This window comes from Thermobia domestica, chromosome 5 (genome assembly GCF_964235325.1).
Source record: "Thermobia domestica chromosome 5, izTheDome1.hap1.1, whole genome shotgun sequence".
In the NCBI taxonomy this organism is placed as follows: Eukaryota; Metazoa; Arthropoda; class Insecta; order Zygentoma; family Lepismatidae; genus Thermobia; species Thermobia domestica.
The window spans coordinates 155,984,025-156,056,113 of NC_137458.1; positions in this window are offsets into that span (position 1 = coordinate 155,984,025).

The following is a 72,089-nucleotide window of genomic DNA, read 5'->3' on the forward strand; positions in this document are numbered from 1 at the left end:
TGAAGAAGATAATACCGAGAGATCCACCTGTTTATGAAATTGAAGATTTAAACAAGGAACCACTGGATGGATTATTTTACAGAGAGGAATTACAACCTGTGACGTTATCAAAGACATTTTACATAGATAAAATCATACGTACAAGAAGAAAAGGCAGCAGAAAAGAATATCTTGTTCATTGGAAAGGATATCCTTCTTCTTTCGATTCCTGGATACCTGCATCATCCGTAAAGAAGATCGAGAAGTACAATGGAACCTGATGGAGATTTTTACGTTACGCTTCCCAGTAATAGTTCTATGGAATATTTTCCTGACAACACCTTAACATCATACACTACGAAACTTCATCAAAGAATGGAATTCCATGAAAAGTGGGAAGTGGCTATTGTTGAAATTCATTATCCTCATTCAATATTAAATATTAATGACGAAAATAATAAAATTTTTTACAAACCTGCAAAAAGTGATGAATGGAAATTTATAACTATTCCTGTACGTTATTACACTGACATATCAGAATTGATAAAGATAATAAATACGTACAACAGATTCACAAATTTACATATTTCTTATACTCGTGAGAGTAATACCTGTTTTATACGACGTCTTCATAAAGACATAGATGTAGACGTTGCATTATCACCAAGTGTTAGTGCGATGTTGGGGTTTGATCCAAGCGTTGATTTAAAGGATATGCAACAAGGCCAAAGCATTCCAAATTTACGTTTAGGACTTCCATCTACAATGTATGTGTATTGTGATATAATTCAATCTGTATTTGTTGGAGATACAGTAGCACCATTATTACGTATCATAAATATGAATCCTGTGAATCATACATTTGGAAGTAGTGTTATAGAAATTTTTAATCCTCCACATTATGTGCCTATAGAGAAGATGCATTTTGAACACATCAAAATAGATATAAGAGATAGTACAGGCTCTCCACTGGCATTCACTTTCGGAACTGTATGCGTTAAACTACATTTTCGACCAGTGCGTCAACATCGACAAATATGAATAATCCATATTTACAATATTATCAAAAACAAGCTCTTTCTGGAACTGGAAACGTTTATGTTGGCTCCCCTTATCAAGTTGGACATGGTATTGGAAGTTTCCTTGGAGGATTATTTCGTTCTGTCATGCCACTAGTAAAACAAGGAGCTAAAACAGTAGGAAAGGAATTATTAAAATCTGGAGCAAACGTTATTACTGATGTCATCATCGACAATCAACCTATTAACGAATCCTTTCATCAACGAATGGGTGAAGCGAGATCCGTCTTGCAAGACAAAGCAAAAAATAAACTGAAATCTATGCTAGGATCTGGATATCAACGAAGGAAAAGAAGAATTACACATCATTCCATCTTTAACCCTTCACCATTACACATCATCAAGCGCAAGAAGAAGAAGGGCAAGAGGAAACGTACACAGAAAACAAAGAAAAATCAGTCTTATAAGAAGAGGAAGTTATCACACGATATCTTTGATTAAATCATCACCATTATGGCTTTCTTACATCATCAATCCTGCGAGTGTGTAAAAAGTGAACTAGATATTTTTTCTACAAAACCAACGCAAACCAGTATATTGGATAATCATGTCGTTACATACAAACCAATCAGTTCACTAGCTGATAATGCTCCTATAGAGTTTGTCATCCCAGGAACAAGTGATGAATACATAGATCTACCACATACTCTTCTTTACATTGAAGCTCAAATCGTTAAGCCTGATGGATCAGCATTTGGTGAAAGTGATAAAGCTGTGGCTCCTATTAATGACTTTTTAAATTCTATGTTCAGTGAAGTGGAAGTGTATTTAAATAACAAACTGATTTCATTTCCATCTCATAATCATCCATATCGATCATACATTGAAAAACTGTTAAATTATGATGATTCTGCTAAAAATACTCATCTTCAATGTGCATTCTGGTTTCAAGATACTGCTGGACATATGGATGCAACATCTAGTGGTAATAAAGGATTTCAACAACGTTATGAATTAACAAAAAAAAGTGCAAAATTCGACATGCTTGGACATCTTCATTGTGATATTTTTAATCAAGATAAATTTTTAATCCAAGGAGTAGAATTACGTCTCAAGTTAATTCCTGCAAAGCCAAACTTTTGTCTCATCGCTAGTGATGCGTCTGTTGAGGCTAAAGTGAACATTTTAGACGCTGCTTTACATATTAAAAAGATTAATGTTAGTCCTACAATAAAACTAGCACATAACAAGCTTCTACAATCAACAACAGCCAAATATCCTCTCACAAGAGTGCAAATGAAGTCATTCGTCATTCCAAAGGATCTTCAATCAAAAACAATTGATAATTTATTTATGGGAGTATTACCAACTCGAGTGATTGTGGCGTTTACACAAAATGATGCCTATACAGGAACAATAACTTCAAATCCATTTCATTTCAAACATTTTGACATCAATTTCTTCTCTCTATACATTGATGGAAAACCTGTACCTTCAAAACCATTACAACCAATTTTCGAAAACAACCTCTATGTTTCCTCATATCATACCTTATTCTGTGGATCAGGCATTCACTTTTCCAATCATGGCAACAATATTCCTCGCCTTGACTTTCCTCAAGGATACACTATCTTTGTTTTCGACATTACTCAAGATGGAGAAGCCAGCGCTGTGCAGCATTGGAATCTTATACGTCATGGGTGTGTTCGTCTGGAAGTTCATTTTACGAAGCCTCTACCAGCACCTATCTCCTGCATTGTGTATGGAGAATTCCAATCTCTCTTAGAAGTGGATCATCAGAGGAACATCATCATGGATTTTTAAAGGTACGTTATTTAAATATCATATCATATATGTACATGTCTGCATTTTTATACATGATGTCCTCTACACTAGATTTATTGAATGCTTTGCAAACAAATTCTTTATTTCACAATCATTTCGTTGGCGTATATGCAGCCAATGAATTACCAGCACATGTTCCACTACCTGCAGCTATCATCATAAATACAGATCCCTCGAACAAACTTGGCACACACTGGATTTCCGTATATATTCATACTGATGGCCGTGCCCATTACTTCGATACATTTGGATTTCCTCCATATGTAATGCATCATATTCAATTTCTACGTAGAAATTCCACTTCTTATACATTTAATAATAAACAAATTCAAAGTGTAAAATCATCCCTATGTGGGCATTATTCATATCTTTTCCTATGCTTCAAAGCTAAAGGAAAGTCCTTAAATGAATTTCATTACACTTTCTCATCAACTCCAGAAAAAAATGATCGTCGTTTGCTGTATTTACTTTTACAGGTAACCATGTCTTCATTCTTCTTCTTCGTTTGTTTTGATTACTTTCTTTTCATATTATTGCAGGTAGCCATTTCTTCTTCTTCTTCTTCTTTATTATAATGTGTTTGTATGTATTATTATTTGTTCATGATTATAGATAAAATAAATTTTAAGTTTGTTTTTCAATTTTTTTTCATTTCAGAGAGTAAAAGATCGTCATCGTGTGTATGGACATCATCTTCAATGTAAAGATTGACTTCTATCTACGTTTCATCATCAACATCAACAGCAGTAGTATCATCAGTGAACAGTATATGGCAGTTATGAAGTTACCAACACATGTACAATGGAAACAAAATCTAACGTTCTTTTAAAATGTACTATACCTACCGTCGTTTTAATTGTGTAAATATTTTCATCAACAATAAACACTTTGTATTATTTTTTCTCTTTGAAAACAAATGTTTTATTTCTTATTTTCTCCGTTTCCTAATAAATAAATATGTTTTATGATCAGTTATGTAATTAAATACACATATCATAAAACATATTTTTAAGTCATTGAATTAAAGAATTTAAAAAAAAGATTCTAAAACTGATTTTTAATTCAATGATGTAATCATATAGCTACATAATAATAATAATGAATTCAAATACTTAATCAGTTATTCTTTCGTAAATTAAATCAAGTATGTGAATTCAATATTATTATTATTATGATAGGACTTTTGTTTTTTAAAATTTTAATATTAATTATTTTAGTCCCTTTTTAAAAATTAAAAAAAGTCCTATCATACTTAAGACAATGTTGTATAATAATAATAATTTCAAATACTAATTTTTATTTTAACATTCATTTCAAGAATTTGAATTCATTATTATTATTATTATACGTATCACTTATAATATACGAGGAAAAAAATATGTTAGGATTTTTTTCTTATAAAAAACTTTAAAATCCTATCATATTGAGGTGTATGAAACGAACACAAAACACACACACAAATAAAACATTTCACTTTTCACTATATATATTTTTTATTACATTTAATATTACGTTCTTTAGCATACATGAAAAAAACAAATCAATTTCTCCTTCTTTATGAAGAGTCGTTCACTTCATTGATACCCTCCGAAGGCTGAGTTTCGGTTTCCCCCCACCATGGCTGTGTCGATACACTATCAAATAAATCAGCCATAATTGAATCTATGAGTTTTTGTTTGCAAAATACTTTCATTTCCAATTTTAATCGTTCACCATCAATGTTCACATCACTGTTCTTATCAAGAGAGACACTTGGAAAACTAATGTTCATACCATTAATAATACTCTGTTCATCTACACAGGTATGGATTCCGGCAAGTCCTCTGCATGTAAGACACTGCAATTGTACATGATTACGAATAGTATCTGTACACAAGTCAAAATATTCACGTAGCACAACACTACAAACTTTACTGTTTTTCACAGCATGTTCAATACACGGTAATATTTCCAAGAAATAAAGCCAATCACTTGAAGTTAAGTACACAGTGTTTCGAGGAGCATGAAGTGTTCCTTTCTTCTCTAACATCACTAATTTTTCACCCATTAGTTTTCGTACCACCAGTTCGTTTTTTCGACCAAGAGATTTTATAAATGTAATTTCCACTTGAGAATTTAAATAGTCCGTAACAAATGGGGTTAAATGTACAAGTTTCTCCCACTCTGCCAAATTTAACTCCACTCCAAACACAAGTCCTTTGCCAACACGAATCACTGGTTCAAATGTATCACTATCCAGTCCGATACAAATTAATTTGGTTTTCATTGAATTAAGTCCATATTCAACATTTAACAAGTACTCTTTCTTGGTATCCATAGTTGACGCACAAGCACTCAAAGACATGTTACTCCAGTCGCTGGTCAGCACAGAATAACGACACTATGCATACAGATGACTGCGCATGCATGAAGAGGAGGGGCGAAGAGGAAAATTCATGTTTCATCTTGTTTGTACATGGTATCATACACTTACGATGAGTAAACCAGTTCAGTAAATTCAAGATCGTGCATGTTACGTCCAGATACATTAATCTTCATTCCTTTATATATTAAACAGACATTCCCACTTTGTAAATACGTTAATAATGCACCATTATCTGCTTCCAATTTTTCAGTACAACGTCCAGGTAAAATCACTTTTTCACCTCCTTCAAATGTCACACAGGCCTTCCTACCATATACCGTTGTAATTATCTCACAGTTTACAATACGAAATGGTACTCCAATCTCCAAATCTCGCATTTTTGTAAAGGGTACCATTGATGGCTTATTAAGCTTATCTAATAAACTCATTGACGATGACATCTTTAAATTTTTGACGTTTCTTCCTTTGCAACAGCTGCTAACAGAATGATCTACACAAGCACATACGTTCCGCTTACGCTCTTCGCAGGAGGGGTGAGGGGTTTGGGGATTCAAATTATTAACCAATAAACGACAAGAACACGAAAATTCATGTTTTATCTTGTTTTCTACATCTAGCGGGCGTCCAAGACTATGAGCATAGCAACAGCAAACCAACATTTTCCCACGGGCTTCTGTGGTAACCGTAAAAGGCTATGAACATAGCAACTAAAGAGGAGTAGGGGGTGACGGGGGGTCAAATAAACCAAAATTTTCCCACGCACTTCTGTGGTAGCCGTAAAAGGCTATGACCATAGCAACTAAAGGCTTGTCGAAACTTGCCTCTCCCAATTCCAGGAAAACAGGATCAAATTTCGCTGACTCAGCCGTCCCAAGTGGGGTACATCTACTTGCATCAACATTTATCCATAGGTGCGAAAATGTGACAAGGTTGATGCAGTGTTGCCATATAAAAGGCTATTTATTAGAAGTCCGTAAAATGAGTGTTTATGACAGAAACGCGGACCCTAGCAACACTGTTGTCGTAAAATTACTGCAGCATGTGTGTTTTAGGTTAATTAATGATAAACAACAAGAATTTGCACATAATTGATAGCATCGATTTTTATTCAAAAATTTGCGATATCGCAAATTTTTGCATAAAAATTCATGTTATCAATTATGTGGAAATTCTCGTTGCACGGGACGATAGAGTCTAATCTATACTGTTGAAAATTAGCGCGATTTCGTCTAGCAATTCAAAGGAAATAGCCGGAATTGGTAAAGAGAAAGAGTGTCCTAAATCATTCTGACAATACCAGACGTCATACAGTTTTAACGATCCGTAATAAGCTTTAAAAAATCTTGTCTGGAAGGTTTTAATGCATCTACCGTTTATCCCGGTCCTGTCCCCACCAGATTATCATTTGTTTCGATCTCTGCAGAACTCCCTGAGTGTATTGAGTTAGTTCAAGAGAGGCTACATACGTATTGCCTTTTCGCCGCTGCAGAATGTATGACATCTGACAGTCTTTCGTATATTGCAGATGTATACGCATGTTACACACGTCAGCTATATGGCATATACGTCGATCTGTATGTGAGAACCTTGCTGCCTATGTAGAGTTCTTCATTTCATACGATAGCCTCGCTGCTGAACGGGACGTAAAACTCAAAATCAATCAATCTTCATTTCATACGGAAAGTGCGTATAGATGGAACACTTTTACGGAAAATATTATAAAATATACCTTTTCATATGTTTCCAGCAGGATGTTACATATTGTCATACCTTAAGTCCAGAAATTAACAGTATTTACGCATGTAACCTACTTTTACGTACGCCATATGTTTTTTTTTTCTGTGCGTGTCATCTCTTTTTGATTAGAAGCCACGGAAATTCCATGGCGACAGGATTATGGACTTATTGGAAAAATGACAGAAAGTCATCAAAAAAATTATGCATACGTAGTTTTATAAAACATTGTAAAAAATAAAACAGCATTCAAACACTTTTAATGGAGATGTTGAGGGAGAAATATATCAAGTGTGTCTTTCATAAAGTGTGCTTCGAGTGTCCAAAAGCGTTCATTCTCCGAAAACAGTTTCTAGTGTGACATATTTAAAACGCTTCTCAGCAAACAGTCCGAAAACAAACTGATGGCATACATTTTGCACATTTTGTACTACATATATCTGGGACATACTTATCCAACACAGTATTTACAAGGGATGAATATTTGCCATCCGAAAGTGTTCAAAAGGTGTACAGTGTTCTAATGTGTCTCAAAAAGTAGTTTCTGTATTTTTTACAGTATAGTATTTTCTGTAAACGTAAATGTCCTCTCAACTTTGACTTCCAAAGGCTCAATATTTTTTAGGCAACTTGATATATAAAAGAGTTTCGATTAACCAACCTCCTTAATAATACTTTTGAAAAGACATTAAAATTATGTGCTGCAGGATTTCTTAACTTGTTGCTCGGGATCCATGGAAGGTAGCGAGAGTAATACCTACGGGACGTGAGTGCAGTCCCGGATTAAAGGAGGGGATTAGGGGGACTGTAGCCTCGGGTCTCCAGGTGAACGGGGGCTTCCTCTCTGATTAGAATCTCAACTGCCCCATCAGGAAGTCGCGGTCAGAAACAGGGATTGCCGCCGTCGACGATGGCGGGCCGCCGGCACTCGTCCGCGGCGGCACGACGATATACTTGTTCAAAGTTGCCGACCTTCTGCCGAGGCGGCAAGTAGTCGAAAATCGTAAAATAAAATGCGCTTTGACGACTCCTTGCCGACTGTTGCCGACCGTCAGAGTCGGCAAAACAGTCGGAAAGCACTCTTTCGGACCCTCTGCCGACTCCTTATGCCGGCCTCTTTTCGACGGCGGCGTCGGCGCATTTCTGTACCTTTAAGGCTTTTTGCCGACTGCCCAGCAAGGCAACTATTCGTCGCGGTTGAAAATCGTTAACTTAATGTGTGTGTGTAGAGGGGATAACAGAATTAAGTAGAAAAAATACTTAAAAATTCAAGAGCAGATAGATGAATTGCTTATGTTACTATTTGGTGAACCATAATATGGTTGGCTCGGGCCCCCAATAATTTCTACAGGGCCCCCTCTACATTTTTGGGCTGGCTACGGGCCTGGTTGGCGCCATAATTACTGCGCATGCTTAGTGTTTATTTCTATTGTTTCATTAGCTACACTCGATTGCAGTATTATTAGATAATCCATATTATATTTTTGTCATTTATAATAATATAGCAGTTTTATATGAAGCTTCATAGTAAAAGTAATATTGCAATCACATGAACTATGTTGCGGAGGAGTACAAGCGTCGGTAGGACAAGAGCAAATCAGAGAGATTTAGTTTCACGTGGCTTTGTTTATCGCAGTTTAGAGCTTACCCCGAACAACGTATAGTTTGTAGTAGCGGAAAACATTTTTTTTAAATATTATTTTTAATTCCTTATTTTGATAAACATTGTATACCTTTATCTTCATACTTATTATAAAAAACAACAAAGAAGGCTAAAACAAATACAGAATCTATCTTTAAAGATCGAAATAAAATTGTAATGAAGTTGATGAAAACTTGCTTGTTAAAATACAAGTGAAATACAAATACAACAAAAACTACATACTGAGGGATTTAGGATTTAGATTTCTGGGCTTCCGGCATCTAAGGCCATTTAGCCCTTCACGATTTGAGGGATGACGTCCCTCGGTAAGCACACAATCCGGGGAAAGGGAAGGAAGAAAGGATTGGGGAAGGAGGGAAGCGGCCTGGGACCTATAAGTTAGGTACCACCCCGGCATTTACCTGGTGTGGAAAACCCAGGAAAACCTCATTCAGGGTGGCTGGCCTGAACAAGCGTGTTACACATTTTCGACCGAGTGACCCCACCGGGAATCGAACCCATTACCGTTCGGGCCGAACTACATACTGAAATACAATTCAAGGTATAGGTTAGTATGAAACCTTGGCGTGGTATGATTCTACAAGGTTTCACAAGCGGTAAGCAGCAATAATCAAAAGGCTTATTAGGAACCAAAAATTATTTATTGGGGACGCCAAAAAGAGTATGAGATGGAAAGGTGGTCGTGATATAAAATAGGCTGAGAAAGCATCGTGTATAGTCAGTAAAATTAAATTAAAACAAGATGTATGGTTTGGTAATCATTATTAGTTAATTGTTACACTAATTTTGCTAAAGTAAGTTAAATTGAAACATCACTTTATAGTTATTCTGATTGTCATTAATTTATCAAGTTTGTATGTCTATAATTTGAAACTTCTATAATACAGATGTACTTAATCAGGGTGCGGCAGCGTTCATAGTAGGATATTAAAAACACACCATCAGGCAGTAATTGTAATTTATTTATTACCTCTTATGTCAATTAATAGTTAAAGGTATGCCATTTCCTAATGTGTAAGTTATTGTCCATTGCGTGGATTACTTTTTGAACATGGCTCCTCTCAAATGATGCCCCCTCTGCACAACACATTCATCTAGGCGGTGTTGGAAGCTTTCCATAACTCGGTGTAACGTATTCCCTGGGACATTGCCGACAGCAGTTCTGATGCGATCCTTCAACTCAGGAATGGTGGCACAACGTGTTCGGAAAACTTCTTGCTTCAGGTAGCCCCAAAGGAAAAAGTCTGTACATGAAAGATCAGGTGAGCGAGGCGGCCAGGAAATGTCACCAAAACGGGAAATTATTCTACCTGAAAATGTCTGTCGCAAGAAATCCATGCAAATTCTGGCTGTATGCGAGGTCGCTCCGTCTTGTTGAAACCATAATTGTTCCTCATCCACATCAACCACGCCTAATTGGGGAAGAACGAAGTCTTGCAGCATCTTTAGGTAGCGTTCACTGGTAACATTTACAGCCACACCGCTGTCATCCTCAAAAAAGTAAGGACCAATAATCCCAAAGGAAGCAACTTCATACCACACTGTGACACGAGAACTGTACAAGAGCTTGATGTGCAGTTCATGCGGGTTACATCACTCCAATAACCATATCCTGTTTATTCACTGAACCACATATCTCGAAATGAGCTTCATCCGACATCAGGATGGTGTGCAACATTTGTGGATTTTGGCGAAGGAGATCTGGCATGGTTAAGCAGAATGTTTCTCGTGAAACCCAATCGCGAGGCCTAATTTCCTGAACAATCTGCAGCTTATATGGGTGAAAATGGAGATCTTCGTGGAATATTCTCCTGAATGAGCGATAGGACATTTGCACAGTTTGCGAATGACGTCAAGCAGATCTTTTTGGGCTACGCAATATTGCAGCACGAACATTTTCCACGGCTTCTGGTGTCTGCACAGTTCATTCACTTCTTCCCGGTTTGCCATTGCAAACAGAACCTGTTGTTCAAAATGCACGTACCCACCTCATAATGGACCGTCGATCTGGAACTTTCCCATGACGTCCCAAGTTGAAATGTTGCCGAAATAGACGCTGAGTAACAACAACAGAGTCGTTATTCTTGAAATAACTTTCAACAGCAAAGGCACAATGCTGTGCACTCCACCGCTCCATATCACTGTCACACTCGAAATGGCAGCTCATTAGTACACGAATGCGGCACGCATATTTTCGAAATACACTCAGCCCTAGCCAGAAGGCATTAGGTTTGGCAACATCGCACGGAAACGAATGCTCAATTGCATTCTAACCAGTTCCTACTACTATTATTATTATTATTATTATTATTATTATTATTATTATTATTATTATTATTATTATTATTATTATTATTATTATTATTACTACTACTACTACTACTACTACTACTACTACTACTTTTACTATGGATCTGTATAAGTACAAGGGCAAATTTATTTTAAGGAAAGAAGTTTAATGAAAATTTTAAAAAATAATCGTTAAATCACTTTTTCAATATTATTTTAATCTTATTTTAACGAAAGAAGTATTATAAAAAAATTTTTAAAGTAGTAAAAAAAAACTTTCCTAAAGCAGGACTTGAACCCACGCCAACAACGATTTTCCTCACTAGTATGGTGCGCTAACCCACTCGGCTACCAGGACCGAGACCAGCTAGTGTTTACTTTGTAGTATATGTAGGTCATGACTCGTGATCGCGATATAAACGTCATTCATTTTTCCTACATTGTTGCCAAGCGTAACCCCGTTCACAATGCCTTCTGGCTAGAGTTCAGTGTATTTCGAAAATATGCGGGCCGGCACGGGCTGGCGCGCATTCATGCAGTACGTCATTGCACTACGCAAGTCAAATTACGCTATGAACGCTGCCGCACCCTGTATATGAAGCTTTCAATACTACTCAGGGGAGGATAGTGAGATATGATGTTTTATATAAGTACATATATAAGTATTATACGTATATAAAATATTTATAATAATACAACAGTCTTATATAAAATTGTATGCTTAGATATTGGAAGTGCAAGGCTGGAATTTTCAATTCAGCGTCTAAATTCTATAAAATTACAAATCACAAAGTACTAGATTCATAAAAGCAAAATATTACAACTTTTTTGGCAAGTTTTATTAGATTTTTTTAGAATGAGTTTGTGCTTAAAATCCGTGGCATCTTCGTTTACTCTATATAACAATGAATAAATAAAATTAAAAAAAAAAATAATATATACGTAGAAACATCAGCAAAGTCAACAAGATAATTAATAATGAAGAATGCAACTCATTTAAAGGATATCTGTTAGCAGTAAAATTAAAATATATCTAACACAATTCGCAAGAGCTTCAATGAGGTGTCGAGCGCTCGGTGATGCACCACAACGATTGCTATTTACTTAAAGCAAAAGTTTAGTGCTTTCGAATGCAAACGTCAAAATCCAGACAAGTGAGAGAAATTAGCAGATGCTGCAATCTAAGGAATGTACTACTTTTTAAATGTATATAATATATCATTTTTCCAGTCCTCAAATCGTTTTAAATTTAAGAATTCGTTTCATAAGTACAAGAATAAGAAATGGTGAGAAAAATATTTTAAAAAAAAGAAAACTTCAGATACAAAGATGCGGGACTGAATACCATTGTTTACCGTCAGAGAAAAAGATTCGTTTGCCTAATAACCATGCTGTTCCTATCATGTATCTCCAATTGTTTGTTCTTTCAATCTTACTGTATTGTTCGCAACATTGGAACACACATGCTTCTGATTAGAGGTGAGCACATTCTCATCTATTGTAGGAAACTGCCTTCACCATCTATGTCAAACTATTGTAACCGTATTTATGTGTACATGTGACAAAGACGCAATTTGAACTATCAACCAATATTGATACGCTCCAAGCAATGTAGCAAACAGAGAACTATTAACCAACAGGTAAGCTGCATTCTAGTAAACACCATTTGCTATGGCAATTGGTACTAAAATGTTAGAGACAATGGTCAATCGACGAATTAATGTGTCGAAGGATATCAATTGCAGCCTATAACAAGCCATTACTATGTGAACAAAGCGGAAAAGCAGAGAAGCAATAATAGTATAAATCTGGTGTCTGTGTATATGCTTGTATAGGTCTATTACTCTATAATTGCTTTCAAATTTCAGATCTACGTAAGTTATTGATAATAATAAAAAAAGTCTTTAGCATGCATGATTATTTAATATTGGAAATAGAGATATACTAATTATGATGAAGAGAATAACGCTTAAAAAGGAATAAATGCTTTGACGACCAGTTTTAACGCTTCAATTAGATATATAAGCAATAGCATGGTTTCTCAAACTGCGGTACGCGTACTACTGATGATACGCGAGGGGCTGTTGATGATATGTACGACTTTTGATGTTATTATTAAGTAACATACACGCTTTAATGGTGGAAAATATCGAGAACTACTAATCTATACTACTATGTAAAAGAACAGAAGTGATTTATGATCACAAAGGCCGTACAAACGTGATATTTGAACATAAGGGATGTATTTCAAAACCAAGGACTGTCGAAGTATAATGAAATAGGGGTAGGCCAGAACATAATTTCCAGCATGCAGCGCCGACGACGGACTATTGCAGTGCCGGAAGGCACTGCAGCAGTTGTCTTGAGTCAGTAGGAGTTTGCCAGCCTTGGAAGGCAGAATCGCAATGGCCGTGAGAATTATTTCTCCTGCTAGATGTGAAGTGCGCGGTGTGATACTATTTTTGTTGCAAAAGGGACTTCTGCTGTTGATAATCCATCGTGAGTTGTGTCTAGCGTATGGACCTCCAGTAATGAGTGCAGGAAAGGTTCACAAATGGTGTCGCGAGATTCAAAATGGCCACACCAACGTGCACGATGCAGAAAATTGCAAAGTGATAGGCGATTGACGATCAGTGCTCAGGCCAGTGCCTTTCTCTACGTTGCACGAACCATCATCCACAGAACTGTAAGAGAAACGCTTGGATATCACAAATTGAGTAAGGTGGGTGCCGAAAATGCTAACGGACCAGCGCAAAGAGCAACGAATGTGAAGTGCCCGACAGTTTCTGGATCGCTATCGACAGTTTTTGGATCGCTATCGACAACAAGGAAATGATTTGTTTTCCCACATTGTGACGGGCGACGAGACGTGGATCTCGTACACCAACGCCGAATCCAAATAACAGTCTATGCAGTGGCGCCATTCAGGTTCCCACAAACCAAAAATAAATAAATAAATAAATAAATGAAATAAAATAAAATAAAAATAAGATATCGCCGCTCTCGAGTCGCAAACTGATAGCTACCTTCTTTTGGCATGACAATTACAACCTGTTGGTTGATTTCTTGAACTTGGGACAACAATTATAGCTGACGTGTACTGCGACACGCTCGCCAAACTATGTCGTGTGATTTAAAAATGACGCCGTGCGAAGCTGCATCCTCATACCGCTGCCGTCGTCAAGATGATTCAAGATATTCATTGGGACCTGTTTGACCATACAGTCCCGACCTTGCCCCCAGCGATTACTTCCTCTTCTTGCATTTGGAACTGTAGCTTGGTGGACAATTGTTTGAAAACGACGAGGATCTCAAGACTGTCGTTGTCAACTGGTTCCAATCCCAAGTGGCAAACTTTTACGCACAGGGTTTACGGAAAATGGTGCAGCGCTACGAAAAGTGTTTGAAAGGTCATGATGATTATGTCGAAAAGTGAAGTAGCTCTAATGGCACCCATTTCTGGCAACAAATCCCGTTCCGTACAAGAACCTGTTTTTATCATCAAAAGGCTCTTACTTTTGGAATACGCCTCATAATATCCATTTTATCACGGAAACAACAGATGAGGAAAAATTGTTGGAAACAAATAACCTAAAAAACATAAGGTAGGGTTAAATGTACTACTAAGAATTGAGTATGTCACGTATCCCTGAAATTAGAGAAATGACACGCAATACGTAAACTCTTCATTAATAATAAGGAAATACGATTGTTTCATGGGTTTTCAAAATTTTACTCTTAGGGTTTTAGTAGAGAGGTAGCAGCAATAAAAGCTCCTTAAAATACAGTAGGAGTTGGTTCAACAGAGTAAAACCAACAATTGACCTTTTCCATTAAATCGATCTTATTGAGAATTTATAGATTGCCTGTTACTTCCTCTAACCATGGTCTTACCCCCGGGAGTTCATTAAAGATCAGAGAGGTCGGCCAGATTTTCATTTACCTCTACTTTCAGTTAAATGTAGACTGGTTTAGAACTACTCATCCTAGTATCATGGTTCAAACGTCATTCTTCAGAATAAAACAAGCATTCAAATGGAGCCAAATATTCGAACTTACGATGTACAAGAATAGGTAAATTTGAGATAATTTGAAAATTTTCCCTTCAAAAATATCCTTTTCGGAAATTTTCGGTCTCCTGAATGGGCCCCAGCTGCATGTATCCACATACAATACATCTTGAGATAATTCAGGATGTTTTCCTCCAAAATTTCACTTTCGGAAAGTTTAAACCCAACTCGACCTGCCCCAACTATACTAAGTAATCCAGATACAATCTACCTTGAAACATACTCCTGTCCCTTTCTAATTCATGTGTCAAGTCACTTTGCAATACATTGAATAGTTACGAGGAAACAAGAGTATTTTCCAATCCTGTTGGAAGATCCAAAATGTAATGTTAAAACGAGAAAACAGTTGAGCTGAAATAATGTTTTTTTAACCCCAACACTGTTCATTCAAGTATCATTATTATTATTCATACATCTTTTTTCATAAGATTTCCGATGTAGCCTTACATACGTGTGCGTGACGGGCACAAACAGGGAAATTTGAGATAATTCGAAAAATTTCCCCCAAAAACCTTTTCTGGAAATTTTTGGGCCTCTGGGACAGCCGCGTCTACACGTATCAAGGTAAATCTACCTTCAAATATACAAATATACTCCTGTTCCTTCGTGAAGTATGTGTTAAGTGACATTGTAATGTCTTGAATAGTTACGAGGGAAAAAAATCTCAATCTTGCTCCCTATCAAATTTTGTATCTTCCAATAGGATTGGGTAATACTTTTTTCCCTCGTAATCAGTCAATATATTGAAATGTGACTTTGCATATGATTTACGAAGGAACAGGAGTATGTTTCAAGAAAGATTGTATCTGGGTTAGTACAGTTGGGACAGGTCTAGGGATTGCGAAACTTCCCGAAAGCGAATTTTGGAAGGAAAATTTCCCGAATTATCTCAAATTTCCCTTTTCGTGTAGGTCACGCAGACATATGCAAGGTACTACCCATAAGCTTAATTTATTCTAAAAAGAATAACGTATAGATCATGATACTCGGATGAATAGGTGTTATAAGTGTTTATTGCAGCTCGTCTAAGAAACACTTACAGATCTCAGAAAAATGTATGGTGTCAGATGTGTATCGTCTCGCCGCCCTTGCTTTCAGCGAACAGTTTTTTTTACCTCCCTAGCAAAACTTCGTAAAGTAAAATGAAAGGATAAAAGTAGTTCCAATAAGGGACGAACTTCTTCGAGGCGGGTAACAATGGGCTCATGCCCATGTCGCAACGTATGTTACATAGCGTGTCAAAGGTGTTATTTGCCTAGGAAAGCTATCATATCTGAAAAAAAGATCACTAGTGCAAAAGGATTATCTTGAAGAGCTTCAACACCAGTAATTATAGTCGGAAGTTTGTTTTCATTAGTTTGATTTCTTATGAAATATACAGGATGATTCCAATAACTGAACGCAAAAATATGTAACATTTTCTGTTCATGGACAATCTGGAACACAGCCATTCTTAATGTTGATTTTGAAATAGAATACTAAGTTATAATTTGTTATTACTAATATGAAATTATCAGTTTTCATCATCAGATGACCCAACATCTATGTTAAAAAATGAGTTGTAACATTTGCAATTATAGCAACCACAAGATCTAATGCATTCTTCAGAAAATGCATGCAGCTACAGTTTCTGTTTTTATTTAGGATTTGAATGTGCAAGATTTCAGCTGTGCGCGACTTTCTGGTATTGTGTCTTGAGTAGTTCATTCGGCAAGTATAAATGCTCTTTTGTATCCACTTTTTGCCATCCACAACATTGAGGTTTGGTTGTCGAGAACGCCAAATGAATGCTTGCAGATCTGCTCTCTTGATCTGGCAGGGGGCACGGTGGCTCAGTGGTAGAGAGTTCACCTCTGGTGCTTGGGGTCCCTGGTTCGATCCCAGCTCGCGCCGTGTGGACTTTGTGGTGGACAAACACAGTGCTCGTGGGTTTTCTCGGGGTTCTCCCGTTTCCTCCCACTTTCTTCACTCCATCATTTCACTCATCTCTCATCATCACCGTCTCCTTTAGCCTAACCGGTATAACAGTGGGACGTAAAAATTAAAGATTTCATTTTATTTTCTCTTGATCTGGAGTGTTAAAGCATCTTTGGTTAGTGGTAACAGTTCTAGAACTTTTAGCGTGAACCAATTGAGCACATACTTCATTTTAGGATGGCGCTTGTTCTGAGTCTGTGTACATATTTACAACAAAATTTTTCAATTCCGATCGTAGGTTCATCATCTACATTTCCAGTGCCAACATTTTCGAGTAAATTTAGATTTTTCAAAAATTGTTTCCACACTTTCTTCTTTCCGTACACTGCTAACTGGCTAGTTGTATTACATCCGATTAAGTTATGAAAAACGTTTGAAGTGTTGCATATTTCGTCAAAAAGCTCACTTACAACAGAATGAACGGGGACATATTTAAGTTTCTTGGATGTTCATATTGACATCCATACTTCTGGAACATTTATTCTTTTGAAGAAATGAACAAAAAGAAAGAGAACATCGATATTCTTGATATATATTAGCATCTGCTGATAACCTGATGCACTTACGTGAATACTGCCCAGAATTGTCCTAGTATCGGCATCTTCATGATTCGATATCAATAACTTCTCCATGCGAAGCCTCTTCAAGATGTTGGTCTTCAAACCCCGCTGACTTAATTTCAAGTTGTTCAAGTTGTTCATGAGTCAAACTTTTAAGCAGCAAATAATTAACTGTATTGATAAGAATGATACTAAATCTGATTTTTTGATCATGAATGTTTTTCCACTGCTACTGTCCCTTGTTGTCGGTATCTGGAGTTGGAAGTTGTGTGTGCTGCGACTTTTGATTATCGAGTAATGCTCACACCGCTGCCTTATTTCGAAATCGAAGATCTCCATCAGGATTTGTACGAAAATAAGAGTAATCTGTCGGTTCGAACTGGATATTTTTTTTCAAATCTATCTTCCTTTCTCCTTCTGCAGCAATCAGTGAATCACGAAATATTTCTAGTTCACCCTCTGCACTTTTCTGCCTACGTTTTTGAGACATTTTTATATCTTTTCGTACAGGATTTTAAACGTATTTGATTTTTGCTTGCAAATGGGCCCTAAATGGATTTAGTTGCGCATTCTGATAGTCATTTCTTTAAGAAGGGAGTAATAATCTGGATACCTCTGGCATTGGCCTGGAGAAGATCTTATATTATATCGAAATATGCAACATCATTTGTGGAGGTACACACAAACATTCCCTCGATCTTCAAATACACGAAAGTTAGTGAACTAATCGTTGAGGTGACACACACTTGCTTCATTTCTGTCTATTATCTTCTGACCTGTGTCTGGATGAAAATGTACTTCACTATCATTTGACATCACATCTTTCCGAGCTCTGCCCGGATTCTCAACGAGCTGATACAACAAGTTATAAACATAATACTATTCATCCTAGAATTATGGTTTATGCGTTATTGTTTTCAAAGTAAAACAAGCGATCAAATGGTATCTTGCATATATGTGTGTGAGGTACAGGAAAAGAGAAATTTGAGATAATTCGAAAAGTTCCCCTCTAAAATATTCCTTTCGGAAAGTTTTGCACCTCTCGATTGAACCCTATTGCACGATCCTGAGTGACAGGTGGTCTAGAAATTCTCAGGAAGATCGATATAATGCAATAATGACATTTGTTGCTTTTACTCTCGTCGGTTGAAAGAACATGTGAAATTTTGGGTCTGCCATTGTACTATTTTCTGTAACATCAAAACTTTCTTTTTAAAATTAAGAAAGTGGCGAATGTAAGAATTCACTGAAGTTGAACGTATGAAATTCAGTATATGATAAATAAATAAATAAATCGTTACTTTTAATAAATAAAAAGCTTATTCTTTTATTATTAAGAAAGCAATATCAGATGGTCTAAAAGTATAGAACCTTCGGAGATCAAAGTTGTGAATATATATATATATATATATATATATATATATATATATATATATATATATATATATATATATTTGTGATTTGAAAATAGCATTATGAAACCATGTATGCACCATTTTGTCTGACGCTCTTCTGTCATTTTTCCAGCAACACTATGTAATGGAACATTACAATTTAATGTAATGATATTTTTGATGGGAGGGTCCCAGAAATTTTTGCACCGACTGTACTTCCTATTTAGCAAAAATTTCTTTCAATCCATATAAATTATTTATTTGTTCGTTATTTTATTCCAAATTAACATGGAAGACGGTAAAAATTTGTTTAGGAATCATATTTTGGGGGATTCATATCTTTATTTATCTATTAACTAATTATAAATCTTATATATGCATATTTTAAATGGACGATTACAAATCTCACGGTGTCAGTGCTATTCGGAAATATAGTCCCACCATTGGATGGAAGTTTAGAACAATTAACCAATCTAAATTTTGGCACAATATTTTGGACTCTCCTCACCCCTCTTTTGGTACCAATGTTCATCTAAAGATCCGGTTCAATCCAGATTTTACCATTTTTTATTCGTTTTAAATACTCCACCGCCAAAAAAGCTTTACTTTGATTGGTGCAGTTACCCACGCTACATATTAAGGCGCGATCATCTTCACTCTACATCGACGACTGGAAAAAGAAAGCTGTGTGTTTGATCGGCTAGCAGATATGTAGGAATTTTGACAGTAAAACCGAGTAAGACAGGTAAATTGTATATCCAGGTCAAAACTACTCTACCAGGAAGCACAGGAGCTAAAATTTTGACAATCTTAATAGTTAAAACAGACTGAAATCTCAGTGAAATGTAACCGGATATATAGGACGCCATGCCGGATGTAAATATTTAGTGTGGACAGGTTCGACGTTACGTGCATTTAATTTGGTGTGCTAAACTCTTCATTTGTTTCGATTCAGAAATTTCAGAACAGTGATTATCCTTTTCACCCCTCCCAATATCTTATACAGCTAATACCTGTCCTAGTAGTAATTTATTAATATAGATAGTAAGTGATTTTCTTACTAATCCACATGGCGGTATTCTGAGTTTCGTAATCTTTATAACATGAGAATGATCGCTTAGGTTAACTTTAAGGGCTCCTGTTTTCATCCCGAATTGGGATAGCTTCCAGTAGGGATGGGTTAAATATTTAAATTATCTAGGTTTCCTTCCCTTTTAGGGAGGGGAACCTCAAAATTAATAGCTTTAGTATGTTCCCCTTGAACACGTTTTGACCAGTATCTGATAAAATATCATGAGTTAATCAGGACTAATTGGTTCAGTTTTCACCGTCCATTTCCTTCCCCTACATCAGCTAGAGCCGATTTGAACAAAAATGGTAAACTCTGACGAGTTCTATGTGTGTTAAATAGATAATACAATTGATGGTAGTGATGATTGGTGTGTATTGGCATGATGTGTCTTGTAGTTTAAGTAGTATGTGTATATTTGTAATGTAGTAAACATTTTCTTGTAGTAGTAATTGTGGTAGTTAAGTGATGAAAGAGTGCGTGAGATAATTAAATATGGACAGTGTAGTATTTACTATGCGATATTTTTTTTATTCCGTCATTAAATGAACTTATAAACAATATTTGAAAGTGAATGTAATATAGTACAATAATCCTAAGTACAAGGTCACATTTCGTGGTTTACAGTTCGAACAAATAGTTACTAGCGCCCTTGTGTCGAAATTCCGTACTATCAGTCGTGCATATTTTACCATCAAACCCAGTTAGTGATTTAGATTTTACAAAATTGACCTTTATTTTCGATTTAAAACCGAGTAAACACGATTTCCGGCCCATATGAACAGATAGTTGGATAATGTGATTTGACACTTTAATATTCTGAAAACTACAACATTCTGTGTAATCCAGTAATGAAAATATTTAAGTAAATAAACTATGCATAGATTCTTAACCGAAGTCAGCCAATGTGATGCTATTTCCGTTCTGAAATTACGATATTGAATTCCAATTCTTTTCTTGTAGTTGCAGAATAATTTTCATTGTTGCTGTCAGAATGCTATCACATTCAGCAATATTATCGCACATATTTTATTTTTTTGTGAATATTTCTATATAGAGAATTGTTTCAAAACAGCTGGAAAGTAAGATATAGGATGGTTTGTGTGGCAAAGAAGTCTTGGGTTCGAGTAATGTTTCTTGCGTGTTGGTCGGGACGCGACTTATAGATTTTTTAGAATATATGATGAAATGAATGAATAGTTCGGGCATAGATAGAAGAAACAGGGTGTTTTTTTTAAATATAGCGTCGTAGTAAATGGAAAAAGATGATGATATGAATATATGAATATTTATTTGAATATGAATATGAATATTGTAGTAAAAGTGAATAGATGATAGGACACCCGTATAGTGTATACATGGGCCCGGTGTATTTTAGCCATATGTTGATATATATATATATATATAGATGAAACGTAAATGTGTGGTGAGAATCGTTTCGAGTTCTGACCTCCACGCCGAGACATCACTCGACAAGGTAGGCGAGTAATATATCAGCATGTATTATTACTTCGCAGTTGAGTATACCATAACAGTAGTATTTATTTATTTCAATCTCGTCTGACAGCAGGATAGGGATAGCATCATGTAATGGCTAACTAAATGCAATTGTTCATCGATTATGATACCAAATAGTTGGCGTTTTGGGCTGTTGTGAATTGTGTTGTGAATTTAAATTTTTTTTATTTTGGCAAATCGCTAATTAGGGATATCTTAACTATTACTCTAGTTTCATTACTATTCTGGAATTTTTTAGTTTCTGAGAGGTCGGATGATTTTTTCCTTTTTTGAAATTCTAAATTAACGCCTTCTCTAACCTTCCGGAGGATTCCGGGATCTGCAAGGGTATTGACCGGATACGGTGAGCGGTGGGATTTCCCTAAAGCCTTTGTCTTTCCGAAAATCCCATCGGGGACACAGACTTGTCTCATTTTCGCAGACATCTTTTTCGGCTATTGATTTGGTAAGCCGAACCCCTTTTGGCATAAAAGAGAATATTTGGTTATATTATGTTGTATACGCAAATTCGACCGCTTATCTTTCGTAGTTGTAGTGTTCTTCCTCCTCTCTTCTACCTATTCTTTCTACTCCTTCTCTAAAGTTTTTTTTTTTTTTAATTTTCAACCTTCCCCCCCGATTTTGAAAGTATAATATATCAATGAATTAATGTATAATATATTTTTTTAACCGAAATGACCAGCTGAGACATCTCAAGACACGATTCGTTTGATGAAATAGTTAGGGACTGGGTTTACATTATATTTGATCCATCGACGGGGTGAGTAACGATTCGGTACACCGTAATTTTCCACTTTCATTCCTTCACCATTGTCCGTCTGGGATTATTTTTTTTCCAGTGGTCACTTTCCATTTAGTTTATTTCCGTGAATGTTGTTGTAATATTGGGCCCAAAGTTAAGATAAAAATTGTTAGGTTTCTATATGTTCATGTATCTAAGAATGTTCTGTGTTACGTGCCTGCCTTACAAGTTTTTTTTTCTTTGATCTACTCTCCAATTGAATATGTGAAAATTTAAAATTAATAGACGCGCGGTATAAATGAAAATAATATTTTATGATGATATGTCGGAAGTTTTGTTTCTTGGTGTAATGTTGCAACCTTCTTGGACAAATTAATGTTGGGGTTATGTAATTAAATATGTGCGCGTGTATTGAAAATATATATATATATAGAGAGAGAGACGTCGAAATGTAAATATGTATGAAATATAGAATATTAAAGTGAAATGTAAAATGTTAAATTTATAATATGGATATATGTAAGAGCACCGCATCTGCCCCACACGTTTATTGGTTGCCATGGGTTTTAAGTAGTGTTTTCCGACGAATGGAATAATGTAGCCTAATTTTCTTTTTAAAGAATACCGCCGCGAACTTAAATAATTTTCTTTGTTCCGAATAAATGTAATTAGCAATCAGTAACGTAAATAATTTCAATGGCATGCATTTCAAAATAACGGCAGGTCTAAAACGTAATCCAATCCCTCGACAAATATTATCCTTTAGTGATCAACCAGAATTTTTTTTTGGAAAGTGTACCTAGAATCCCCCCTGTTTTCCAATGTGTATCCAATGACTTAACCAGTGTTTACCACGATATAAATCATCATAATCCTCCCAACCATTGAAGATCTTCTCAAATATAAATACTATGAATAAAAGTTATAAGTAATTCACAAATAAAGTGTTATGATGCGTCCAAGTGATGAATGACTAACTAGTGACCTGGAGTTACTAAATAATGAATCCAAAAATGGACTGAACCGAGAGGAGAATTCTCCTCTGACCAAATATCGTCGTTGAAATCCCTAGATGGGTAGAATTTTCAATATGCAAATACAGCTACAAACTGGTAGTTCGTATATACTGGACAAATGGTTATTATAAAGCAAAATATATGTGTATAAACATAAACTGAATTTAAATCGAGTGAAATGTGTTGGACACTACCTTTAGTGCATTAAAAGTGATCTCGAATGCTCGAGTTTGATATACGCTACAGGACGTACAAAGAATACTTTTTTTTAATGTCTCGACGTGACGTAGTGACTCATAAGTTCTAGTACACCTAAAAGTTTTTTTTTTCTTTTCTTTCCTCTTTGTTCATTTTTTTTTAAAGTGAAATAAATGTCTTCTTTGCGTATGTCGCAAATCATAATTTGCTTTAGCATGCCTAAGATATAATATATGTAATTATTTTTTTTTATTTGTCAAGATGATTGAATATATAAAAAATTACTAAAATATAACTCTATGTATTCTATTAATATATAACCAAGAACTTGTGCTTTTAAGATTTTCTTTGTAATTATTTTCCCTTTTCACTATGAATGTAATAAACTATTTGTACCCTTGTAGCTAGTTGGTTTCGTTTAAACATACATACACTGTCCTGAGTAAGTGAGTGAGTGAATGCATGATAGATTTAATTTAAGTAATTTTAGTAATATCATTTGTCATATTAACATCTATAATATATGTGTCATGTTTTAATATATGTGTTAAGGTAAATAACCTTGGTCATGAAAGACCGCTACTAACAAATTTAAAGTCGGCTCTAGGAGTGAGACGAAAATAACAGGATGAGCCTAAATACGACATCTTTCTTCCAGGAAGTTGAAACTCTTATTGAGACGATACATAAATTTTATATTGAATTTATAAGTTTATTTTTTTTTATTTTTTCTCTTTTCTTGACTAATTCATATGTGTGGTCGATCTCAGATCATGGAGTTCAGATATTGGATAGTTATCAATTATTGTTTGAGATTAAATTACAAAGAATTAAATTTCACTTTTCTCATTTCCAGGTCTAAGTCTGGGCAACCCCACGAACGTGGTGCCTGGAGCTAGGTCTGGGTGGTATGAGGGAAAATGTGTCTATTCCAAATCACTTCAAAATTGATTCTCCACTAATAGTATTTGTAACGATTTACCGGACAATAACCATTCGAATTCATTACTAGATCTCCTAAATCATCCAGTAATCCATTCTCCTTTAAAATCCTCAAGCTTTCCTTTTCCTTCTCCTTTTCTTTTCCTTTTCTTATTTCTTTCTACTTCTTTCCCCTCCTTTCCCTTCTCACACTTTCTTTTCTTATTCCTAACAAAACTGAAAACTAATTAGGTCGTGACTGGGAGTAGTCGCTATCAGCACGGTCAATAAATTCGATTCGATAAGTTTCTTCGGAAGTCCGATTTGGGATATTTACCTCTAAAATGAACATATACAGAGACTAAGAATAATAATATAATTTATTTCAAAATTTACTTTACTAGAAAATATTTATAGTTTCAGTTAGTAGTAGATATTTCATTATCACTCTTTTGCTAAGTTCAGGCGACTCCTCCTTCAACCACGATGTTAGTTGTCACACGCCCTAAAATAAATATATGTTTTCAGAAGTGGCGAACTGTGACAACAAGTTTAGTTAACGACCTAATATTATATTCGTTTTTCAACTATAATCCCATCGCTGTAGCACTTCTTGGTTTCTGGTCAAAAAATTATGGCACGTGGTTTTTCAGATTCCTCTTTAGAAACTACCATCAATTAGTGAGTTTTGTAAAGGACTGAACAAATTATAGTCCGGATAGTTATAATTTAGTCTGACTGAGACAGATCTGGACTATATGGTGGACGCATTATAACTTTCCAGCAAAGTTCTCGCAATATCTGAGAGGTCATTAAACTTTTGTACGGTCTGTCGTTGTCAGCGTGGTATACGACGCATTTTTCTGTTCACCACTTCCGGCTGTTTCTTTTCAGTTACTAGGGGACTCGTGCTAGCTGTTAACTGTCCGAGTTTATCGTTCTTCAAGATGGCAGAGCTTTATGATACGTGTTACCCCTGCAATAACACGAAACCTACTACATAATCTTTCTATGCGTCATTACTGACTTTGCTACAAACTGTGGAGCTTCTCCTCGATTCGATCACGAATTTTTTCCCACATTGTTGTCATAGGTTATCCACTTTTGGTGATTCGTCATAAATCATGTGAGAAATAATTCTAGTGCGTTGCGTTTCAATACAGAGAAAGAAATTTGACCGAATAAATTCCTTTGAGTCATACCATGTGACACCTAGAAGTCAAGTTTCTTTATTTATCCAGTTTTCTGCAAATGGCTTAACTTTGTTTAGTGATGAATGTGAAGTCATTGACGATTTCATGACTGCTTACAATCAACTCTTCCTCAACTTTTGCTAGAATATCATTTACTTCTGCTGTTGTTGGTCGTCCATTTGCAGGAGCATCTTCGACATCAAAATTTCCAGAACGAAAGTGACTGAACCATCTACTAGTTGTTCCTTCTGATAACATATATTTCCAATAAAATCAAAATTTCTTCACGAGACTACGCAACATTTGTGCCTCTATTGAAATAAACTTTTAAAATTCATCGCAGTTTTGCTTAAAGTTCCAAGGATCTTATAAAATAGAGGATATGCCCTTACAACAAAATCTTGACGCCATACGTCAGAGTTTCGCCACCTGCCCACTCCGCTCAATAGGATTGCAATGTTTTCAGCCAACAATCATGGCGGAAACGAAAGTAGCCAATCAGACTATGGCAGAAACGAGAGTAACCAATCAGACGTGCCGATGCTTGGTTGTTTTTTGGCTTCATCGATTTAATAGGATGAAGATACGTATGGGCAGATACTCTATTTATAACATCCTTGTAAAGTTCACTCGTCTTCAAGGTGTAATACCTTACGTGTGATTATAAGAATTCCACTTTTTTTTTTTTTTTTTGTGCACATCAACTAGCTTCAACTGTTAGCTGTCAAATAATGTTAGGAGTCATTCACTGGAACTTATATACCCTGATATTTGAGACATTAAGGCGATCTTCTACGCAACCGATTCAATACTTTTTAAACAACCTGACATTGACCGATTTCAATAAAGGCATTAAAGTGAGAAAAGTAATTCATTATTACTATTTCTAAATTCTTTTTGACTTCTGCGCCAAGCCTAACAATTTAATGTCTTATAAACTAACATTCTATTAGGTCTTAATTTGTTTGGCTATACACTAACGTCGAAAAGTTTTATAGGTACTAGCAATGAATTATTTTCTGCATTTAAACGATTTAAACGATATATGCTCCCCAACCCCAATGTTGCAGACAGATTAAAGCTGCTGATCTTTTGTAATACTTTGGTTTGGATAGATATGCGCTGATCTGTTATGTCAAAGCTCTACAGTCTCTTTCTATGCCTTCAGGGAAGGAATTTATAACTAAAAGTGAATGAAGAAGATCTGACTCACTCTGTTTTAGTTACTCAATTTAGCGAAAATTTGTTACAATAAACCAATAGACATCTGGACATATAAAGGTCGCCCATTACCTTCAATAGCTTAGGGCTTCCTTACATCTAAATCCGACTCCGATACTTACTATTTGATAAATAAGAGTCAGGCCAGAACAAGTATGTACTCATTATTAGCGTTTTTAAATAAAAGTTGAGCGAGTAATGGCTATTTGTTTTCAGCGATTTGGTTCATCAGAATTTACTTAAATGGAACTATAGTAAATTTTCTTCTTTAAAATCTATTTAAACACCCTTTACTATGTGAAAATTAGGCCTATATTCTCTTACATATAGGGTGATTCAAAAATTCTGATCAAAATGAAATCTTTGAGTTTCCACGGTTATGCCGGTTAGGCTAAAGAAGACGGTGATGATGAGTAATGAATGAAATGGTGGAATGAAGAAAGTGGGAGGAAACGGGAGAACCCCGAGAAAACCCACGCACACGGTGTTTGTCCACCTCAAAGTTCACTTGGCGGGGGCTGGGATCGAACCCGGGACCCCAAGCACCAAAGGTGAACGCTCTACCACTGAGCCACCGCGGCCCCAAAAATTCGGATCAGTAGCCAACTCTGTTATGGGTGAGAATATGAAAAAATGGGGAAAAAAGGAAAGTTCTTGGAAATAGTTAGTTTCCAATCTATTTTTTAAACTATATCAATCATTTGGGGTTCACACTATGAACTGTCCTATGATAAATGTAAAAGCAATGTTTCCAGTTCAGCACTCTATTCAAATGTAACACTATGAGTGCAAACATTACATGGCTAACGTGAACATTGTTGCTTAAGGAAACATAGGATATTTCGAATCCATTTCCCAACAATGCGGTGTTGTTGGCATAGTAAGGGTCCAAGGTAACAGTTTGAAGGCATCTTAGCAATGTGAAGCACAAGCGACTGGTGCGACTGGGTAAAATCATCCACCATTTTAGATTGAAAGCCACTTACTTCCTACAACTTTTCTCTCTTACCGTTTTTCGTATCTTTACTTACTGTGTTGGCCTATGCTTAAGGCCTGCGGATATGTCTGAAATAGGCCTATTCTCTACACTTAATAATTAAAATTAATTTAAATAAATTTAATTCATAGATAACATAAATACATATTGCAAAAGCAAGGGACATTTAACAGTGATGGGTCTAGCCCGAAGTCGGGCTCCGAGCCTCCAAACAGTTTTTTGAATGACAAAAATAACTGAAGCTATCATTTATAGATATTCGAAATTTTGTAGTAAATTCATGATATATTTATCATAGTCAAGGTTCTGACTGCCCTTCCCCAAGTTTTTACCTTCTAGATCCGCCACTGGCATTTAACAACTTGAAGAAGAAATCAGTAAGAATACATCTTTAAAATTCTAATTCGTTTGAAAGAAACAGGGAGAAAATAATTTCCCTTATAAATCAAAGAGCTAAAAGAAAAAGATGGCATAGAAATACCTGGAAGAAATGGCAAAAATACTGATTACGAAAAGAACATTTCTAACACAAGTATAGGATATACTACTGTATTTCATAATGAAGGCCATAATCAGATAAAGAAATTAATCATTTGAATAAAATTATCTAATCCGATACTTGGTTTAGTGAGTATTAGTACAACACACACACATTAATGAAGTTGTATTTAAAAAGAAAATTAAAGTAATGTAATTTTCGTTAATGTGACAGAGCTTTAGACCACTATTCTATATCTATACCATTTTCCCTTCTCATCAAATTAAAACAAAGAACTAAAAGCGATCGTTTGGGCTGTAAGCGAAGCATTACATTTTAATTTCAAACGCAAGGCTCTCTGTAACCTAGGAGGTCGCAACTATTAAAGCTCACCACTTCCTTTGGAATGGCGCTAATTAAAACCTCTCCCAGAGCCCAACAGATGGGATATTCACACGGTTCCATCTAGCGAGAAACAAAGGAACTTAATCGGTTCACGGATTTTATTACAAGTTCGAACATGTGGTCAGAATTGTCACAAGTGCAAATGAACATAGATTTTGTCAAGGGAAACGTATTTTACATATGAATATAGTCAGTTGTTTTAGTTCTATTATCTCGTCTTAACAAACATGTTTAAAGATGATCACTTGCAATCTATAATAAATAAAACAACTGTTGAAAGTCATTATTTTATTTATTAATTAGGAATGATTTTATATTTGCTTACAACAGCTCAGTCGTTCGACCAATTTATTCTTGTTCCCAGTAAGAAGTCTGCCATATTTTTTTCATGAGAATACGGGACACCTTCGATTTCACTACCCCCGTCCCAAACTTTTCAACACAATCCAATGAATTATAGCTCTGGTTATGAACAACAGTATAATAGGCGAAAATTCCCTAAACTGCACCTACCTTTCTTTCTTCATTCCTTGCAATTAATTGTACAGAGTAAAGATATTTACAACACAAAATATTCACTTTAGAAACACAAGATGATGTTTTTAAAAAGTGCTTTAGGGGAAAACAATATTGAATATGCAAATAATCTCGTTTTATTTGAATCTGTCATGCAATATATCTTCACGTGTTTAGCAGTATTTATTTACATATCTGTATTTGCCAAAATTACGTTTGTCAGTTTAATCTGATGAAAGCTTAGCTGATTTTTCCCTTGCTTCCTGTGTAATTGTCAGGGCTTGATTTACATATTTTTAAGCCCTAGGCCAAAGCTCTATTCTGTGCCCATAGCCTCACAAAAAGATTATTTATAATTCTTGTTAACTTATCTAATATCTTACTGGAGAGAAATTCACTCATCTTCCCTGTGCTTGTAGATGTAGAAGTACTCTTACCATCTTATGTTTGCTTGTTTTCTTGGTGTTGGAGGGTGTTCCAGTTTCCACCAGATGCAATGGTAAAAGTAGCATTACAAATTTTGGACTCAATGTTTCATAGTTCAACTTCGTTGCTTTCAGAAATGGATATTTATCCTTCAAATTGGAATAAAACGTGCACTTCAGTTTAGGCATTCTTGTTGATACAAAATTGGAATACTTCACTTGTAATGTATTATCAGCGACAGCTCAGCTCGAACACTTTATCAAGGATTACAGATCCACTTGACTGCTAACGGACAATTGCAACTCTGCGCTGCGAGTTTATTGGCTTGCTCGCTGTCAAATCGGAGAGGGTGGTGTGATTACTTGCTTGAAGCTATTGCATGTTAAGTTTACTGTTCATTCAGTAATTACAGAATTCCCAGCCTATGTCAGAATTTTTGATTTTTCAGTTTTCGAATAAGCTGATATTGATAGCAGAAACAAGATGGGATTAAAATACGGGACATTTGCCTATCTCAACTAAATTTACGGGGACGTGGGACATTCGGGCTTAAAATCGGGGACTATTCCCTTTTTTTACGGGACGATGGCAAGCTCATTCTCAGGGATATACATGCAAATATAACCACATTGAACCATTTTTAGATAATGAATAATATTTTATTTTCAGAGTACGAAATCGGGAAGTTCTGAAACTTCCAACTACATTACCTTTTATAATATAATGTAATATGGAGGGATGTAATTACATGTATACGTGAGTAAATAGAATATACCTACTCAATATTTTTTTATAGTTCAGCGTATAGGCCTACACATCTTAAGTTTAGAAAAGAATGAGCATATACGAGGTAGGTATAAGCTATGTTTTTGAAATATGTCTAGCATATACCTACCGAAACTTCTAGCATTACATCACTGATAATATGTAATGCATTTGGTATCATCGCTGCAATTACTAGTCACTTGAAGTGAGCATATTGGGCAGAAAATAAAAACTTCACCAAGAGCCACAGAGAACAGAAATTACCGCGATTACAAGACGAAGACTCCGCAGAACTGAGGAATAAATTACAACAATAGTTCTTGCTTAAATGCTACTATACTACCTGATTTGTTTTCTCGACAACAACCACCAGCAATATTCCCAAAGTACTGTGAACAATTTGTTGTTTACAGTGTTCAATTCAACTGTTAGAAGTGTTATTGGTAAGTATAATGAACAATACCTTGCTCTCCAGTTTCCTTTGATTTTCTTTACCAACATTACAAAGAAATTATGTCGATCTAAAAGAACTATTGATGCTCTTAGATAATGCACATATTCGATTATTTAAGTTATACGCCTAAGCAATAAATCTTATAAATTTTGAAAGGAAAATTAACAATTTCCATGTAAATTAAAATAATTGACTGTGTAAGAAGAAATAAGGACATTTTTGAGTCTCTATCTTCCATTAAAATGAAGTCGGACTTATACAGGAAATAAACAACTATTCCGATTAAATTGGGACGTTTGGTGGTCTAATTAATGAATAACCTGTTCAGAAACTCTCTACTATCAGAGGTAACTGAGAGTTATGTTTAATTAATTTTTTTCAAATACAATTTCCAGTGTTGAATTACTAACACAAGCAATTGAAAAATCTCTGAATTAAAAAACAATAAATTATAATGTTATTTTTAAAATTTCCTACTGGTACATGATGCCGGGTGAACACTGAAAGTTCTGTGCTCACCAGAGATCGACCTCATGACTGCACGTAACAGCTGTTCGGTTACAAAAGACGAATGTGTTGGAGCATAACTAATACAAACTAGATCAGATTGTTCTGTACCTGAAATACAATAATTTTGACGAAAACAGGATTACCTCCAACTAGTTCGAAAGATTACTAATCAATAAATTGCATCCAAATTTACATTAGAGTGGCCGAATGACTAACACATGTACAAAGTGGACTATGACAGTTTTGCAATACAACGGAGCTTGTCATCACAGGAGGTTACAAGTTAGCCAGAGTTTATACAAGTTCCAACAAGCACACAATAGGCCTAGTGATTTTAGTTACTGTGTTAGTATCAGTGTCAGCTTTGTTAGTGAAAAAGGTAGTGATGTTGTTGTGTTGAAAACTGAAAACAGGACAATTTTACATGTAAGTGATCAGTGTTTAGAGAGAATGATTTCTATGCTTGTAGAGGCTTGTCCTTATCATACAACAGTATTTAGATGATACTGTGAGTTTCAAAGAGGAAAATGCGGCCTGGGAGACGCTCCAACGTCAGATTGACTGTCTTCGTCTGTGGCTGAGGGAACATTGGTGCAATACGACAAGTACCTGAGCGAGACAACCTATGACCAACCTCCAAATAAAGGGTATTAATGCACGAGCAGTTCGTGCCATTCTACGAGATCACCATAAAGTTAGAAAGCTTAATGTTCTTTGGGTCCAGTATATGTTGACCGACAATCAGGTTGCACATCGTGTTTCATTGTCATGAAATGTTCGGAAAGTTTGAAAATGGAAAACTTTTCTATATGAAAACTATTGTGACAGATGACAAAACCAAAGATCAAGCAGAGTGTGAGTGTACATTTTTTAAGTGTGAAAGGAATTTTTAAGCGAGTTGTGTTGGAAACTCAGTAGACAAACACAGGGAGCTGTATACCGAGGACTTCCTGCCTAAATTTGTCGAACCTCTCAAGAAGTTGTTCCCAAACTCAATGATATATGGTTTCTTCACTATAATAACGCTCCACCGCAGTGTTACTAAGTTTGCTCCGAATGTTTGACCAGCATTGGGAAAATTAGTTAGAGCACTCTTTCTGCAGTGTAGACAGCTCTCAATACGATTTCGCGCTGTTCCTTCAAGCGAAGAAGAAACTGAAAAGGGAGGCATTTTACAAGTAATAATGACCTACTAAGGGCTTGGAATGATTTATGTACCCAAATTTCCGCCGAAACATTTTAGGGTTCGTTTGAAGATTGGTTTCGAAGGATGAAGTGTATAATCCGTAGTGGAAATTGTATGCGAAATACACAATGCGTGTTGTAAAAATAAGGTCGTATTATACAGTATTCCTAGTCTCCTTTGTACTTTCTGTGTGTGCGGTCCAGTTAGATTCCAGGTAGGAACACTTACCTTGGGTATAAAACCTAGTAGTAGTTCCCATTCTAATTTAAACGTAGATTCTCTTATGTATCCTCGGTGATGAACAGGGGCCCAGTGATTTCTAGAAACATATTAAATATTTCTCACAGGAGGGGAAAAAAAAGTAAATTTGTAATGGAACAAAACGTCGTCCCACGGTTAACAGTTCATGACACGAAATTACGAACCATTGAAATATTTTTTTTTAAAAGTACAGTAGAACCCCTCTAATCAGTCACCTTTGAGACTGGGTTATGGTTGGAACGCAAAAAAGGTTGGATTATCAGAAAATACAGAAAAATACGGATTTACTGTACAATAAACAATCTCTGAACTAAAAAGTGACTGTACTGTAACGAACACAGAAGAACATTGTGGTAAAACCAACGAAGAGTAAGCACTAAAACTGCACAGTACAGTACAGAAAACACGCACAACGATAGAAACCATACATGAGATGACGGAGCATTAAAGCGGACCAACGGTAACAGCAAATAAACAACAAAACCGTGGCGGCAGTAAATGAAAATGTCTCTCGTGAGCCACCGACGAGTCGGGACAAGTTCGACTTGAGCTCGGTCGAATCAACCGGATTGGCGGGCCAGCCGAGGACGGAAGAAACGGGTTCTACTATAATCTCGTAACTTCAGTAGATTTAAGGAGTAACATAAATTGAATGTAATGATACATATCTTATACGATTACAAACTTTCTCTCCATTAATAAGGTGCCAAGTGGTATTGTTTATATAGATGGGTAGATAGCTGCAAGTAGAGAGATTTATTAATTGATTGACTAATGCAGCATCATGAAGTTGTTCTATCTTTCCACTGGTTCTCCTCCTTAAACCACACACATATTCAGAAAAGCATATTTTTTACATGTAACGTTGAAATCAATATTCTTAGGTTTCCTTAAGAAAATTTCCCTCCGCTGACACAAAGTTTCCCTTTTCTTATCAAATGTTTCCTACTTTGCTGAGTATCCAATTCTTATGACAGAAGATACATGATAAGATTTATTTAGCTATATTAAAGGAAGTCTCAACCACATTTGTTTCATTCATTTGCGTTTTACGTTCTATTGGTTTTACTCTTTTATTCACTTTTTTTAAAAGAAAAAATACGAATACACCCAGGGGACAATGAGTACAAACAAAATATGCTACTTTGAACATACACAAACTATTACTACTTGTTTTATTTCTGAAGAAGAAAGTAAAATTTAAGTATTTATATTGGTCAACCAGTCAGTGCTAGAATTTCTCTGGATTTTCATATTTTTCCGGAAAATTCTCTTTTACCCTTTCTGCTAAATTTGTCTACGAAGTTTACTTGATTAGAAAAAATTTCCCTCAAACTAGGAACATTGATTGAAATCCGTTTCATCGTCTGCACGGCGAAAGAGCTAATTAACTTTCGATTCAATCGCAAAGTACTGCTATGGGTTTTCATACATAAGATCATGGGTTGTTTCTACAGTTGTCAACCAGTGATTCCAAACCATGGGAAAATTAAATTTTGTGGGATTTTTAACACTAATTTCTTGAACTCACAAATAGCAGCAAATACGGGATTTTTCATCCACAACAACTAAACATCATTTATGGGTGTAAAGTTGGCCAAAGAATACTCAATAATACTGAAATCAGTGTTAATTGTAAAGTTTTGTTACCGGAAAATGAATTATAGTGCAGAAGTAACTTACAATTTGTCAGAAAACAAGCTGCAAGAAGTGTAAAATGTGCTCCGGTATTTTTAAAATACAAATAATATAATTAACAGAAAGAAGCAAAACGCAAATTTAAAAAAAATCGAAAACCTTTTTACACAAAACAACTGGAGAATAAAACTTTCCTAATATTCTTACGTTAATTACAATAAGTTGACAGAAAGAAATTACGTAAATGCTAAATCCTGACCACAAAATGCACTTGTTTTCGCTAACATTTACAACTGGGTCTTTCAATTAAGAATAGTCATTATCCATCAACTACCTGATAAACATAGATCGAAATTTACGGGTAGCTTACTCATATAGTGAAGAAAGTGTGACCTACAATAGTTTCATTTTCCTTTTGAGCTTTAATTTTGTAATTAGTATATGTGGGAAATTCCAGAGCAAAATGAGAATTTCTTCCTCTCGAGAAGAGTTCGTTAACATCATTGTTGTCAACTTGCTTTCATCTGCTTTGCTCACAGTGGATTTGCTTCGCTAGTATGTGAGTAATACATTCAGTGCAGAAGAGTCAGATAGAAAGTTAATCCTACTAAATATATGTTTGCTACTCACTTGTTTCTGGTATTGTAGCCATTAGTAATGAAACCATATATTTACTCCATTTCATATTTTTGTAACATTGTATGTAGATTTGAACATTAATTCTGCTGTTTATTTTCTTGTCTGTGCACAACATGAGTACATGCTTCCTTTACCATATGTCAGTAGACAATTATGGTTGAAACTTCCACATAACTGACATCAAATCTCCAGTAACTAGTTCGTCACAAGTAAGAGGCGCTATTGTGTACTGGTCATGTGAAATTTCAAGTTTTTCTCTGACTTTACTGTCTGTATATATTCTTGTCTCTACCTTAAACCTGAGCTGACAAATCAATAACTTCAGTTTAGAATATTAGATTCCTATAGGTTTTGTAGGTCTTACCGTACTTTCGCAATGCAAAACAAACTCACTTCTTTGAAAGTAATATTGATTGTGTTCTTTATTAAACTTACTTGTATATCAAACTAAGAGCCATAATAGTGTAGCCATTGAGGCAAACCGCGTTTGATTCTCGAAACAAGGGGAAACTTTTCTTCTCTTACCCTCTTTCAAACGCGGCTCAGAGGTTTACCCAGCATCCTTAAAATGGGAATCTGGAACAGCCAAGGACAGTAACGGAGATCGGAGTATAGTGATGAGTGTCGACATCAAATCCCTGAGTGACGAAATCAAAAACGTGTGGAATCTTTACTTCCACACACAGGCTTTTGGTCTTCATGAGTTGTTCCAAAAGGGGATAAACTTTACATTCGATATCTAGCATTTTCTATCTCCTTTATATCTCTTTCTTCGAAAATTATTTCGACTTATTATCTCAGTTCGAATTACTAAAGTACGATATTAGGTTTCCAGTGTGCTTATATCTTCTTTCCTTTCCTTATTTCTTAACTCATTATTACTTATACCTCAATTTTTTCCATGGGATACATTCCTTTATTCCTATGTTGCAATTTAGTGTTGGAATATTTCCTCCTAATTTTCTGAATTGCATTCTACAGGAAATTCAGATTTCTGATTTATGTTTAATTGACATCAGTTTCTGAATAAAATTAACAACAAATTTATGTAGCTGTTCAAAGCAATGTTTTATCTAAAATTGCTCCTAGTGATGTTTTACAGAACATAATTTAACATTGACCTTACATGCTTTCAACACTAACGAAAATATGGAAATCAGTAGTAAGATATTCTGAATTTGCTGTATCGTGCAAATCTTTTCAATTTTGTGAGACCCTGTTGTATGTTAATTCCCACGCACGTATGTTTGCCTGATTTTGTTTCATTTCGAATTTCATATGTATTCGTAGTTGTAGTATTTACCGAACCCTCCCTATATATATATATATTGCACGTGGAAGAATTCCAATTGAACAAAGAGGAAACGGGAACTTTTCCTTTTTGCAATGAAGGAAAGAGAATTTATGTAAATTATTTTGGGCCTGTTGCCTCTAATTATTTTTACAAATGCTTCGAATGTTGCCAAAATTAGAAGGAACGAGAAGAAAGTACCTAGCATCTTCAATGTGAAACAAGAATACCTAAAGACTTTTAAATCAGCTTTTTTTCTCTCTCTTTTCTCTTCAATTTCGTTCATCAAGGCAGAGTTGCTAAATGTCTTCATTCTAGTTCGAGAAGAGAAATAAACCCACCATAGTTTCGTTTGTTTCACGAACATTTTGTAAGCCTTTTTCTAATTTAACTACGAATTTAGCGTTTGTATTAATATAAGATTTCAGAAATGAAGAAGTTGATATTACTTTATACTATTTCTATAGCTTTAATGTATTTCTATGTAGTTATACAGGATGTTTCAAAACAACACCGACAATTTTTGGGAGGTGATTCCTGACACAAAGTATAGACCAAGCTGGCTGCATAAATGCTTCCTTTCGGAGTTATAGGCTGCCGAAAACATAAAAAATGAAATTTAAAGGTTCATAGCTCTAAAACTATGAGACCTATCGTAGTCGGGTCACGACTTCACTTAGGAACTAATATGAATTGTATATTTTAGAATTTTCGTATATGCTATCCAAGCTTCATGTATAAATTCCCATAGCAATTATTTTTAATTTGCATCTTTGTTCAATGTATTATGTGTATATAATACGAGGGTTATACTGAAAGTTTTAGGTACTAAAATTCAAATATCGTTGCTGTACTGAAACGTACTGCATTTAAAAGCGTATGCTTTCTAGTAGTGAAAGGTATAAGTGCAAGGCTGCAGATTTGGTTGTTTAAAAATTATAGGGCTGGTGGTGTAGGTTAGTCTGAGCCTGTCAGTCGGCAACTATGGAGTTCCAGCGACATAATATTTGTGCAATGGTATTTACAATTTTAAATATAATTTAACATAGAGCAATGCCATGATTGTTTAGAAAAGTCTTTCGGACACTATGCTCCTTTATGCGCCAAGTTTTTAAATTGGTTTGCAGAATTTGATAGCGCGTGACAAAAGCCTGATAGATGAGCCTCGCTCTGGGCGCCCTAGCATCGCAGTCACGCGTGAAAATGTTGTAGCAGTAAGAAATCTATATCACATACCAGGAAATTCAGTCAACGTTGAAGATTGGATCAACTGCAGCAAAGTTCATAATAAAAGATCATCTCGACCTTTCCAAGTGTTGCAGGCCCAGGATCCCACATGTTCTTACGCCTGAGCACAAAGAGAACCAGGAGGAGTGATGCCACCGTGTACTTACAATGTTTCGTGAAGGGCAGAGTAAAGGTGCTTATAATATAATCACAGTTAACAACAGATGGATTTCCAATTATGACTACGGAACAAAACAGCAGTCAGCAGGATTTTTTTTTTAAAAAAAAGTTAAACGAGAGTGAGTAAAGTAATGATGACATATTTATTTCTAAAACCGGTCATGTAGCAACTACAGTTAGATGATCGATGTAGAGTGACAAAATAATGGTACGTTACTTATTACCTTCCGAATGTGTATGAAGCTTGGAGATGTATTCAACCGAAAGTCTCCATTATCTCATTTTCTTGTTCATCTTGGCAATGTACGGCAGCGAAAACTTTAAACTTTCTACAGGAAAGTAAAGTACGCATTCCATCACGCTTGGATTATTCTCCAGATGTAGTTCGGGTTGACATTGCTTTTTCCTAAAGCGAAAAAAAATAGCTACTATTACGCTGCTTTCAAACAAGTGAATAGGCTATCGCAGCATTAAATAATAATGAAAATTTGCTTTTCCAAAAAAAAACAATTTTAAAAGATATTTAACTCTTGACTTTTAAGGTTGCACGAGAGTATTAATGCTTCCGGGGACCTTTTTGAGAAGTTGTACAAGGTTTTATGTAAATACATTGATTTTTGAAAAAGTATCTAAAGCTTTTGGCATGTGCCTCGTATATAGAGCTATAGTGAGCTCTTGAAGGTTTTAGCACTAAGAAATACAATTAAATAATAATAATAATTATTATTATTATTATTATCATTATCATTATTATTATTATTATTATTATTATTGTGTGTTTCGTTAATTCTGCTGAAGTAAAACTATCAATGCGAAATATAATATTGTATACTACTATATAGTTTTTCTGTATTGCAACATTTATGAAAATATTATTCTAATTATATAAGGGTATACTAGACGTACAAGTTTCTAATCGAAATATACGTACATTCATCCATCGCTAGATATTGATAGTGTTCTCTTTTCTTCATTAATAATTCCTATTCTGTCTTTTTGAATTGGTCTCTGCTTTCATTTTCCATTTTTCAATTCGTACGATAATGGGAAGAGAGAATGAATTTGATTGTTTGTCTTTTATATAGACAGAATCGGGTTTATATTTAATGTGCAAATATATAAATCATGCCTGGTTAACTAAAATTACTGTGGAAGCAAGACCTTGATGAATTTCCAAACTAATGTGAAAAGTGGCAATAGGTAATGAACACTCTTTGTAATAGTACTCTATTCCATCCCTAGGTTAAGCTTATAGATTCGAATAAAAATTCCATTAGGGATTCAAATCTCATTTCAAGCTTTAAGTACTGTGTTATACGGACTCTTGTGCTAAAAACTCTGTTGAGCCCCAAGAAATCAATTCTAGCTTTGAAATTTAGTTAGCAATAATACTTATTGTTCTGTTAATCTTGCTGTCCCGCCAGTAACTGAACTTGGGACCATGCGCACCAAAATTGTGGCATTAACAATTAGATTAGCAGAAGGAGATGCTGAATAAAGAGTCGAAAATGTAAATAATAGAAACCATCTGCCTTCAAGAACGAAATTTTTAAAAATACTAAAACAAAAGTTTAATTATTTTTAGTGAGTTGTTTATACGCAATGCTTCGTCTCTATAACTTAAACGACCCGTTCGGGAGAGTAATGCTCCCGGAAGTACGTTCTTCCACGCGCTACTCTAGCCAGCTGTTTTAATTTGGTCACAAAATGTATATCATGGTGTCAAGGTGGAAAAACATGAGCCCTGCGGGGCTTCTAACCCGTTCCTACTACTACTACTACTTATCTGCACAAAGGTAAGTAAATTACTTTTTTGAATATTATTTTCATATTATTTTGTTTTAAAAAGTGTTATAAAAATGTAAAAGACTAAAAAAAACTTTACTTGGGCCGGGTTTGAACCCACACCAAAAGCGATATTCGTTACAATTACATATCGCTAACACACTCGGCCACGAGAACCGACAGCAGTAAATATTTGATTTCTGCTATTTGAAAGCAACGTGGCAAGAAATGGTTCACCTTAATCAATCAGAACTCCGTATTTCATTCCTACTTCCGCGAGCAATACTCTCCAGAGCTAGTTCTATAACTTAACGAATTCATAAGATACTCTATATTTGCCACAAAACTTTTAACCACAATTTATAGCTCCTTTAGTCTATGAATTAAAATATTCCTTTTTTATCTAGTGTTTTCCTGACAATTTAAGTTTTCTGTCCAAATTTGATGTATCCAGCTATACAAGTATTGTTTGGGTATTGATGACTGAGGAATTTTTATTCATTTATGTAGTGATATTATAACTTCGACCAGAACTATAACTACTACATCAATTATAATTTAAAATTAACAAAAACGCTCAGGTTCAGAAATCTATGCTTAGAATTTACTTATGTGATGGCGCTGGTCATTTCATGACCCAGGCACGTAGCCAAGGGAAGGGGACTCCGGGGGGTCCGGACCCCCCTTCGAAACCAGAACTGAAAAAATAAAGAAGGATGAAACAAAATGAAATGAGAAAAAGAAGGATCAAAGTTAAAAATAAACTACAGGAAGCTCTTGGTTACTCACTTTATGAGGAGATTTGTATTACTTGCAATACATGGTAGCGAAGTGAGCGCGATATCCTGGAAGAGTCATGGAATTTGAAATTTCTAGAAAAGTTTCCGATTTTTCAGAATTTCTAGTCAAGGAGATTTCAAGCTTCGAAAAGCATAGTGCTGTTCTGTAACAGCGTGGACATTTTTCATCATAATTTTTCGTCATCGCATCCTTCCAGTATCAAACATGTTATTTCAAAAACAATTATCTACTGCTCCTTTAACCTGTCATTTGGAACAGACAGTAGTTGACGGAATAATAAAAACAAAAATTTATGTGGAAAGAAAGTTCTGTTAACATTTGATTCAACAAAGAAAGGAGCGCAGATATTGTAAAATATTTTACAAGACATTATTGAATATGTACTTTTTATAATAGTGAACATGTACTTTTTATAATAGTTGTGATCATAGTGAAAGGAAAATTGTTATATTTGAATAAACAGAGGAAGGACGTAAATATTGTATGATCTTTTTCATTTTTTTTTATTATTATTATTTTGCTCGAGATTTCTTCATAATTTGTTATTGAAATACTTACCAATATATCCTCATTTTATTGTCATAACAAACCAATATATGTTGATAGTAAAGTAGTTTAGAATAATCGAGCTCCTGGGCCTTCAGAATTTCATGTCACGCCCCCCCGTTACGAAATCCTTTCTAAACGAACCAATATATATTCCAGTAAAATAGTTTAGAATGATCGAGCCCCTGGTATGATGATCACAGTATTTCATGTCATGGACCCCCCTTCAGGAAATCCTGGCTACGTGCCTGCATAACCTCATTACAGACCAGTTTGTTATTTTGTTGTTACTTGTGTAGTAGTTACAGTTCAATATTACTATATTGTTATTCATATCTCTTCTCGGCAAAAGCGTATGGCGAAATGGAATAAATTTGACCTCAAAAGGAAGAGAAGTTTTGATATAAAATAAATTTGGGAGCAGATATATGTGAACCACACCACTGCCCCATTTGTAACACATTTGTAGATAAAAAAGGATTACTCGGTTTGTCGTGCAAAAGCAGCGCAGGCAGACACCCACGTCATTCAAGTGTAAATGATAGAATATTAAGAGCATTAATATCAGCAAGAGTCCCAGCAGTGAGGGAACCGATTGGATGCAGCCGATCTGACGGAAAAAGACCCGATGGTATGACATTAGTACCTTGGAAGAAAGGAAAGGCATTGATTTGGGACTTCACATGTTCAGACACCTATGCCCCCTCCAACCTACAATATGCCTCAGTACAAGCTAGACTCGTAGCTGCTCGAAGAGCGAAAGAAAAAAGGAATAAATATAGCAATCTACTCGATAACTATTGCTTTGTCGCAATAGCAATTGAGTCTAGCGGTTCTTGGGAAGAAGGAGGTCTCAAATTTATAAAAGAAATAGGCCACCGTCTATCGATTAAATCAGGAGATAATCGAGCAAAAAGTTTCCTGATTCAATGCATAAGCATAGCCATTCAGCGTGGGAACCGTTATTTTCAGGGGACTCTCGGGATAGCTTTTCTGCTCTCATTTTTCCCAGGATACTTTGCGGTCGGTGACGTAACGTGGAGGTATCGCGGTATTTTTCAAAATAAGTGAAATTCTGCATAAACAATAATACTACTGTTTCAAGATGGGGAAAAGTTATTTTACTTGTGCAGTAGCTCATTCTAATATCGTAGGAAGCAATATAAATGAATTAATGTTCCATCGATTCCCTAAAAATGATGAACTTCGATTAAGATCGATTTCCCGCTGTAAGCGAAAGAACAGTTTTAATGTGGATAACGCACGAATATGTTCTGCTCACTTTTCACCAGAGGATTATCAAAGAGTTTGAAAAAACGAGCTTCTAAGTTTCCTGCAAAAGTAGTGTTTAAGATCTGACGTTGTTCCTTCATTATTGATACCAAACTGGCATGGGAAAAAAAAACTAGACACTAGTCAAGTTGAAAAACAGGTGTGTAACAACAATAATTAATTTTACTTTTATGACATTTGTTTCTGAGGGCCTGAAGCTTAAGGAGTTTATGTACGTAAAGCGAAGTGGAAGGGGGTACCAACGAGAATATAAATTTATACTCTCATATATTCTTCAGTTTAAATAATATTCGTAAATTTTGTTAAGTATCTGAAACATTATTCTAGCGAAGTGCTCAAAGTACATTCATAGGAACCTATTACGAACCGAACCTAACGTAACTTTACCTAATCTAATCTTGTTTAACCGAACCGTACCTGTTACGTACAAATCACATTGATTTTATTCCTTCTCTAATGCCACATCGTGTGACAAAATCATTTGTTCTGATCAAAGTGCACTCTTACCATATTCTTATAATTAAAGGACTGGCCGAGAGAGGGGGCTAAGCCACAAAAACTAAATTCCGATAAATCGAAGGGCACAGTGTAGGACAAATAACTGCAAATTTTCCCTTGTGAAGGTGGTTCTTTTATGTATGTATACCACTCGATAGATATCTGTGCAACTTATAACCTGTAATACATAATGTAAAATGTGTTATATTGAGTAATAAACAAATATTAGTAATGTAAAGGAAATATTTTGCAGTCACGATTTCTGACAATTTGGTTAATACATACTAAATACAACGGGTTAGGTTAGATTTCTAACCTGACCTAACTTAACCTAACCTAATCAAATTATTTTAGGTTATATTAGGTTAGGGTGGATTAGATTTCTAACATAACCTAACCTATCCTAACATAACCTAACCTAATTTGTTACTACATACCCGGAATCTCTGAAATTTTGAATAATGTTTGCTTTATGTATTTTACTACGTGAAATGTTCTTATTGAGAGGATTGGTTTAAAGAAAGTATTTGAACTCCTTCCACCCTTAGAATTCACGTTTCAATGACAAAAATCCATAATGCCACCCCTTCCCCACTCCCAAAGAGGATGAATTTGGTTTTAAACGGTATCAGTGGTCACTATTCAGTGACCCTGAAAATTATGGACTGGGCACCAATTTCGATTGTTTTGTATTATTTGTCACCTCCTTCCTATCTCCTCTCATCCCGAGCGAAAAAATGATAAGATCCTAAGTTAGGCCTGGTTGCATTAAAGTACAAAAAATCGTTAAAGTTGATCCAGAAGAAGTTAGCAATCAAACATTGTTGCGATGAATAGAAAATGCCCCCTCTCCCCCTTAAAACGGAAAGTTTCAAAAACAATGGGACATGTTTTTATTTTAGCTTAATGAGGAGTTTATATACCGAATTTCATCTTTCTAACTTGATAGGTTCGTGAGATACTGTATTTGAGGTACAAATTTTGAACCCCTTCTACCCTTTGGATTCGCCCTTTAATCAAAGTAATAATGGCCAGGTAAACTCATGTACGGTACTAAAATTATAAAAATCGATCCAAAGCTCTAGAATGAATGAGCAAGTAAACACTATATTCATTTTTATTTGTATAGATAATTAATCATTATTGACGGTATTTAAATATTTATTACATTATATTGCCTCATCTGTGAGTAGAAACAACTCATTCTTTGTATTTGGAAAGACCAGGAATATCATAATTATGTTTTGAATCCAGTTTTACGAATAAAGCGCGAAGTGTAACAAGCAAGCGAGCGAAAAAAAATCTTCACAGATACCTCCACATGACGTCACGGACAGGGAGCCAACCAGAACGCTAATCGCGAACTGGGGATACCTGTTATTTTATATACCTTGGTGGGAACGTGTCGGCTATAATGGGAACGTTACTCACTAGTAAAGAGCTAGAAGAAGTCTTTCTTCTGTAATTGCGAAGAAGGGAGGTTAGGAGTAAAAACAGACATCATTGGTGCAACAATTTATGTAACAACCAAGCAAGGAGTATGGAGAGACAGCTCACAGTCCATAAGTTTATATGAAAAATTACGGCATGAATGCTGTACCGTACATCAAGACAGTGACATAACATGACAGGTTGGAGCCTTTGAAAGCAGAAGATTTAGTACTACCTGCCGAACATTATAGGAACAAAGTACCGAAGAATAGATATTTACTGTTTCATTTTAAATTTTCATTATAACAGTTTTTTAAATAATCATTGTTATTTTAAAAATTTAAAAATGTATAACAAAATAAATATTTATAGAAAAAGAATCATAATTTAGTTAATGTATAAATTCTGAAAAACTATTAATTTCGTTGATTTCATCAAAGTGAAGGATTTTAAACTACCAGTGACATTTCATTTTAGATTTTGGTGGAAAGATGATTACAATTAAAATGCAAGTCTGCTAGAAAAAGCACTTTCGGAGAGTGGAAAACCTTTCCCCCTCGTAATCCTTCAACACTCAAAATGAAAGATATATAGTCGGAAGAGTTATACATTAACAAAATTCTTGTATAATAATCAATACTTCTTCTTTTGGCCTCGTTTTGTTATGATCGAATGGTGCCTAACCTTAAATAAACTAGTTTTCAGCTAAACGAGGAACTCATATGGGGTAATTTTTTACAACACTGGTGTGCTATTGTAGCATATGTGGAGATCCTATATCGTTGTGGTATATGTATTATCGGTACCTTATTATGAAAAAGTGGTAACATTACATGATGGCAATCAACAGTGTACCAAGTTACCCCCCTTCCCACATAAAAAGAAACCAAGAATACAAATAGCACAAGGATATGGAATCTCCATACATACATAATCATATTCATAATCATAATACTTCTACTTCTTCTCCTTCTTATGTCGAGAACAGAACCCAACCAGCCCCTGCGGGGCTTCTAACCCGTTCCTACTACTACTACTGCTACTATCACTATTGTTACTACCTGTACCAGGACTACTACTACTGCTACAACAACAACAATTACTACTACTACTGCTATTACCACTATAACTACAATAACAACAACAGTTACTACTACTACTACTACTGCTACTACTACTACTACTTCTTATGTCGAGAACAGAAACCAACCAACCCCTGCGGGGCTTCTAACCCCTTCCTACTTCTTCTTCTACTACTACTGCCACTACTACCACTGCTGCTACTACTATTACTGCTACTATTACTATTACTACTCCTACTACTACTACTACTACTACTTATAATTATGTCGAGTATAGAATCCAACCAACCCACGTGGGGCTTCTAACCTGTTTCTACTACTACTACTACTACTACTACCACTGCTACTGCTGCTGCTACTACTACTATTTCTTATACTTATGTCGAGAACAGAACCCAACCCCTGCGGGACTTCTAGCCCGTTCCTACTACTGCTTATGTCAAGAACAGGACCCAACCAACCCCTGCGGGCTTCTAACCCGTTTCTACTACTACTACTACTACTACTGCTACTACTGCTACTACTACTATTACTGCTACTGCTACTATTATTACTTCTCCCACTCCTACTACTACTACTACTTATGTCGAGAACAGAATCCAACCAACCCTTCGGGGCTTCTAACCTGTTCCTACTACTACTACCACTGCTAGTACTACGATTACTGCTACTACTACTACTACTACTACTACTACTACTACTACTACTACTACTACTACTACTACTACTTCTACTACTACTACTATTATTACTACTACTACTATTACTACTACTACTACTACTACTACTACTACTACTACTACTACTACGAACATAGGCAGAGGAACTAAAAGAAATCCCTACTCTACTTTATCATACTCTTAAGTAAACTTACCCTAACAACGAAATCCATTCTTTTTTTTTAAAAAAAAAGGAAACAGCTTCCTTACCACAAGATTTACACAATTTCCCTAGTGGAAGCACTGTATGATTTTGTAGTGATGTCAAAGTACCGCTTCCTTCTCTGACTGATGTTATTTTCACAAGCCTATACGCACCCGTCAGAAACTTGAATACGCTTAAGAATCCCACCTGTTATTTTCGATATCAATTTACCACGCCTACTCGTCGCACTAAATAGTTCTGGAATGTTCTTTTCTATTTAAAACACTTCGGATTAGTACAATGATAAGCTCGATCATTGGCCACATATACATTCGACAAGGCCACTCCAAGTATTGAATGCAATTATACTTTAAAAATTATTTTAATCAAATGAGGATCTGGTACTTCACAACACGCACTATCATTTATTATTTAAAAATACAACGAAAAATAATCAATGCATTATAATTTTCTGCAAGAAGCAACGAACTACTTACCAGTTTAAATGTTTCGCCACACTCCAGAAATACAACTTCCGCTACATTCGCGCACACACATCCACTACAATGTAAACAATCAACATGGCTTCCAGCCGTCAAATTGTATTACGCAAGGCCTCTTGTAATTTTTAAAGCTACTTATAGATAATCTGCAATCTTCCTTACCAGCCATATTAATTCGACAACATATCTACATAAAAATAAAGCAGAAAGTGCACTTCCACCTACTCGGGAAGTACTACACCAAGCATATAAAATATAACCTGATAGAGTTTAAAGAATACACTTTTTAATAGGCTACGGCCTATATGTAATTATGCATGCGGAAAATATTAAGATTGGTATTATGGCTCTATGGTATTCTCGTTTCATAATATGTACTGCATGTTGCCGTCTACCTGTTTGCTGATTTCTGTGTTCAATAGGCACTTGATCTTCAACCCGTATCACGTAGTCTTGTAATATTCTGCAAAGGACATGGAGTGATTATTTTTCATTTATTATGTTGCTACGTTATATACTTACTTATGCATATATTTATATGAAGTGCGTAGAGGAATATAAAACAGATATTACGAATACTTCGAAATGAAGTGGATTATTATTATTATTATTATTATTATTATTATTATTAATAATAATAATAATAATAATAATAATAATAATAATAATAATAATAATAATGAATTAATATAAATAATGAAGTAGAAAGAGCATTATATAAAGCTACGTCAAAGTAGTAATATTAATATGTGCATAGAAAGAATCAGAAACATATATATAATACTTATATATCAGCAGTGGTATATTCACTCCAATGTAACGCCAGATATCGGAAAGGAAGAATATGGCAGATATTAATAAAAAAGAAGGCATAATTTTTAAGAGCTTTAGCGTAGTTATTTTTTTAGCATGCATTGCATACATAGATTACTACTAGATATATATAAACGTATCAAAACTACAACAGGAAACTTACTAGCAAACTAACATTACTACTATACTACTAATATGACTAAATTATTTTTGTATTCTAGGATACCCGCATGTATTTTGGTTGAGTAAGAATTGCCTAATGTACGAACTATGGATAATTATTTATTATGTTACTTACTTTTACATATTATTTTCCATTGTTATGTATTAATTGTATAATTTGTCATGTGTTTCTGTTTAACCTGTAATATAATTTAACCTGAAATTTGGTTGTCAGAATTACACCCTGTTTCAAAAATATACGTTTTACGAAGAACTATTTGGTCCAAACTATCGATCGCTGCGCCTCGGCTCGGCTATTAGAGAAACGAATACATATAGTCTGGAGGAAATCCATCGAAACTAAAAATTTCAGTATGTCTAATGTTTCTCGGTGGCTTTTACCTAATTTGAGGGTGATGAATATGAATCTGCCGGGTGTACAAATGTACACCTTGAGCGTTTCGAGTAATTCAATATGGCGGCCAAGATGGCGACTGTAAAATTGATAGGAATATTTTTGTATATTTTATCAAGATTTGTATCAAATTATATGTTTTTTGGGTTGCAGATTCCAATAATAATGTCAAAAATGTTATGAAATTGATACAAATCGAGGTATTCAATATGGCACCCAATATGGCGGCCGTAAAATTGACAAGAATATTTTTGGAGTATTGTATCGACATGGGTATCGAATTATATGTTTTTTGGGTTGCAGATTTCAATAGTTACTTCAAAAACCTTATGAAATTGATAGAAATCAATATATTCAATATGGAATATTCAGATTCGCGACCCTCGAGCTAGGTACATAGTTAGAACAATATCTGATACACTGAAATTTTGGATTGGGTGTTGATGCTTTCTCCGTCACCGCAACTCACCTTGTTTGCGCTCCAGAACATTTTTTCCGCATTTTGGGCTTCTCTATATTTATTTACAAAACCATTCCTTTCTGCGTGCAAAAGAAAACAAACAACACAAGCTTAGGTTTGAAGATTTTCTTATATTTTTTTCCTGGACGTTTTCTTAATCAAGAATTATGTTGTTGACCACATTAATGCGAAATATGTACATTTACAATACAAAATACCGATGTTTCTATGTTACTCCGCAACAAAATAATAAATATCACAAATCAGTCACTTGTCAGTCTTCGTCAGAAGAAGTATCCATGTTTTCGTCTTCTAGATTCCTAGTATTTTGACGTGTGAAGATATTCTGGCATCGTTTAGAAGCTTCACCATCGTTTAGAGGCTGACAATTGCAGAAGTCAGTGCAGCTATTATGATTTTCCACACAGCCACAACGTCCTTTACACATGTTTTCAGAAGAACACTTGCAACTCACCATCTTTAAGATGTCTTTCGGTGCCATCACAGTTCTTGGTGATACAGTAACTGGTTCCAATGTTTTGTTCAACTCATCACGATACCACCCAAAATGTGTCGGATCCATGTCTGGTGGGTCTGGTTTATCTGTTTGTTTCCAAATACAAGCCTGGAAATGAGCTCTTTTTACATTTTCAGAAAATGCCTCCGTAGTTGGTGGCAAGCTGTTCAATTTCGGGATATGTACGGCAGACTTCTTTGACAATTTCTTCAGCCAGACATCTCTTTTGACATCAGACATTGTAGGGCCAGTTATCCTACTACCATAGCAAGAAGCTATAAACTCAGTTGCCTCCTGAATCACATCTGCAAGTAGTGATGTCTTATTTCCAAGCTTTTGAAGCTCCTTCCCACTTTGTAGTACTTTCATTGCCTTCTGCTTTCCAATGCCATAAAGAGTAGGAACTGTATCGCAGCCAAAAAGAGAATGAAGTGCTAGTAAGTTTGAAACAATATCACGGTGTTTGGACACAGACAATCCATTGTCAATAACTCCTCTATGACTTTGAGTTGCCTCCATAAAAATGTTACAAGTAAGTTTTTGTGTGTGGTAGTGGTGCATCAGGAGGAGAACATCCGTGTCGTCACTAATTACATTTATTGTACAATTTCTGTCCAACTGATTGGCTACCATCACTACTTGTATGATAATTATGACATCAGCCTCTTCGAGAGTGTTTTTCATATCTGGACGTTCCTTGATACAATCAGCAGTTATTTCTGTTGTAACATCTTCTGGTCCAGTGATGAATAGACTTTTGGTGGAATCTGGTGACAACCCTTCTGTCATTATATACTTGCAGATCAGCCGTACTAGTTGTACTTTATTCTTCGTAACATTCAGCACAACTTGTTGGGAGGGCAAGGATGTGTTGAAAGACAATTTATGATACCTGCTATATGTTGATCCTGTTCTGACGCTTCTTATTCCTCCTTTGGTGCTGAACTCCTTGTATTTGTCAAATATCAGGTACACGTTGCATTTGTTCAATTTTTCAAGCACATATGACCGATACAATTTTATGAAGTCAAGAACAGTTCCGTTAGATGGCCAGTTGATCACACAAAACAGCACAACCATCAAGTATGATAGCATCCTCGTGCTTGTACGATCTCATAGACTTCTCTACCTGTAATATTTGTTTCAGTTTTGACTTACTTTTGCAGAACCTGGGAGTCCCACATTCATCAAACAAAGCTGTGGGGACAGCGGCAAGCTCATATGAAATCACTCCTTTAGCATCAAAAACTCTTGTAGATATGAGACACATTGCACGCGTGTACAAGAGTTCTGTGTCAATGACACCAATATTAGCTGTTCTTTTGACGTCATCGCAGGAAACATTACGAACCGTTGTTTAGATTGGATCGTGAAAACCAGTTGGTAGTTTTTCTTCGTAAGAACACAACGCCTTCTCACCTATCTCAACAGCATTATCAACATTCACTTTCTGGGAACAAATTTTTCCTGTCAGAATATTCACAATAGTTTTTGGGTGATCATCGGGCTTCAGAGGATCTATACAATGAGACAGCTTTTCCTTTAACTTAATTTGGTCTGCAGCATCTCCTTTTACTGGAGATGACATTCCTTCCTTATGCTTAGTTATTTCCATATCTCGTCCAGCATCTCTCATGACATAAATGTCAATACTAAACGACTGCAAGTGTGAAGGCTGAAAGCCCATCGCTTCATTGCTGATGGATTTAGTGTAAGTCCGATTATTCCTTCTGGTCCATGGCCATGACGCATAAATGTATTCTCAATGAACATGTCTGACCATATAGCATTCCAGATACCTGGTTTGTGACGCAGAAAATGATCGCCTTTCATAAAACGTTCTAGTATTGGAAGTATCTCTTCTTTTGTTTGAGATATTTTTCCTAAATTCTATGAAAATACTGCCATCTGTGAGCACAAAATTAAGATTTTACGATTTATTATTACTAATGTCAGTAAATATTTTTTTCAAAAATAGGTTTCAGAAATGGCAACATAAACTTCTTTTGCAGCCGCCATATTGGACGCCATATTGAATATCTCGATTTGTATCAATTTCATAACATTTTTGACTTTATTATTGGAATCTGCAAACCAAAAAACATATAATTTGATACCCATCTTGATAAAATATACAAAAATATTCCTGTCACTTTTACAGTCGCCATATTGACCGCCATCTTGAATTACTCAAAACGCTCAAGGTGTACATTTGTACACCCGGCAGATTCAGATTCAGCACCCTCAAATGAGCTAAAAACCGCTGAAAAACATTAGACATACTGAAATTTTTGGTTTGGTCCAAAAGTAGGGTTTTTCCTCCAGACTAATAGTCTAGTTTATATTAATAGCCGCTACCGTAGACGTCAATTGTCTTCTATTTTTGCTTGGTAACCGTCATATGCTTAAAATGGCTACTCCGCAGCAGAAATCATGTTGTGTTCTCGAGTTTGCGAAGTGCAATTCCGTGATTACAGTGCAAAGACGTTTCAGGTTGAGGTATCAAATTGATTCTCCGAATGGGTGGAACATTCGCAGATGATATCGACAGTTTGTAGATACAGGATGTGTATGTAAAGGAAAAAGTCCTGGCCGCCCTCGTGTTCCTGAAGAAAATGTTGCACGAATTCAAACTGCTTTCCAACGTAGTCCTTCAAAATCAACTCGTTGTGCCAGCCAGGAGTTACAAGTGCGGACAACAACAATTTGGCGTGTTTTGAGACCTCGGTTGATTATGAAGCCGTTCAAGTTACAGCTGTTACAAGCTCTGCGTCCTGATGACAAACGTGTGGCATTTTGTAACGAGATTCTGGATGCTATTGACAATGATAACACTTTTGCAGAACGCGTCGTGTTCAGTGATGAAGCGACTTTCCGTGTTAGTGGTCAGGTAAACAAACAAAATGTTCGAATTTGAGGCTACAGAACCCACATGCAGTAATTGAACATGTACGAGATTCGCCCAAAGTCAATATGTTTTGTGCGATATCACGACCATCTGTTTACGACCAATTCTTCTTTAATGGAAATACGGTTAACAGTCATCAGTATCTCGCTATGTTACAAAACTGGTTATTTCCGAGGCTGCACGAAGACAACTTCATTTTTCAACAAGATGGGGCACCCCTCATTGGAGTCGCCAAGTGCGTGAATATCTGAAAGAAACTACCAAACCATTGAATTGGTCGTTAAGGAGCTGGCGACTTAGCATGTCTCAGCTGGCCTCCACGGTCACCGGATTTGCCACCCTGTGACTTCTTCCTGTGGGGTTTCGTTAAAGACAATGATTATGTACCACCTCTCCCACAGAACCTAAAAGAGTTGAAGAACCGAATGCGTAATGCCATAACATCATTGACGCAGGACATGCTTGCCTTAGTAGGGGAGGAATTTGAATATTGATGCTATATTGTTGGTATATTGTCGCTGATGGAGGACATATTGAACATTTGTAAATTGAACTTTGAACTGTAATTTGAACTTGAGAGGTTCGTAAATATGTGTGTAAAATTTCATATTCGTATGTCTTAAAGTTTAATAAATATATGCATTCGAAATACGTAGATTCTTTTTGAAACAGGATGTATTTTAGGAATCGTAAGTTTTGTTGTTACAGTAAGATATTTCATTTTAATATAAGTTAGAATTAAAAATTCACATATATTGCAATTGGACTAACGAATTCAAGTGAGGCATTTACCCCGCAACTACGAATTTGGATTGCGTTAAAACATCTTTCCGCGGCAGTTTCAGCTGTGGTGGCGACCTTACAACTTTGCTATTTAAGTCAGTTTGTTCCCGAAAATCCTTGCGATGGAAGGACGAATCTGACCGAAGAATACAACAAAATTGTTAACGTTGCGCTACCGATCAGAGGTTTTAGTACACTTACAAATAAAACAATTTATTTCTTCTGATTTTTAAAAATAGCTTTCCAATGTGTGTAAAACTCATATTTTCTTGGGGCTTATAGATTTTCCCACTCTATATTGTACACAACGAAACTTTGTCCACATATACATTGTTAATATGTACACTAAGTTTAAACATACAAACGATGAAAAAAATTGAGAGTTGTATTTTGGAGCTCCCAGTGGAAAAAATATGTGATAATTTGTATATATAGGACACCAGATAGTGAAATTGAAATTTTTGTACGTAACTTAGAAATAATACTCTCACATTATAGTTGTACTAAATACAGTCCAGTAGTAGTAGGAGATCTAAATATGGATTTTTTTAAATGTTGATGTAAAGATAAAAACATTATTGGGTACGTTTAATTAAAAACATTTGATAAATAAACCTACTAGTGTAACTCCAACCAGTATATCAGCACTAGATCAGATAATTCTAAATTCTGACCACTTGAGCACCACTTGACACCGAATAGTGAAATTGAAATTTTTGTACGTAACTTAGAAATAATACTCTCACATTATAGTTGTACTAAATACAGTCCAGTAGTAGTAGGAGATCTAAATATGGATTTTTTTAAATGTTGATGTAAAGATAAAAACATTATTGGGTACGTTTAATTAAAAACATTTGATAAATAAACCTACTAGTGTAACTCCAACCAGTATATCAGCACTAGATCAGATAATTCTAAATTCTGACCACTTGAGCTCAAGGGCGCAAGTGATTAGTACCGGATTTTCTGATCATGAAGCTCAGATTGCTTAAATATGTGATAAACGGTTCTCTGTAACTCAAAAGTGTAAGAAATATAGTGTAAGAATTTTCAAAGTTACAAGGGTATTCAGTAATCAGAATATCAATTATTTCAATTATTTACTTAACCCGAAACATGGGAAGGTATACTTTCATTAAGCAACGCAAATGATATATATAATGAATTAATAAAAACTTTTGCTTACTATTTTGGTATAGCTTTTTCTAAAATGAAACTCGTGTTAAAATCCCAGAAGAAGTGACAATGGGTTACTCCTGAAGTACTAAAAGCAAGTGTTGCAAACATAAATTTACATAAAGTTAGTAAGGTTTTTAAAACAGCTTGTGCAAAGTCCTACTATAAACAATATTTAAAAAGGTACAAGGAACTGATTAGAACGACTAAAAAAAAAACTACTACCAACTTAAACTTGCTTATGCATCGAATAAAACTAAAACCATGTGGAACATTATAAATGAAGAACTAAATGGTGGCAAAGAGACACCATATGTAGATACAATAATATGTGAAGGGAACAGTGTAAAATACCCAAGGGAAAAAGCAGAAATATTTAATATTTTTTTATAAATGTTGTCGCCAAAATTATGGGTGGTGATTAAGTAAATAAATGTAAACGGAATGGCTACAAAGTAGTTACTGTAAATAATTTTAAACAAAGTTGAAATAAATGTAAAAAAAAAAAACAATCTTTCTACAGCCAGTGTCAGAAGATGAAATAGCAAATATAATAAAATCTCTCAAAAAGAAAATGCAATTGGAATTGATGAAATCTCAGATAATTTATGGAAAAGATGTTTCCATCAGGTGAGAAAGTCACTTTGTCACTTAGCAAATGTATCACTTCCAAATGGCGAGCATCCAGAAAAGTTAAAAATTGTAATAGTTAAGCCCTTGTTTAAAAAAGGTGAAAAACAAAACATAAATAACTACAGACCAATATCTCTCTCGTTGGAAAAGTTTTGGGAAAAATATGTATAACAGAGTAATTATTTTTTTATTGAAAGAAAATGTTATCTGAATAAAACAACACGGCTTCCTTAAAGGTCGATCTGCAAACACGGCAATATTTAATTTCATTGAGAAAGTAAGAAATATTGTAGATAAGAAAGAAAACTGTATAGGAATCTTTCTTGATTTGTCTAAAGCTTTTGACACAGTGCAACACAGTTTACTTTTGAACAAACTGGAGAACTGTGGAAAACGTGGTAAAGCAAGGTTACAGTTTGGTTCGTACTTAGCAAATCGTAGGCAGGTCGTAGAAATAACGCATAAGAATAATAACATTGTAGAAAGCTATTTATCAGATGAATTATATATAAAACATGGAATTCCACAAGGATCTATTCTAGGGCCATTGCTATTTCTTTTATATATTAATGATTTTTAAAAAGCATATCTTCGGCAGATGTTACCCTTTTCGCTGACGATACCATTCTGCTAGTAAGTGGAAAAGATGAAAAATTATTGGAACAGAATGCTAGGCAAAACACTAAATAAAGTATCTTTGGATGAAGAATAATAATCTTTTTGTTAATGTTGAAAAATTCATTGCTATAAATTTCCATAACAAGTGCAGTAAATCTATATACCCTAACCTGTATCTGAACCAAAATAAAATTAACTATACAACACACTGTTCGTTTTTAGGTCTTACTATACATCATAACCTGACATGGGAATTTTATATAGAGTAAGTTATTAATAAATTAAATAAAATATGAGTAGTATTCATAAAACCGGTTTGGGGCCACTTCCTCAAACCAGGCTTTTTTATATATGAAATCCCCCAGCATAGAATCTAATTATACACATCGAAAATTACATCTTCCCCACATTGACCCCATACAGGATACACCTTCAATCTACTTTTATGATATATAACCATAAAAGAATTTTACACCTAAACTTACATCTAAAACTTATAACTTATAGTGCTGTTTTTGATTGGAAAAATAGTTTTTGTTTGATCGAAATCGGTCCACAGATGGCTGAATGATGATAAGTTAAAGTTAAGTATGTTGATTCGCTATTACATACATATACACTTACGCTAGACGCGCATACATATATCCAGTTTACAAGCAAGTTGAGAGAAGCATGCGCATATATATATATACATGAGATTTATAGTCTCTTTCTTTATCCTTCTCCTCACGTCAACATACATATATATGCATTAACCTCCTCATGCCAACAGAACTTCTAGCTGCAGAGACACCAGATGGCGCTGTTATGACGTAATCCCACGGCATGGGACTACGCAATAACTATGACATAATCCCACGGGATGGGACTACGTAATAACTATGATGTTCGTTGATACACGTCATTATATCCTTCCACCTTCAACAAGAAAGAGAGAGAATGACTTACATATAGCTCAACATGATTTCCTCAACATGATTTCCTCAAATAAAAGAAAGAAATTCACAACTCACAAATTGTACATGCTGTTCTCACTAGATCTTGTTACCATACAGTGTCTCCAACTCAATATTTTTTTTCGGAACGTTCCAGGATTTTAATTTTTCAAGATATCGCTTTAAAACATATAGGGATGAATCCACCCCATTACTAATAAATATGATAATTGTTAAAAATGAGTTGGCAACACTGAGAGTCCCACCCCCAAATAACGTTAATATTTAATACCTCGGCTTCTAATTAACCGATTTCAAAAATTCAAACAGCAAATGAATACTAATAACCTAACCAATTTGTTAAAATGCATATATGGTTGCATAACCCACAGGATATATTTTCCTTTTTCAATATCTCTACAAAATTTCAACAAATGGAAAAATAAAAAATACTACCGTAATCACAATAAAATTTTAAGATTTTTTTAAAGAATAACATTTTCCCGAAAACTCAAAAATAAACCCGTAAAAAATTCCCGAAATTTTGAATTGGCTATAACATCGTCAAATATTAACCGATTTTCAAAATTCAAACGTCAATCAATAGACAAATAAATTTCCTATCTATCGAATGTCTTAAGGTCTTAAGGTCTTAAGGTCTTAGTTTTTTATAGTCTGATACTATAAAAACACTTATACACTTAAAACATACTTAAAATTACAAGTTCGGATATTGATAATGGAATCTTCTGCTAACCTCGTTCTCTATAGGAAACAATGACTTCTTAAACTCTGTCCACTGATCATAATTCAAGCTGAATAGACAGCCGTTAATATCAAAAACTACTTGAACTTCGGTTTGCACATTTTTCACAAATACAATAAATTATTAGTAAGAATGAACTTTTTTTGAGGATCCATTTCTAACCACTCCATTTTTTACTTCTAACGACATATTTTTCCTCATTATTGTTCATTTTTTGGATTTACATACAGAACTCAACAGTTGGATAGTTATCTTTTAGACCAGTGTATTTGATTTTTATTCCATCTTTAACGATCTCATCAATCATTTTATCTGTTAAGTGTTTTGTAAATCTAGGTGGAAGAAAAACCTTGAACTCCTCACACTCGACCAAAATGCTCTTTCCAAACTTAGTTTTAATCTTTTCCATTTTCACAATCTTATATTCTGTATTTAATTCTAATTCTCTTAATCCAATAACCTGTTTTTGTTCAAAACTTCCAAGCTTGTTTAAAAAATCAACGTGTTTTGCCATCGTATTTATTATATAGAAAATCAATGAACACTCTTCAATTTTTTCTTCAACAAAAAATATTTAATCATTTTTATCAATTTCGTTTTATGGAAAAACTTCCATAAAACAATCGTTAATGAAAACAGTTTGAGGATGCAAGGGTATCTTTTCGATACCCTTTAAAGTCGAATACTGTTTTTTGATATTTTTCTCTTACATGGTCGCCTATGGCTAACTGATAAAGGACCAGTGATAATGGCCCTTAGATCCTTGAACCGTAAGGTGAACAAAACACACCTTTAAAATCTCTATATGTCCGTTGATATTTTGTTAACTATCTAAAACTCTTCTACTACTTTCTCATTCTTGGAATCATATGTAAAGTTCTTTTGTCCAATTAAAATCGCATAACATATAGTATTAGCAGCCACAGCTTCTGCAATGTCTACAAAAATCTTTATGTTTGTTCTCTCATTTACCGATACCTTCTTCCTCTTACTACAATTAATCACATACATTGGCCTGTTATCTATAAACTCTTTAGGGTCATAGTACATTTCAGTGTTACCACATGTTATTCTCTTAAATGCAGTATAGTCTTCGTACATCTTAAAATAATCCTTGTTAGCAATATCTAAGTTTCTTGATTCTTTTGGAAATACCTCATTCCTCCCATTCTTAAGATAGATATTCTTTACCTTACAATGATCAAACTTACTTGCATCTGCTGTTTGTTTGCCACTTCTATCAGTTTGGAACATTACAACTACGAAATCAGGCATATCAAATTGTCTAGAATTAAATTGAGTAGTAACATCAAACTCCAAGAAAGAACCTGTAACAGTCTTTTGAATACATTGATAAGTATGGAATGAAAACATGATTTTGGGTTCTTTAAGAATATTCAACTTTAACTTGTTTCCATAATTAGATTCGTATTCAACAATAGGCATTCTTATCTCCATACTTTTTATTGTTATTTTTCCATCATGAGGAGCTGCTCCCGATCCAGCCCATTTGTACAAAACATCGTTATTGTTGTTAGCTTTTGTAAATGTTAGTCTCAATCCACTTTTCCACATAACCTCTTTATAATCACTTAAAAAGCCTGGAATTAATCTTAATGGATACAAAACACTAAAGTCCTTTCTTAGACCAAGTTTATCATCTGTTTCAAATCCTGCTTGTTTTAAATATTCAACTTCTGGCTTGGAAATCTTGAATGTTCCGACAGCTGTAGATGTTATTCCTGGTAGTTCAATCTTATCTATAACAACACCATGCTTTCTAACCTCAATTTGAGAAAAGAAGAATGGGAAGAAGTTATCTACAAGTTTTATAGTATCATTTGCACCAAATGTTCCTCCAACTGATGCACCAACAACTTCAAAAGTCATATGACAATCTGCTTTGTGTGGATGTATAAAGCAATCGCCCACATTGAAATCAAACTCAATATCTTTGTTAGCTTCATTCAAATTATTAAATGTTCTTGTGTTAGCTTTAAAACTCTGTAACTCGTAACTCTCAACACTATCCATTTATTATAAAGAAAATCTTGAAACATCGTTGATAAAAACTGTTTGAGGATGAACGTTCTGTAAGGGGGGTTAAAACTCCCCCTTAGCGCTTTTATGGGATATACCCATAAAAGAATCATACATAATAACAATTAAACACATATAATCCCCATCCCAACTTAACCTTAGCATTCATAGCAGTACCAACCCCAAAAGCAACTAGTAGTTCACCAATTGACGCATCACTACTAAATGCTCTTTTCCATGCTTTAGTTTCAGAGTCTTATCTGCAATATGTCTTGGCTCTGTATCTTTATTGTCTATGTAGTATATATCGTGTTCCTTACAAGCCTCATCTAATGGGTTAATGCCTTTATCACCTCTTTCTAATCTTTCTTGTAGCTTAGTTCCCGGACCACAATATGAAAATCGTGGAATATGTAATTGTATGGGAGTTTATTAATCAAATCATTCATTTGTCCTTTTCCAAGCTTCTCATCATTCCAGAATCGTGGTGGTAATGTATTTAAGATCTTAATCAAATACCTTATACCTTCTGGATCATTAGGAATAAATTGTGAAAGCTTATTATTAATCATACTCACTATACCTACTTTCTCATTGTAAAAGTTATGATTACCAGCCTTTTCTTCTCCATCTATAACAATTAGCCTATCTACAAGCTTTCTCACGTCATCCATCCATACATATTCTTTAGGTATCTCGGTATATTGTTTAATTCCTTCCCCAGACTTTGGTGTTTTCTTTCTTGGTGGTGTTGGAGGTAAAGATGGTTTAATATAATTATCCCAAATAGGCTTGATAATATTAATGTACTTAGAACCTCTACTAGATGCTACTTTTTTATCTCGATTATATTTTTGGAAGGCAGCATCTGATTCTATTATTATTTCCTTGTACTGTTCAAAATCATCATCGTCATAATCTTCGATGGTTTTATTAGTATTCACCGTTAACAATTCCCATAGACCTTCTGTTCCTTTATAAGTTTTACCATTAATTATCAAATCATCACCATTCACTTTAACTTCAGAATTTCCTATCTTATTTATTATTTTTCCATCTTCTTCTACAGTTCTTATTCCAAATACACTATCATTTCTTTTACTATAATATTTCGTTGCAATCTTACCAAATGATTGTGCTGTTGTTAAAGGCTCTACTCCTTCCACTTTGTCTTTAATTTGTTTTCTCATTTGTTTTATTTCTCCCGTTATAGGCGTATCACTACTACTTGGAGAACTATGATAAGTTATCTTTTTAGGTGCTTCTAGTAGACTGGGATCTATTGAAGCCGTCTTATGTGCAACTGGAACAAGTTCAGTTATTAGATTTTTATTTTGTTCTGCTACTTCTTTGATCTCACTTCCCAAGTTTTCAATAGCATCAATTACAGGTTGCTCTTGTGTTTTAAATTTATCGTATATACCTGCTATTTCTTTCTTCCAAGATTTGAAGCCCTTTATCAAGATCTCCTTCAGCTTAATATTCTTATCAATTTCTTTCTCATCCATTTATTGTATAGAAAACGAACAAACGTCAATAAACGTGAAAAAACGTCAATAAACGTCAAAGAACGTCCAATGTTAAAACGTCAAACATCAAAAAACGTCAAACGTCTATAAAGTGTTTTATCTTGTTCCTATACTTACCATTGTTTACCTTCCTTGTCATATCAATTACTATAAAACCGTAATCTTCTTGCCAACATTTTGAACATATCTCTTTAAATTTATCATCAGACATATCTCCTCCAACAAACTCATTATACACATGTTTAAGATTAGTATCATCTTGTCTGAATATGCATAGGAAGTTAACGTTATCTCTTATAAGCTGTTTAGGTACTTTCGAATATGTTTGTGCAAGATAGAAACAGTCTAAATATCTATGCCTACCTCTTGTAAAGTAATTTCTAACAGTATCTTGATTCTCTAAAATGTAATCGTCAAACACAACAACAGTGTATTCTTCACATTCATCAATAGGTACAATAGAATCATTACCGCTTAAGAACGTTGCTATTTGCTTCTTAAACTTTAGTTCTGCCTTTTCAAATCGATCTTTTAATTGCTCATACTTTGGCTGATTCATGCTTTTAGAATATATGTAGAATTAATTATTGTTTAACCAACCTGGCTGTAATAAGAAGTTAAATAACAAAAAAGTTTTACCACACCCAGATGGACCCACGATAAGGCATCGAACATCGTCAGGTATAAGCTCCCCATTTCTTTTGTTAGCTGTTGTTTCTTTTATCATCTCTTTTACATCCCAATTAATAGTTTTCTTACTAATTTATTATAGAGAAAATCATCACCTTTTATGATCTTTTTTGTCTTAGAGTATTCACAACCCAGAAACGCCATCCAAGATCATGTAGACAAAGAAGATAAGAAAAATTTTTCAGAAGTTAGGGGCATTGAATCAATGCCCTACATTGGGGGCCACCAGCACTGGCCCCCTTTCAAACAGTTGGAGGATGAACTGTAAGGTGAGCGTTTTGCTCACCTTTAAGGTCCACATGCACTGGACCTCTTTCAAACAGTTTGAGGATGAACTCTAAGACGAGCGTTTTGCTCACCTTTAAAATCTCTATATGCCTGTTGATGAAGGTTGTGTGAGGATGTTCATTTGGAAGAGTATCCGGATTACGGACGCCATTTGTAGTCTCCAGGTCTTCAAATCTACTCTGTTACTAAACCTACCGGGGGCTACAGCGTAGCCCCCTTGGCTTTTGTATTCGTCTGTCTTTAAGTGGTTGCCTTGGGTTGTGATAGCTTCTTGTTCTTTGAGGCGGTTAAACAGATTGATAGAGTTAGGATCGTAGCAAGTGCCTTCTTGTAGTATGTGCCTGAGATTAAGAGGTCTGCTGGATTTGTACCTTTAGATCTGAGAAAATACTTAACAGATAGGGAGCTCCGATTGGTGCTACCAAAAATATACACGTTGAAGTCTTGGACATTTTGGACCTCCGAATACAGCGGGGCACCTTTAATGATCTTATATCTTTAAGTTGTTCTCTGATCTTAAGCAACGTATCTTTTATATATTCGCTATCCATTTCACCATTTAATGTTGTTATCATCTCTAACTCTTCTTTAAATGAGTTAATACAAGTGACAATGGTTTTATATTCGTCTTTTCTTTTGCTTATGTTTAACTTAGAAGACAAACCTGTTATTATAGCACTTCCAGTTGCAAGAGACGTTGTTAATATCGAGTAAATTGTTACAGGTATAAAAATATTAATAAACCCAGTTGTTGCAGAAAGTATAACCGACAACGTGATCAAAGTGTAGTATGCATATCTAACAATTCGTAGTTTTCTTTTTTTCTTCTTTAAACTGTATTCTAACTTTTGAATGACATCTTCAATTAACTTGATTACTTTCTCTCTTGGAATATCTCTAGGTAAATCAAATTCATTCATTTATTATATAATAAATGTCTAAGGTATTTAAGCTAACGAGTGATACTTCTCTTTTAAAGAAGAAACTCCATTATGAATTAGACAACAGGAGCATCTATTTAAGTATAGGACTAGTTGGGTTTTACAGTACATATCTAACCCCAAACATAACAACAGAAAAAAACAGTTTCTCATATGGTGATAGACAAGTTTTTATACCAGAAGGGCAATACAGCTTAAACAGTCTTAATGAATATTTAAAATCTCAATCCATCAACATAACATTATCAGAAGATCATTTAAGAAATAGAGTTAAAATAGAAACTGATAGTAATGATGTTACAATTGGGGGTATAGGTACTGTCCTCGGGTTTAATGTTTTTGAAGTTTTAGAAAAGAATAAAACACATATTGGAAGTAAGTTGCCAAAGTTTCATCCGTTTGATACTATAAATGTTCACTGTAATATAGCAGATGGTATGTTTGTTAAAGATACAGAATACACACATAGAGAAACAGGGATAATAGCATCATTTAAAACAGATGCCGAGTTTAAACATAGCATCATTTACGAGCCTACTTATCCATTATTTTTCCCTATATCCAAAGACAAGGTTGACAATTTTGAGATAAGGATAACATATGAGAATGATTCCTTAATTGATTTTGGTGGAGCTGCAACAACTGTACTTTTACAAACTAAGATTTTCTCTTAAATAAATAGGAAGATGTGTTCTATTAAAGGTTGTATGTTTAGTGTTCCTTACAGTGAACTAAAGGATCTAAATATCGATCATGTATTAACAAAGAAACAACTTAGTGACAAATCTAAGAAAATTAAAGAAGGTAAAGGAATGGATTTAACTTTAACTACTGCACAAATGAAAAAGATTAAGAAAGAGCATATGGGCGGTTTTATCTTTAAAATTCCAGCCATTTTAGCAGCTGTAGGGGCAGTTGGCTCATTAGCAGGTGGTGCAGCAGCGATTACTAAAACTGTACTGGATGCTAAGAAGAATAAACAAGAACTTGAAGAACAAAAAAGACACAATATGGCTATGGAAGAAAAGCAGGGGGCAGGTAAACCAAAGAAGTCAAAAAACTAAAACCATTGACCAACTTCGATATAGAGAGGTTGGCTAAAGAATTAAAGATAAAACGATTTAGAGGTGAATTTATGAGTGATGAACTTCCACAAAAACCTTATGTAAATGAGTGTGGTATAGTTAACCTTGATAAATCAGAAAACATTGGTACTCATTGGATATGCTATTGGAAAGATAACAACATAAAGTACGTGTTCGATTCTTATGGTGGTGTTCCTCCTAAACAACTGGCACAATATCTTGGTACTGAAAACTTATTTTACAATGACGAACGAATACAAGACTTTAATTCAGTTATATGTGGTCTTCTTTGTGTTAAGGTTTTAAATCTAAATCAAGGGTATTCTTTTAGTGATGTTGTGTATATGATTAAAATGATTAAGTTTAAGTGCTTTTATGGTTTGTATCCATAAAAGTTTTGTTTTGAGATAAATATGGAAGCTATACACAATAGATTTTTAGATTATTTTCAGAAGCATCAGGATGAACTCGATAATCTAGTTAGATATAATTTTTATCAGTATTTTGAGCAAGTTAGTGAGATAGACTTAAAAGATAGAAACAACGTATATAATGTTATTTATTTATGTAAAATGCTAATACCTAAATTTTTGTACACAGAAGAAGAGTTGGAAAAGTTACGTCCAATAATTACCTTAAAGGAGTTGTTGACAAATTATAGTTCTAGACCATTGCAATGCAGTTATTGTGGTAGTAAGTCATTAACAAAAGGTATAAGTAGATGCATTTGTGACGATTGTTCTGTAGAGAGTGGTTGGGTTTACAGTACTTGTGAAGAAGTGAAAGCTGCTTGCGTAAGAAAACCATGGTACGATACTACAAAAAGATTTAAGTTACAGTTATCTCGTTTGCAAGCTTTACAGAATAGAATTATTCCCGAAGAGGTGCTCAAAGTGTTAAATGATGAATTTAGAGATATAAAAGATTTAATATCAACAAAAGATGTTCTAAAAGTACTAAAGAAAAACAAATACACAAAATATTATGATGATGTCTATTTAATACACTATCACCTTACCGATCAAAAACCATTAAAATTACAAAATATGGAGGAAGCACTTATAAATGAGTTCGAAAACTTACACGAGGTCTTTAGGGAGCTGTATCCGGAAAGAGTATTGTTTATTAACTTGAAATGTGTATTGTACTATCTGTTGAAAAAGCACGATGTTCATGTTGATATTGATTTTAAACACTCACCTAAACAAATAGAGATGTTAAAGAAATGTTTTGAAAAATTAGGATGGGCATTTTCTGTATAATAAATGAGTATGGATATATTTGGTAATGTTAAAGATAGAAAAGGTGATGTTGATATTAGTGAAGAAAAATTAAAATTGTTGGAGAATTTAAATTATATTGTTAGTGTAAGTCAACTTAGATCAGTAGAAGCTCAACTAGAGAACGATAGAAAACGATTTGAAGATGCATTAGAAACGTTACAAGACACATACATAACGAAAGAAGATTTTCAAAAGGTTAGGATGGATACTACTAAATTGGTTATGCAGAAAGAAACCATGTCTCTACTATATCGATTAAGAGCTAAAAACGTTAAGCAGCCAATCTTTAGAATATTTAATCTCTCTAATGGTTACAAATTTCTCTATAATGGGAAAATAATGCACATGGAATTAAGTTTGGATAAATACTTTCTAGATATATATTTGGGTGATACTTTGATTAAAGAGATACCTTTTGACTTTAAGAAGAACGATATATTTGCGATTAAACCAAATAAAAACTCTGCTATGGAAGAAGGACAATTATTGTTTGTTGTAATGTACATAGAAAGAGAGCTTTCCTAAAGACGTTTGCTATATAATAAATATGGATATCTTTGGTAATGTTAAAATGACATCAGAGTTAGATAATACAGTTGTGAGAAAAGATATTGCTATGTTAAAAGAAGAGCTTAACTTCATCAAACGGAGTTATGTTATAGAGCTTCATAGTCGATTGATATCAGAAAATGTTGAAACTCCGTTCTTTTTAATACATAATCTATCTATCGCATACAAATTTCTTTATAAAGGTAGGTTAATGCATATAGAATCATCTTACAATACGTATTATATAGATATATATTTAAATGATTCTCTAGTTGAAACTTTTCCATTGCACTTTAATACAAATGATAAATTAGCAGTTAGACCATCTAAAGATTCTGATCTGAAACATGGTAAAGTACTATTGCTTCTTATGCATGTAGAAAGAAAAGACGAAGATAGTGATGATGATGATGAGAATGTTGATAGCATAATATTAAACAGCGATAGTTATTGATTTTCTATATAATAAACAGGATGTATTGTGTTAAGTGTAAGAAATTGACAGATACGAAGAAAGATACTATTAGAATTGAACAAACAAAGAATGGAAGATATCTAAAGAAAGATATTTGTTCTGTATGCGGTGTTACTAAAACTCAATTCGTTAAAAAGCCTGATTGACTAGAAAAAGGTAAAGGTGTTAGAGAAGAAATTATAGAAGAAATTCACAAACCATCTAGAAAAAACTTTGACAGATTAAGTGTAGTTATAAAAGGTATCGATGATCTTTGGCAAGCTGATCTTGTAGAAACGGATAGCGGAGTATTAAAAGGTGTTTCCATATTAAATAAAGGTTATAAGTTTTTGCTAACGATTATAGATGTGTTCTCGAAATATGCGTTTGCTGTTCCTGTTAAAGATAAGAGTGGGAAGAATGTTACAGAAGCATTCGAATCCACATTAAGAACGAGAAAACCTAGTAACTTACAAACTGATCAAGGTAAAGAGTTTTACAATAAAGAGTTTAAGAAGTTGATGGAGGAAAATAAGATTAATCACTACTCAACCTATAGTGGTAAGAAAGCTTCTGTTGTTGAGAGATTTAATCGAACACTTAAGCAGAACATGTGGAAAAGGTTCACGACACAAGGGAACTACAAATGGATAGAGATATTACCAACACCAGTTAAAGAGTATAATCATCAAATTCATAGAACAATTGGTTTGAAACCTATAGAAGTTAAAAAGAAAAATGAGCGAGCAATATTGGAGAAAGTGTATCAAAAAGAATATAAGCGTGTTAAGCCCAAATACAAGTTAGGTGATCATGTTCGTATAAGGAAGTCGAAAGGGTTATTTGAGAAAGGATATACACCTAATTGGTCAACAGAAGTATTTGTTATTAGTGAAGTTATTCCATCTAATCCGCCTACATATAGAATTAAAGATTTAGAAGAAGAGGATGTGCAAGGTAGATTTTACGAACCAGAACTATTAAAGACGAAACATAAAGATGAATACTTGGTGGAGAAAGTGTTGAGAAAGAAAGGTGATAAAGTATATGTTAAATGGTTAGGTTTTGATGATTCGCATAATAGTTGGATAGATAAGAGTAATGTTGTAGTGTAAATATAAATGTTTGTCTTTTATGGTTATTATTCCATAAAAGGCTGGTTTAAGATTACATAGAACAGGCGCGAGCCGATCAAATCTTTCAAAAAATAACCGACTCCTCATATACGAGGGGTCACTATAAGTATCTAGTAAAAGGCTGATTTGACAAAATTCGAAGTTCCCAGGATTCCGGCCACTTCAGAAACTCATCTTACACAGTAAAACTAGCTGGTAACGAAAATGAAGTTAAAAATAAAGATTTTCTATATAATAAATATGGGTACTATGGATAGTTCTCTTAGTTTAAATGATATTTGCTACGAACAGATTAAAGACAACTATTGGTACGGCGTCTTTGGTGACTTCAAGCTGATTATAGATAAAAACACTGGGTACTTCAATGCAACCAAGTTGTGTCAAGATGGAGGTAAAAGGTTCGATCACTGGTTACAAAATAAACAATCAAAAGATCTAATGAGGTATTATGATGAAAAATTCAACTCCCGGCTTCCTGGGAGTTGCTTTTCCACATATCTAGTAAAAGGAGGTGACAGAGAATCGACCTCAGTTATATCAGGAACATATGTACATAAGAAAATATTTCTCGCTATTGCCATTTGGATATCACAAGACTTCTATGACAAGTGCTATGATATCATCGAAGACTATTTCGTTTCTAGTTTTAGACAGATTCAAGAACATCAAGAAGAATTGCAATCAAGAATAGAAGAGACAGAACAAGTAATGGAAAGATTAAAAATTCAAAACGAAGAACAAGCACAAGAAATATCAAAACTCAAATCAATAGCCGCAGAACACACGGAAGACCCAAATAAGGTACACAAGTTAATAATCGTTAAAAAGAACCTCACAGCTAGTCAGCTTCAAGACATAGTAGACAAGTACGACACAGACAAACACGATCAGGTTAGGCGTTACGAGTCATACAAATATTGGGTTGGAAGGGTTCAGCAGCGCAATATCAAAGCAAGACTTCAGTGTCTAAAAGAAAAGTACCCAAGTATGTCAGTGTTATCAGAAACCAAAGATCCAAACTCGGTCAACCTCCTAAACAAAGTCAAAGAAAAATACAGCTGTGTTGTTTCGTATGGTTGTCATGTGGATATTGAAGAAGAAGACGACGAGTTTGTTATTGATTTGTTTTTGATTATAAGAGATTCGTAAAGGTAAGGGGTATGAGTTTTGGACACCCCAATCAGAAGAAGAATTGATTAACAGTATAGATCGCTTGTATGATAGGTTATTATCTGATAATTAAGGTTACGACTTTTATCGTTTAATCCATCAAAGTACAATTTCAAGCGTTAAACAAACCATCTGTTGTAACATCGAATGCTAAATTCAATATACCACCAAAATCAGGACTATTACGGTATTTTCTTATTATATAACTCTCCAATCTACGTAATGTCTAAATAAATATATAAACTCTACAGAGAGGTGTTGATAAATTGAGATGTTATGCCAATGAACTCTGTCTTTGAACTTTGCAATAAATCCTTTTGTTAAATTTTGAAATATTGAAATTATTTCCCAATCTACTTTGTCAGCGTAATCTCTTATAAGGTTTTCTGATAATTGTTGAGTTCCAGATAAGCGTCCCCAAGAAACTTTATCTGCATGTTCTCGTATAAAGGCTTCAGAGAGTTTGTTTCCATAAGATATAGCATCAAAATCAACTTTATCTATACACTCATTAATAATTTCTTCAGATAGGTTTTGATTATACGATACTTCTTCCCAATCAACTCTATCTGCAAATTCTCTTATAAAGTCTTCTGATAAGTCTTGGCTTCCTGAAATAATCTCCCAATCAACTCTATCTGCAAATTCTCTTATAAACTCTTCTGATAACTTTTTCCATAAACATATTTCGCTGAAATTAACTTTCTCCTGATATTGGCGTATGAAATCTTCTGTAATGTGATCATAGTTATATTCCTCCTCATAATCATCATAACCTATAGATAACCATTGTTCATCAGTCAGTGAATCTAATATCTCATCGGATAAGTCCATAACGTTTGCATAGAGAATGTTTTGTATGAGAAATGAGTTCTTTTCTTTAGTGGCTTTCTTGAACAGATGATCTAACATATCTATGGACACGCTAAAATTTATTTTGTCTTCATCATTATAACCACCAATATCTAAATATTTACATACACAATCAAATATAGGTTTGTAAGATAATATTTCCATAGCACTAGTCATGTTTGTTTTTATTCTTAGATTTTAAATTTATTTCATTTTTTTGTTGGTTTTCTATATAACAAATATGGAAGCACATTTTGATTTATAGTCCCGGGTTCGATTCCCGGCGGGAGCTCATGTGGTTCGGATTCCACGTTAATCAGTAGGTCCACGTCTCATATAGCCTCGCTGCTGAACGGGACGTAAAACTCAAAATCAACTCAACTCAACATTTTGATTTATTACATGATAGACTTAAACTAATTCATCATGATCTTAAACTCTTAGCAGCACTAGTAGAGAAGCAAATACTGTTGAAGGAAAAAGAATTATTAATAATGCAACAAAAAACATCTGATTTGAATAGTGATGATGAATATAAATATGGCAGTGATGATTATGATGATGATGATGATGAGTAAGTTTACAAAAATGATTTAATTTTTAATATGTGTATATGTAACTTTGATGGGTTATTCTCATGAAAGTCCTGTTCTAATACAACGCGTAATATGTAGACAAGGGCAGGAGTGTACAATGTTAAGCGTTGTATTAGGATATATGGGAGTAAAAATAGTATGAAAATGAACTGAAATAATCCGGCGAGGATAAAAATTGAGTAGTAAGATTTTCTATATATTAAATAAGATGAGTAATTATAATAGATTTACTGTAGTAGAGTTAAGGCGACAATGTAAAGAAAAGGGAATCAAAAGATATTCCCGATTAAGAAAAGCAGAACTAATAAACCTTCTTAAACAATATGATGATGAACAAAGCAGAAGACAGATTAGAGATATATTCCCCTTTAAAGAAGAAGTAATTGAAGAACTGAAACCGAAAAGACCTAAGCTAAAAGTTGAATTGAAAGAAACATCATTGAAATATAGATTACAGACATTTAGAATAGAAAACATTGATGGATATAAAGATCCTTTGAAATTCTTAAATGCAAGTAGTAGGATTGTTAAAAATAAAATCAAGGACAGTTTTAAACTTTTCAATGCGCTTAAAGTTAATATGTCATTTATTTGTAAATTTAAAAAAGAAAATACGATACAAGAACAAAATTTTAAAACTTCAAATGAAATAATACTCGAATTTACAGATTTAGATGACTTTTGTAAAAAAAGCTTCATTCAAACTCATAAGAGAAATGGAAGAGTTTCAAAGTAAAGGATCTGGATGGATGTTACATTCTATAGACTTTTTAGAATTAAGAATTAATAAGTATGTATCAATGAGAGGTTCCTCTTACATAGAACTTCCATACATGATTAAGAAGAGAAAAGCATGTGTTAATATAAAGAATAATGATCAAAAGTGTTTCCTATACTCAGTCATATCTGCATTATATCCAGTTAAACATGGGCAGCATGGAGACAGGGTCTCTACATATAAAAAACATGAAGATAAGTTTAAAGGTGTTTTTAAAGATATCCCATTTCCTGTACAAATTACTGATATAGCCAAGTTTGAAAAGAGAACTGATATTTCCATTAGTGTATTTAGTTTTGATCATAACTATTCAATTTTTCCACTTCGAATCGCACAAGAAAAAAAAGAAAAACATATTCATCTGTTATATCTTAAAAGTGAAAAGAAAACTCATTTTTGTTGGATTAAAGACTTGTGGAAGCTTGTAGGCAGTCAAATAACTAAAGATGGTCATAAAAGATTCCTATGTGAAAGATGTTTAGCTAAGCATTTTAAATCAGAAGAGTTATTAAAAGAGCATGAAAAATACTGTGGATTATATTCAGCTGCAAAAATCGTTTTACCAAAAGAATGGAATAAGGTACTTGAATTTATTAATCATAAGCGATCTTTGAAAATTCCATTTACAATTATTGCTGACTTTGAAACACTATTAAAGGAAATTATTACATGCCAACCTGATCTAGAAAGATCTTATTCAAACACATATCAAGAACATAAACCAAATAGTTTTACATACTATGTCAAAAGCACTTTAGATTCTTATAAAAGCAAACCAGTAGAATATATAGGAGATAATGTATCAGATGTATTTGTAGAAAAATTAAAAGAAGAAACTATTAAAATTGCAAAGATTTATGATACTTATAAACCTATGAATCGCCTTACAGAAGAAGAAAGAAATATATTTGAATCATCTGAAAAATGTCATATTTGTGAAAGAACTTTTAAAGAACTTCCACGCTTATTAGAAAAGAAAATAGAGAGGTTAAATATTTTAACTAGTTATTTAAAAAAGAAAATCGAAGAAGGTTATAAACATCTAGAAGAGGAATTGTATATGAAAAAAGATGATGATGATATTGATGATATAGATGACATGTTAATGGATATAAAAGAGCAAAAGGAGGATATAGAAGTTATACTTGATGAATGTACTAAAGAATTGAAAAAGACTATAAACAATATAAAATCATGTATAACCCAAGTTGCTGATCATAATCATTTAACTGGAAAATTTAGAGGAGCTGCTCATTCTTATTGTAACATAAAATATACAAACCCAAGATTTATTCCTGTGTTCATTCATAATTTATCTGGATACGATATACATCTATTTATAAAAAGTTTAGGAGGCGGAGAATTAGAAGAAAAGATAACTATAATACCTAACACAGAAGAAAAGTATATTACATTTTCAAAAACGATAAAATACAAGAATAAAGAAAATAAAGAACGATCAATCCAATTAAGATTTGTAGATTCGTTTAGATTTTTATCAAGAAGTCTAGCTGAATTAGCAAAAAATTTAAAACCAGAACAATTTAGAGAAACATTAAAATTCTTTCCTAAAAATGTAATTGATTTAGTAAAAAGAAAAGGTATCTATCCATATGATTATGCTGATTCACCTGAAAAACTAGATTAACCTGTTCCACTATCTAGAGACAAGTTTAAGAATAGATTAACAGGAGAAGATATAAGTGACGAGGATTATAACCATCATCTATTAATCTGTAAGATATTCAATTTAAAAACCTTAAGAGAATATACTCAATTCTACAACAAAACAGATGTACTTCAATTAACAGACATTATTGAAAACTTCAGAGATACAGCTCTTAATACATATAAATTAGATCCTGCATGGTATTTCACAAGTCCAGGCTTCTTCTGGGATGCAATGTTAAAGATGACACAACAAAAATTAGAATTGTTAACTGATTATGATAAACTGCTC